We start from the raw sequence: 67,322 nt of genomic DNA on the forward strand, positions 1-67,322 counted from the left end.
TAGGGTCTGATTCTGCATATTTGGTATTAGATCATGTCATACACACCCCTCTTTCCATGTTTAATTATTAGTTCAGTCATTCTAATGTGGTCCCTTGGTTTTGTTACTAATCTAACTAAGTGCCTTAGTCTGCTTCATATATTGTCATAGGTCAGCCACCCCACAAAAGGAAAAAAAATCAGGGAAAAATAAAAATAAATATAAAAAGAAAATATGGAGACATATTTTTAATTGTCAACTTACAGAGGCCCAGTCTAGTTTTCTCCACTTACCCCAAAAAATGACATTGAAACTGAACTCTGATCCTTCACTTCTCACAGGTGCTCCGTCTTCTTGTCAAAGTATATCAGCAATTGCCATCACCTGATTTTTTGAGCATTTGCCAGCGCCTAATGTTTTTGGATGAGCCTGAGGGTGTTGCAAGCATATTGGAGAAACTGTTACGATCAGAGAATGTGGATGATGCGCTGTTGGCATTTCAAATAGCATTTGATCTGGTGGAGAATGAACACCAAGCTTTCCTTTTGAAGGTGAGAGATCGGCTTCCCAGTGCTAAGTCACAGCCTTTAGAGCCTGTGCATTCAGGGTCCCCTCAGCCGGATTCTGTGCAAAGTGGAAATGTTGTCATATCAGAAGATGTTCAGATGACCGATGGAACTCAAGCAGATGGTAATGCAACAATTCCTGATCCAAGTGAAGCAATTTATGCTGAGAGGTTGACAAAAATAAGAGGGATTTTGTCTGGCGAGACTTCTATACAGTTGACTCTGCAATTCTTATACAGTCATAACAGGTGAGGCTGTATTCCTTCCTGATGTTTCTTATCAATGGATCTAACCAGTTTCACTTAAATCTTACATAAAGTGGCTAAAAGTCTGATGAGCTTTCTTATTTTCTTTCAGATCAGATCTTCTCATTCTTAAGACAATAAAGCAGTCTGTTGAGATGAGAAATAGTGTCTGCCACAGCGCAACTATATATGCCAATGCTATTATGCACGCAGGAACAACTGTGGACACATTTCTGCGTGAGAATCTGGTACTGGCCGAGTTATATTGCTTTCCATTATTACCTGTTCCCTATTCTGCATTATCTCAACTAATTTTGTATATCTGGATTATCAGGACTGGCTGAGTAGGGCGACAAATTGGGCTAAGTTTAGTGCAACTGCAGGACTTGGGGTTATTCACAGAGGTCATCTGCAGCAAGGGAGATCACTCATGGCACCTTACTTACCGCAAGGTGGGGCTGGTGGTGGTGGTAGTCCATACTCTGAAGGTGGAGCATTATATGCTCTTGGTTTAATCCATGCAAACCATGGGGAGGGCATCAAACAATTTCTTCGCGAGAGCCTGCGTAGTACTAATGTCGAGGTCTGTCCTTTGGTTTCAAGTGATACTGTTCTACTGATCCCCTTTGTTTCTCCATTTACCACTGCTTAATGCTGGAGGGTATCAAATGGTGTGCAGGTGATTCAGCATGGTGCTTGCTTGGGTCTTGGTTTGGCAGCTCTGGGCACTGCTGATGACGACATCTTTGACGACATAAAAAACGTGCTTTACACAGACAGTGCGGTTGCTGGTGAAGCTGCTGGTATTAGTATGGGTTTACTGATGGTTGGAACCGCAAGTGAGAAAGCTAGTGAAATGCTTGCTTATGCACATGAGACACAGCATGAGAAGATTATTAGGTAACACTGGATTTTGCATTTGAGGCCAGGGATAAATGACTTCACCTATCTTCTGTTCCTCAGTATTTTTTCCTGGCCATAACATCTTAACAGGGGTTTAGCATTGGGGATTGCACTTACAGTCTATGGAAGAGAGGAAGAAGCAGACACACTGATTGAGCAAATGACTCGGGACCAAGATCCTATATTGCGTTATGGAGGAATGTATGCTCTGGCATTGGCATACAGGGGAACAGCAAACAATAAAGCCATACGGCAACTGCTGCACTTTGCTGTGTCAGATGTGAGTGATGATGTCAGACGGACTGCAGTTCTTGCCCTTGGGTTTGTTCTGTATTCTGATCCAGAACAGGTTGGTGCCTTTTCTTTTGTGTTTCTTGGAAAGCTAATCTACTGGTTATTTTTCTGATACAACTATCTTTTACTCTCTCTACTTCATCAATGCAGACCCCTCGAATTGTGTCTCTATTATCCGAGTCCTATAATCCACATGTTCGGTATGGTGCCGCACTGGCAGTTGGAATTTCATGTGCAGGTACTGGTCTTAGTGAGGCCATATCATTGCTCGAGCCGTTGACATCAGATGTTGTTGACTTTGTTCGTCAAGGTGCTCTAATTTCAATGGCAATGGTGATGGTACAGATCAGTGAAGCCAGTGATTCTCGTGTCGGTGCATTCAGGTATTAATCTGATTGAATTTTGCCCGTGGCTTATCTTTGATATCTTTTCAGCTTACCTTCCTTTATGCTTAGGCGGCAACTGGAAAAAATAATCCTGGATAAACATGAAGACACCATGAGCAAGATGGGTGCAATTTTAGCTTCTGGTATCCTTGATGCTGGTGGGAGGAATGTAACAATCAAGTTACTTTCAAAAACAAAGCACGATAAAATTACAGCAGTTGTTGGTCTGGCTGTGTTCAGTCAGTTTTGGTACTGGTACCCACTTATATATTTCATTAGTCTGGCATTTTCACCCACTGCTTTTATTGGTTTGAATTATGACCTGAAAGTGCCCAAGTTTGAGTTCCTATCACACGCAAAGCCATCATTGTTCGAGTACCCAAAGCCTACTACTGTACCGAGCACTACATCAGCTGTTAAGCTACCTACTGCAGTTTTATCAACATCAGCAAGAGCCAAGGCCAGGGCTAGTAAGAAAGAAGCTGAGAAAACAAATGTCGAGAAGGCAGAACCAAGTTCTGGAAAGGGGAAAATGAGTGACAAGGATGGGGATTCCGTGCAGGTCAGACTTCTCTGCGAGTTATATATGATGTCATGATTTCTATTCTTTACTCTTTTCCTTCTACTTGCCCCTTTGGGATATTGATGCTGTATTACTTGGTGGCCATGCCTCTGCATGTTTATTCTTTGTATGTGGGGCATGGGGCATTGACATTATGAAACATGTACCTGCAATGCAATAGCAATGATGCAAAGTTACAATTTTTGTCACAATTGAAAGAAGAAAAGTTTGACGCTTGAGGAAGTTCATTTTTTTGCCCTACAGCTCAATAGTGATCTGACACAATTGCTGATTTTGAGCTTTACTGTGTTCTTTTTGTCAGCCTGAAAATATTGTAGAGAAGAAGACTGAACCTGAACCTTCATTCGAAATATTAACCAACCCTGCTAGGGTGGTTCCTGCCCAAGAAAAATTCATCAAATTTCTTGAAGATACTAGATACGTGCCAGTGAAGTCGGCACCCTCAGGATTTGTTCTGTTGAAAGATCTTCGTCCAAGTGAACCTGAAGTATTAGCTCTTACTGATGCACCCTCGTCCACAGCATCAAATGCTGGTGCATCAGCCACTGGCCAGCAGAGTGCAGCCTCAGCAATGGCAGTTGATGAAGAACCTGCACCCCCACAACCATTTGAATATACACCATAGTTTGTTTGCATCGGAAGTGCTCTCTTTCCTTGTGCAAATTTCTACAGGGAAGCTTGATATATTTCAAGCTTGCTGGGAAGCATGTAATCAAACGACCAGTCTTCTGCAAAACCTTGAAACTGAAGCCAATATCAATTCGAGCTGGTGGGATTTTGCTCTTTCTGTGCCATGCTTCTCATTTTCTTGTTTTCCGCTGTATACTTTGTAAGAATGGATGGAGACCGCAATACTGGAGCTCTCCATCCAAAAGAAGTGGAGGATATGAACATACATTTTCACTGTCAAGTTGCACAATGCCTGGCTTTGGTAGTTTAACTCTTCAGTCTTATAATTAACTTTCTTTTAGTTTTAGTGTCACTTCTAAACATACTGGAATCTGGAATTCATGTACTAGTTTTTACATGGTCGGGTTCTTTCATTACGCTTCCTGCAGGTCTCAAACTGTGGCGTTTTTTCTGTTCATTTGGCTTTTATGGTTGAAACTTTGTTGGATGGTAGACACATACTGGCGAATGCAAAATGCTTTACAAAAGTTTATCTATTTTACCTATGCCTCTATGATGTGCATTGCCCATATGAGAAGAGCTTTCAACTGCTCGTTTGAACATTCTTTTATCTCTATTGCTCTTTATTTCCAAGATAGATGTCTCTATGTAATTCTTTGTTTCTTATGTTGGATATTGTATGATTGTGTTTATTACTCTTCGATTTCAATTTAGCAATCTTAATATAGTCTGCAAAACTACATTCTTTGTCCTATGAGATAGGGGTTCAACATTTTTAATTCTCTGTTTTTTGAGATTTTTGAAACGGTCCCATAATTAAAAAAATGTGACATATTTAGTCTTCTACTTTATAGAATTTTCAAAATGGTCTAAAAGTTGAGAAATCTTGATGTATTTATTCTTCTATTTTACAAAATTTATGGGAGTAAATATGGTGAGTTTTGTATATTTTGGAAGTATTTTGAAAATTCTGTAAAGCATAGGACTAAATGTCTCAAGGTTTCTCAATTTTGAAACTAATTAGAAATGTATACAGTAAATGACTAAAAATTTTGAACTCCCTTTCCTATTGGACTAAAGTGTAATTTACGTAATATAGGTGGGAATATATTTTTCCAGATAAAGTAGTAATAAATGATAGCCATTTTTTGGACTCGGGGTGCAAGTTGAGCCGAGCCGATTTGTATTAGAGCTTGATCTTGCACCTATGTTTTTAATTTTTTAGTTATAAAAATTATTTGAGTACATAATATATCAAGTTTATATTCAAAATTTCAAACATATATCAATTATTTTAATTTTATATAATATAAAATATTGTATTTTTATTTATATTGTTGAACAACACGCCTAAGCAACAATTTAGTAAGTTTTGATACTTTTTTGGAAATAAATACTTAAAATTTATCATAAATTAGAATTCTCAAATATCTTATATTTTAGTTTTAGATGATATTAAATATGTCATTTTAGTTTATATTATCTAAAAATCAAGCTTAATTAACAATTTTGTATATTTTTATAATTTGTTTATAAATAAATATCTAATATAATGCATATATTTTTATCGTTATAGTTTTAATTCCCACTAGAACAAAATGCATTTATTTCAAAATTCACCATATATTAGAATTATTAGTCAATATATCATATTTTAGTTTAGATTATATCAAAATATGGTATTTTGGTATATATTATCTAATAATCAAGGTTAATCAATAATTTAGTACATTTTTGAAATTTTTTTTGTAAATGAATATTTAACATAATGTATATGAATTTTATCGCTATAATTTCAATACCACTAGAACAAAATGCATTTCTTTTAAAATTCATCATATATTAGAATTGTTAGTCAATATATCATATTTTATCGTTATATCAATTATACCCCTAAGTTGATTTTCTTTTTTTCTTTGTTGGTTTCTTTCTTTCTTTTAAGAAATATAACATATTGGTTTATATATATATATTTTTTATTCATGATATAGTTTAAAACGTAAAATATTATTTATTATATGCACGCAGGGATGGCGTGCGTGTATGCACGCAGAGATGGCGTGCTACAACGGCTAGTATAAAAAAGAAAGATCCTCTACACTAATAAATGACGGTTATTGACACAATCACATTAATTTTTAAATATAACAATTATATACCTAATTAGAAAATTATAAATTAAGTATAATTATTATTTTTTTTCCAAAAGTGACTCCGCCTCATTTTAACACCATTACACCAAGTTTTTTATTGTCTAACGAAAATACTTTAAGTTGGTTTTGTTTGTTTCTTTCTTTTTTTCGTAAAGTGTGATTTGTTGGTTATATTTTTTTTCTTATTTATAATATATTTTAAAATATATAAAATTATTTATTATATGTATGTAGGAAAGCGTGCCATGAAGGATAGTAATTTGAAAATAAAGTGGATAAATTTTATATTATTTAAAAATTTAATTATGGAATTGCCTAATTCAATTAACGATTAAATACAATTTTCTGTATTAATGAAAAAATGCAAAAAGATCCTGTGAAAAAATAAAATGCACTTTATTCCATTGTGATTTAAAAAATAATATAATTTACCTTTCTTTGGAGGGAGTAAATTGCATAATTTTTAATATCACAGGAGAGTAAATTGTACTTTATTTTCTCGTAGAATTTTTTTTACATTTTTTATTAACACATGGAGGTAAATTGTATTTAATTCTTCAATTAAATTGAATTGAAGAATTCTTCAGTGAATAGGCTTCAGCCCAAAAGCCCAAATCTGCCTGAGAGGCCCAAACTCAAACTCCTACCCGAAAACTCACTCAAATATAAATACCCAACCCCTGAAAAACCCTAATCTCTTATCGTCGCTACCCCGATTCTTTGCGCCTCTTTGTGTTTGTGTGTGTGTGTGTAGGGGAGAGAGAAGAGAGGGAGAGAAATGGTATCCGGTTCAGGGATCTGCGCGAAGAGAGTGGTGGTGGATGCCAGGCACCACATGCTGGGCCGGCTGGCCTCCATTTTGGCCAAGGAGCTCTTGAACGGTCAGAGAGTGGTGGTTGTTCGATGTGAGGAAATCTGCCTTTCAGGTGGGTTGGTGCGCCAGAAGATGAAGTACTTGAGGTTTCTCCGTAAGCGGATGAACACGAAGCCTTCTCATGGGCCCATTCACTTCCGGGCTCCTTCCAAGATTCTCTGGAGAACTATTCGTGGGTATGTCTTGATTTTTTTTTAAATTTCTTTTGTGCTCTCTTTTTTGTACTTGTGTCTTGATATTGGTGTTTTGTGTAGGTTTGATGTGAAAATGTGGATTTTGTTTGTTAGAATGATTTTTACCCCGTAAATAACCTGCTTGATGATTTACTTCTTTTGATGTTTGATTTCGTGAGTATTTATGTATTGTCTTTATGTATTACGTATGGTGCTGAAATTTTTTGTTGTAATTGTATGAATGTCGCTAAGACTATTATTTCGTTTGGATTATTTTCAACTCGGATGTTCTTTAGATGTTAAGGTTGCTAGATTGTGACTGAATCAGTACAGGATCAAACTTGGATAGCTTGGTGGTGGGGGTACTTGGTGATGGCAAAAAAATTGATTTTTTTTGTTGAATAAATAAATAACGTACTTTTTTTTTTGTGCACAAAGTAAAGCTCAGAAATAAAACAACTTTTCGTCAATATTAGTATTTACTTAGAAGTATGTAATTTTGCAATTAAGATGATGCACGGTGGTGTCCTGAATGATAAGTTCATGTATAGATAAATCCTTCTCACATTTGTTTACTAGCTTCTGTCAGTTTATGCTGTCAAATGACATGAAGTGATTCTTTAGTTGGTGCAACAGTTGATGATTCCAATTACGGTTTAGGATTAACAATTGTTTCTTTTGAGAAGACAATAGTTTTTTCAAGATTGATTCTTTTGCTAGTCATTTAAATTTTACTCTTGTTTATAATAATGTAAATAAAACTGCAGTTATTATACAAAAAGAGTAAAAATTCTTTGTAATTTAGTTATCTCCGAACCATTATTTTAATTGGACTAACATTTGGTAATACTCGCCCTTCTATGAGTCATACTGTACTTAAGTTCTTTCTTAAAATGCCAAATTAGTTTTTTGTGGTCAAGTATAGGCCCAGTTTCGTTGGCTTCCACTTGTGTCTACGCAACATGTATAATGAGCCAATAGTTTCTTGGACTGTGCAACTTGGTATTTATGTGAAAAGTTTAATCTTTTGATTGGAGTAGTGTTGAAGTGAAGTATGCCAATATTGATATTAGACATCCCTGTATCTGCATGGAGTTTTTTGAGTATCTATATGTTTGCATATTATATAATATAATATTGATATCAACTCTTTATTTTGTTGAAGAACGGTTTGAGATGTTTGGCTCCTAATATTGATAATGGGAAATGAACCTTGTAAGTAACATGTGTTTATGGATTTATGTTATGTTTGTTTATTCATGTATGGGTTAATATGGTGGCACCTGCCAGGTACGGGTATCCATGATTTTCACATATCTTTTGATTAGGAGATTGTGACATGGAAATCTTATCAAAAACTAGTAGAGATAGATGTAGTTAGTGTTGAGATCATTGATCAACTATGATATTACTGATGTTTATGTTTTAACTCTGCTTGAAATGGTTAAATGCTTATGTTGCTTCTTGACCTATATTCCTAGGATGATCCCGCACAAGACTAAGCGAGGAGCAGCCGCACTTGCACGTTTGAAGGTGTACGAGGGAGTACCACCACCATATGACAAGATGAAGAGGATGGTTATTCCTGATGCGCTCAAGTGAGTTTGTGGCTGATTTCTATGATTTCAAATAATTGTGGTGTAACCATTTTTATCTTTCCAACTAAATCCTCTTTTCATAATCAGGGTTTTGAGGCTTCAAGCTGGCCATAAGTACTGTTTGCTGGGTAGACTGTCATCAGAAGTTGGATGGAACCACTATGATACTATTAGGGTAAGTGTACAATACAATCCTACTTTCTCTTGGTATGATGACCTCTGCTTTGTTCCCCTTGAATTTGGGGATTTGGAGAGTGTAGAGTGTTTTAGTAGCGCCTACACATTTGTTTCTGTTGGTTTTATGTTTTCCACCTAATTTAAACTACCCGTCACATGTGAAGTTTTCTGGAAGTTCCGAATATTTGGCAGTGAGCTAATTACGTACACTACACCATTCTTGATTGCCATTATTTTATGCTCTCCCATTGAAGATGTAAAATTTATTTTATTCTTACATGGCTTTGTTAATGCTCTGAGCTACACTGGTGAATGCCATGACGGTCCATTTCACAGTTGCATCTACTATCATTTTGATTCCATGATATAAGTACTATAATCTGGTTCTGAAGGCAAATCTTTCAGTTCGGTTCTCTTGTTGATCACTGCATGACTTAAAATGGGATAAAATTTATGTAGTACTCATTCTGCTACTGTTACTGATTGTTTTTCCATGCTTGTTTATTTTAGGAGCTGGAGAAGAAGAGAAAGGAGAGAGCTCAGGCAACGTATGAGAGGAAGAAGCAACTGACGAAACTGAGAGTAAAAGCTGAGAAGGTTGCTGAGGAGAAGCTCGGTGCACAACTCGACATTATTGCTCCTATCAAGTACTAGATAGTGTCTAAAACATAAGTGACAATTTTGTCGGAGAATGACATTTCTGTTGGATTCCATTCCTGTTACTGTTAGTTTGTTATATTTGAGTGATCATTTTTCTTGTGTCAAAGACTCAGAAATTTTTAGCGATGACCCTGAAATGTTATCCTATGCTCTCTATTTATTGCATACGATAATCTCTCACTCAGTTGATTATTTTTCTGCTTTCCTATACATTTTTTACATTTTTTTAATTTTCTTTTAAAAAGAGAAAAATTGCAAGTGGATTTTTCCAACCCTTCTTCAAAGAATTATAAAATTTCATTAAACATCAAAGGATTGATGGTCAAAATGTGTCTTTCATCATCTTTTTGAGGCGTTAAATGGATTCTGCACTTTGAATTATGTATATAGTTGTATTTAATCTTATAGGTATGACAGGTAATAAAATTTCCCTTATTAAGTAATTTGGTTTGAACATAACATAATTAGTCTTTCACATATCTCGTGTACCTTTTATTTTACTCTCTAGAGTCTGTTCTGTTAAGAATCTCCCCACAACTACTTCTAGTAATTTAAAATTCTACTAAAATTTTATTTAAATATAATATTTAACATTTATAGCTTTTCTTTTTTCTTTTTTTATAAATTATGTAATACAAAAAATATTTAAGGTAAATATTATATTTGGTCCCTTAAATTTTCGTTTAGAATCACTTTAGTTCCCCAAGTTTATTTTTCTATTTTAGTATCCTTAAATTTTAGCTTTTGTCTCAATTTGGTCCCTCTGACTATTTTTTGTCAAAAATGTGGCTTGATTTTGAATTTTTAGAGGGTGAAATGGTCAACGAGTTTGAGTTGTCACTTTAGTCCCTTAAATTTATAAAATTATCAAATTAATCATTTTTTACACAAAAAGCTAACCTTTTTTTATATTTTTTTATGCTGATTGTAATTATCTTATGTAAATAATAAAAATTTTGAACTCTAGTAAACATAATAATAATATATTGCTTAACTTAAATAAACAGTATCTTTTTTCTAGTGGTTAAAAATTAAAATTATGTATAAATTTTTATAAAACTTATCTAATATAAAAAAAGTAAAAGAAAACCTACGTCAGTAATCTTTTATTTAAAAAATTAAAGATAAATCTAAAAAGTCAAACTTTAACAATATTTATTAAATGTTTGGATTTTCGAACAAAAAGTTGGTGATTATGCTTTTTAACTAGATTTTTCTATGAATTTCATATATATAAAATTTATTTAAAAAGGTTTATATATATGTCGAAAAAGATCTACAAAAATCTCTTAAAATGAATTTTATATATATTTCAAACCACCAAATAATCTAATTAAAAGTACATTCAATCAACTATTTTTTAAAATTGTAGCTGTTAATATATAGTAACATTGTACATGTTAAGAGATTTAATTTTATTAGACATATCTTTAACTCCTAAGATTATAGAACCAACTTAAATTTTGATATTTTCTGTCACTTTAATTTTAAAATTAAAAAAAAAGGTGACTATTTTATTTTATGTTAGCAATATGTATTATGTTAACAAGAGTTCAAAGTTTTTATTTTTTTATACAAAATAATTACATCATACCATGTAAAAATATAAAAAAAAATAATTTCTTTCTAAAAAGGACTAATTTGATAATTTTAAAATTTAAGGAATTAAAAGTGATAAAACCAAACTTAAATTGACTATTTTACCTTCTAAAAAGTCAAACTCCAATCATATTTTCACCGAAAAATGGTCAGAGAGACCAAAATGGATGCTAAAGTCAAGAAATGAACTTGAGGGGCTAAAGTGATTTTAAACGAAATTTAACAGACCAAATATAGTATTTACGCAAATATTTATAAGCTCAATATATGGAACGTTTAATCAATCAATTTTATAAAAATTAATAAAATTAAACTCTTTGACATTCATGGGATGGAACTTTGTCTCCTTGCTTGACTCTTTTAACTGTGGGAGTTGAATAAGGATGTATTCTGTGAATAACTAAGCTCTTTCTTGCAAGCTGTAGTGTGTACAGTTGTTTTTATACTTTTGAAGAAAGAGAAGAGTAGTATTTTTGAGAAATTTTTTAATTTAAATTGTTCTTTTATGTTGATTTGAATAATATTATATTATAAATTCTTTGATAGATTTATACACCTGTTAATAGATATAGCATTTCGTACACAAACTAAATGTAAAAATGTAATCCTAAACATAAATGCTGTTTCTAACCGTTCTTGGACTGCTAGAAATTGCGGAGGTCAAACCCGCTCAGACCAATCAAAACCAGTCAAAATTTGAATTGATCATACCAGTTCAGTTCCCTGTTTGCCGTTCTTAGATACCTGTCATTTACTCTCCGACTGCAGAGGTTGTATGTTTCGACAGTAACTGTGGAGCACATGACATAGCATGACACCCATCAGACGGAGGAGAGATCGTTGTGACATCCGTCCAATATAGAGGCTTGGAGGCATTTCAACCAAACTTATCTGAATTTTGCATTGGAGACCTGTAATGTTAGATTGGGATTGTGAATAGATGGGTTTGCGCTGCACAAGCAGTATGACTGTATGTACTCATGCGCCGTAAAATCTCCCACCTAGAATGTGTATGAAGTTTGAGTACATGTTCCTGACGATGGGTGATCCTTGGCTCGTTTGATCCGAAGCAGTTGGTCAATGTGTGAGGAGCTACTGCAACTGTGGCATGTGAGTGTACAAACTCAAGATAATGCCACGAACCAAGCATTCAAGATGCGTGCAGCGTTGATGTGAACCGTGAACGACTTACCCACTTATGAAATAATTTTTGGATGAGTACCGCGGGTGTTACGAGTTTTCCTAGAAAACAAAAAAATAGGTTGCAATACTTTCCTCATCATATTTAGGTTATTGTTGGTTCAATCGAATGTAATGTTTTGGGAAAAACAATAATTATATATTCAATTGTAATAATTTATATTTATATTTAATTGTATTAATTACGCTCCCAAATCTCAAAAGAATAGCAAATAATATTAGGTGGTAGTAAAAAAATCAACTAAAAAAAGGTACAGTAAAACCTCTATAAATTAATAACCTTGGGACCATGAAATTTTATTAATTTAGAGAGATATTAAATTATCGATAAATTAATATTTTATTAATTAAAAGAGAGACTTTTTAAATTCAGCAAATTTAGTACATATGTATTGAAAATAAATAAATTCATATATGTTTCATTGATTATATTCATGCAACAATGAACTATTATATTCATAGACACATGTATCAATTCATTGGAATTACTTAAATATACATGTTTATATTAATTCATTGCACTTAAATAACTATTATAACCAATTAAATATATTCATGCATGATGAATGAAACATATACTACATAAATCTCAATATGATAATAAAATAGTTCATAACACCCAACCATGTCTTCTCATCTAAAAGGCATCGCAAAATCATCCATGAATGATCAAATGCGTAAAGCATTACAGATTTCATATTTTAGTAAATTATCATAATATTTATAATTGTAATATTTATGAATTATTAATTTAGAGTTTTAATGGGACCTAATATTTATAAAGGAATTTTCTGAAAAATTATTATTTTATTATCTTATCGAATTTGATGATTTTTTACAAAGGCCCAAGTCGGGACCGGAGGATTTTATTATTTTAGAGAGTTTATTAATTTATAGAGTATTAATTTATAGAGGTTTTACTGTATTAGTTTTTTAATCAAATCATACCCGAATAGACCTATTTTTAACCCGTAAATGTGAGCCATTTTGGACTCAACCCAAAAAAATGTGTTCTTTGTATTACTTGTTAGTGAAAGCCTTCTATATTATCTTTTTCTTTTAATTAAATTCTTTTATTAAAAGTTTCTTGATTTTTCTAGATATATTTTCAGTGTAGCTCTCTCCATTATTCTACTTTTCCATTGTTTTTCATCCGTTACAACTCAGTCCCCAGTTTTCAATACGAAAATTAGAATACGCAACAACATAAATACTAGTGTTTATTTTCAAAAAGGGTATGGGCAAATTAAATATTTAATAATTTTTTCCTCCTTAAATTACAATAATATCACAGAATTAAGACATCTTTTTCTTTTTATTATTTTCTCACAGTCAGGTTCTATTTGTTTTCATTAAATACCATGTACTTGCTTCAAGAAAGTATATAATATAGGGTAAATTATATTGTCTTTGGCATCTATTTTTTTTTGTGTCAACTTATCATATCAACTTTGCGAAATTTGCACTTTAGTAATATATGACCTTTTTTTGTTGATTTTTTTGTCGGAGAAAACATCATATGATGTGTATATGCGAAAAATAATATCACATGTGCACTGCATGTGATGTTTTTTCGACAAACAATTTGGTAAAAACAGTTTTATAAAAGGCAAACTGCAAAATTCCATAAAGGTGAGATGATAAATTAATACACAAAAGAGTTTAGATGCCAAAATGTAAAAACGATCATAGTTCGGATGGCAAAATATAATTAACCCTATAATATATGTAATTGTTGTGGGCACAAGAAGAAAGTATGATACAAAGTATTAATAATGAAACAGGGGTTAAATGCAATTTACCCTCTTATGATATGAGAAATGAGCTGAAGACCCCCCTATGAAAAAAAAGTAGCAGATTACCCTTTATGTTCTGGAAATAAAGCAAATTCCGCTCCTATCTAAACCGTTATTAGGGGGATTATTTTCTTCATTTTAAAAAACACACAGAGGTAAATTGTTAACTTTTTTTTTCACAGAGAATTTTTTACTCATTTATCTTATTACCCATTGTAACATATTCACTAAATCAGGTGCCTGATTTATGAAATCATAATTTCATTAATTAGCTTTTGACTTTCCCTTTCCCCTAAAGTTATAGTTAATGATAAAGTGTACATAAGTGTGCTAAATGTTAAGATCTAACAAAAAAAACACAAAGTTTCTTGCAAAATCATTCAATGTTGCAGGTTAAGAAACACAAATTTCCAGCCATTAGAAGAGACATCATTTCTTCTCCAAGAATCATTATAATCTCCAAAAATGTTATGTTATCAAGTGCATGCCTGTATTTTTCTTTCTCTCTTCTTAGGGTTTCCATCCACCAATGCCACATTGCAGCACATAATGTTTCCAACAATCTATGTTAGTCCCTCAGGGGAAGGCAATTTCACAACCATCCAAGCTGCTATTGATTTTGTGCCTGCATACAACCAAAGATGGACTTGTATACACATCAAAAGAGGCCTATATAGGTGAGGAGAAGCTAAACTTTTACTTTATTATATTCGACTTTGCTAGCAATGTGGGTCAGGAATCAGTACTGTTGGTCATCATTAGCCCTCTGGATGAGGGGCCTGGGAGGAGCACATGGTCTCGTTCTTGTATATGGTGCCTGATGATCTGATTGAACAAGAAGCCGTGTAAAGAAATTGATGCAGGCTAGCGTCCCACGCTGGCTGCAGACGACGAGATTGAGTGACTTATAAGCCCCAAGACCTCCTCTTCCTTGCGAGGCGCCTTTTCAGGATAAATCCGTGAGGCTCATACAAAGCCAGAGTGGACAATACCTCACACAATGGGGTACCAATTCAGTCGCAAATCGTATAAAAAATGAAGATCTTGAGGCTTAATTATAAACTGCTCAAATTCCTGATTTGCTGGCTCCTGTCCCACACTGCAAGCAATGTTATGGATTTTGTGGTGTTGAGTTTTAATTTCTTGATTCTTGTAGAGAACAAGTCAGAATCCCTTATGATAAGCCGTTCATCTACCTAAAAGGAGAAGGGCAGCGGAAAACTTACGTTGTTTGGGATGCTCATGATTCTACTGCAACCAGTGCTACCTTCACTTCTCAGGCTGACAACACAATTGCCAAATACATATCCTTCATAGTAAGAATCTCTAAAATTTTATCAACTGTTTTCATGGATGAATTTGTATTGAGGCATCTATGTCATGGTCCTGTCCAATTCTGGACATACACGGCCTTTATGCCGAGGCCATAATTGAAACGTGTCATTCGAACTGTTGAGCAATATAAATTAGGTGTGGCAAATGAGTCGGACCAGCTCGCAATCGAGTTTGGTGATCTGGCTCGACTAATCCTCAGGTCGAGTCTGCTCAAGCTCGAGCCGACATATTTTTGTTCGACCAGTTAGCCAACTTTTTTCTATTTTCTAATATTTTTATATATTTAACTACGCATATAGTAGTATATCAAGTTAGTTAACAAAATATTTATAATTATATTAGAATTATATTCAAGCAATGTCTCATAATTTAATTTTATATTGTCCTAAAAGTATGGTAATTTTATTTCATAATATGAGACATTGTTAGTTTTATTATTATATATATTTGTTTTATACTAATTATTGATTGTAAATTATCAAATGATTGAAGAAAATTAGAAATATATTTTTATTAGATGTAAAATAATTTGCACAGTCAATCTAATATAATTAATAAATGTTCTAAAATAATAATTATTTTAATTTTAATTATTAATAAAAAAATTGAACAACCTTGAGGTCAAGTTAGAAATTATGTGCTCGAACCTAAAAATTTTGAGTTCGTCGAGCTCAAAACCATAAGCTAGAGCTTGAGCTCGAGTCTGAATGTTTTGCCGAGCTCAACTCAACCTCAACTCTTTTACACTCCTAATTTTAAAGTTTAAATTGCATTCATTGCTATGTTTCACATAATTACAAGCGCTCAATCTGACAGTTGGTGTCATCGATCAGAGTCAAAACCATTATAGAGTCTCAAATAAAGAAATGAAATATTAGGGAGGGTTTGTTAGTTTTGTCACACTTGCTCTGTAATTAATTTGGTTCGACCAGACTTAATCCGAACTAGAATTCCTAACTTTTGGTAAACCACCACGCATTGTCCTACAACATCAGCTGACTCTTTTGCTGATATTTCTCAACTGTTTACATAACTCGAACCAGAATTCTTACAACTCTCCTCATAAGAGTAACAATCCAATGAGGCCAGCAGTAGCAGCCATGATACAAGGAGACAAATCAGCCTTTCACAAATGTGGCTTCTTCGGACTGCAAGATACATTATGGGATGAACAAGGTCGACACTATTTCAGTCGTTGCTCCATTCAGGGAGCAGTCGATTTCATCTTTGGCGCTGGCCAGTCCATTTATGAGGTAAACACTACGAAAACATTGATCAATTTTCTTGAGGAAAAAATGCAAACGAACTCCATGTGATATTGCAAATGAGTAAATTATTCTCTATGAAGAAAAAAATTAGCAGTTTACTTCCTTGTATTTTTTAAAATGCAGCAATTTATCCCTTGTATTTTTTGAAATGCAGTAATGTACTTCCTTAGACAGAGAGGTGAATTGCTATTTTTTTTTTTTTTTTATCATGGGAAAGTAATTTACTCATTTGTAATATCATAGGGATAAATTGCATTAAGCCCATTTTCTTGATCATTATGTTCAAGTTGATGAATTTTGGTCCTAGAAATGCACCATATCAGTTGTTGCTAGAGCTCTAAATGGGGTCCCAGGCTACATAACAGCTCAAGGAAGATCACATGCCCAAGATACAAACGGGTTCGTATTCAAGAACTGCAACATAGTTGGAAATGGAAAGACGTTTCTGGGAAGACCTTGGAGAGAGTATGCAAGAGTCGTATTTTACAACACATCAATGTCGAGCATCGTTGTGCCTCAGGGATGGGATGCTTGGTTCAGCGCCGGCCGCGAGTAAGATTTAGAATTATATATATATATATAAGAAAAATGACATTTTTCATCCCGTACCTTCCTTTCCACTTTTAATTCTTTGGTTAATTGATTATCATTTTTGGTCCCGTAACTTCTGAAAAATAATATTTTTGGTCCCATGATATATTTTTATTATATATTTTAATGAAAAATAGTTGTTAGAGACTTTACACTTTTGGTCGCATTTGTTATAAAATTCTCACTTTTTATCTTATAACTTTAAAAAAGTAGCACTTTTGATCCCATGGCCTTTTCTGTTAAACATCTATCATGAGACCAAAAGTGAGAATCTCGTATCCAATGAGACCAAAAACGACAAGACTCTAAGTTATATGAAAAAAATACTAGCTATTTCCCCTATAAATTTTCCTGGGTAGCTTCTTCAGTATATACCTAGCGGTTAAGGATACTGGATGCGTGTGTACAAGAATAAAGATATAAAAACTTTTGAGAACTAATAAACTGAATTTACTTTATATATGCATGAAGAGAAAATTATTGATAGAGATAATTTATTAAAAAGATAGTCATTTATAGAGAAGATTAGGTAATTTTAATAAAATCAATATCATGATAATGAAAGCTTTAAATTATTTATTCCTATAGGAGATTAATAACCGGAAGGGCTCCACGCTGGGTCTAAACTTAATTGTTTGAAAGTGTAATACACTTACTATATGATTAGTACACAATTTAGAAAGAGTAATCCATTCCACGATAGCTGCAATTACAATTTTTATGTAATTGATTGAGCCCGGCCAAATAGCATGTTGTTTGTGTTTTTATTCCTAGTTTTCAATTTTTGAAACAGTAACTAAAGTGAATATATTTATTTATACGTATTCTTAAAGTTATATTGATTTAACACCATAGTTCAATATAAAACACGATCTCGTTAACTAATCCAAACCTATTTTCGTTGCAAATGAAAATCTAACCAAAATTAAAAATACATATTTTCCACTAAAAACTGAAAGTGATTGATCCTACAGAGGTGGATATGTTAGGACAAATCAACCCGACTAAAAGACTGCATGTTGATCTTAACTATTTGGAAACTATTTTAAGTAGCTAGGGTTTTGTATTTTGCAATAGCAGAAATAATATTTTTCGTCCCATGACTTAAGGCTTTTTTATTTTTGATCTCATTGGTTATAGAATTCTCACTTTTAGTCCCATAACTTATAAAACTAACACTTTTGGTCCTATGACACATTTTCGTTAAATATTTAATGGGAAATGACACATGCCGAGTATGCAGCCGTTAGGACTTTTACACTTTTGGTCCCAATATTGATTACGGGATTCTCACTTATGCTCACATAACTTTAAAAAAGTAACACTTTTAGTCCATAACTTTACAACCACGTGGCCTTTTCCAAAGGTATCATGGGAACAAAAGTGCTACTTTTTTAAAATTATAGAATTTAAAATGAGAATCTCATAACTAATGGACTAGAAAATATAAAAACTCTAAGTTACGAGAAAAAAATATATATTATATATTTCCCCAACGCAGTACATCAACACACTACATATCTTTATCTGCCAAAGTCAAAATCTCCGGTTGGAGTCTTCTAAGCCATCTAAGTTTTTCAGGGATTGGTTGACCTTTGCTGAGCACAATTGTCGGGGTGTAGGTTCAAACACCTCAAGGAGAGTGAAGTGGGAGAAGAAGCTAAGCCAAAGGTATTTGAAGCAGTTAACAAGCATTTCATTCATTGATAATGAAGGGTGGATGAACAGGTTGGCTTTCGGCTTGTAGGATGCTTGTTTAAATGCCTGCAAGAAGCACAATATGAAAAACATAATTAAAGTGTTTACATCCCTAACCATGTATAACTGGGATTAAGGCCTTAAAATTCTGCATAATAAAGTATGAATCAACTGTTCAGTATTAGTTAATTAAGAGCTAGATCACTAAGTATAGTTTCTTTAATTAAAGTATGTACCAATGATGTTTTCGGGCGTTCGGTATACTAAAACGGCAAAGAGAACGTGCGTAAAGGCTATGGAAGAAAAAACAAGAAGAATGTAAAATAATATAAAAGTTACCTGGTGATTTTTCTCGAGATGGGCTAGTAGCGTTTCCATTCAGATTCCGGTCGCGGAGAGTTCAAGTATAAAACTCCTTTAAAGTGGTGTACACAACGCTAGAAGAGATTTAAGTTCTCTTGCTAGAAAGAACTAGACTTAGGAAGATGAATCAAAAATAAATTACTATGAATTAGGATGTTCTTAATTCTCCTTTGTTCTTGTCTTGATTCTAAACTAAGAATAACCCAAGAGGATGAAGGGATGTTGAGGAAGAAATGAGGCCGAGAGCAACCATGAACTATGTGAGAGACCTTAATACCTTGACACTTCCCACAAAGGAGACTCATGGTTGTCGGCAGGACTGCCCCACAGTCTCTATAGTTTGCTTTGTTTCATCAGACAAAGCCAACTGATGCAAGATCCTCCTTCTGAATTTCATAACAATGTCATAGGACTAGCGTGGTCTTGCTTGTGGTTTGCATTTTTCCTCAATTTTTACAACAGGCTTTCTAAATTAGTTAAAAAGCCCCCTGTAATTTGAAAATAGGCAAACAACCTCCTCATATTTCGTTAAGTCCTGTAAAAAACCCTATTGCTGTTAGGAATTGGCAGATGTTGCACTACACACGCGAGTGGTGCAGTTTGGAGACTATTTTGGCGTCATTGCATGATTTTTTGTTTTTTTTAATGACTAAATTCCGCTATTATGGCTATATAATAGTATTTGGGGCCATTTTACTCCCTATATTTTTTTAAAATAGCTAAAAAACATCATCACAAGTCTGGTGGAATTTGCTGAGTTTATAGGGTCCAACTTATCCATCGCCGTTATGTCAAAAATTCCATAAAAAATTAGCATGAAGAGTTGAAGGGAGTGGATAGACCCAAGAACACGCTAAAAGCGAAAAAAACAAAAATATAAAAAAAATTATATCCGGATCAAGATGTGTACTATTAATATTTTCGAGCATTCAGTATATATAAAAAGCAAAGAGAACATGCATAAAGGCCATGGAAGAAAAAACGAGAAGAACATAAACTAAATTCCATTCCAATATTGCTAACGATGTCAACCAAATATATATATATATATATGTAAAATAAATAGGATTAAATACAATAACCACTCCTAAAGTATTGAAAATCAATTTTACCCTTAACAAAATTATTTTGTGAAAAAATTAAAGAAAAACTTTAGGGGGGTAAAATAGACTTCTTAAAACTTAGAAATTAAACAACTTTTACTGGAAAAACTAAGAGAGGTTTGAATTACCATGACTTCTAATCTAATAAAGTAGAAAGAGCATATGTAGTTATGAAGGAATCTTCTAGACGATAAAGCCGTGGAAGCGGTAGAGTGTCGTTCCCGCTGCGCAGCCGCAAGGACAGGCGATAAATATGGTTACGGTTATCCATGGCAGCTTCATTCTTCCCGTGTAGCAATCTAAGGGCTTCGACATAGTCCCTTTCTAGTCTGCTATTTGACTCATAGTCATACGCAATGGCATCAAAGATATCTCTGCAGTCCCACAACTTCCGATCTTCCTCCTGTGATGAAAAGGGACCCTTAGGGAAAGGCATTATGTTTTTCTGCCTCAAACACCACATCAAAGTGTTCACATAGGGGTCATCAGTTTCATCGCCGGCTTCTGATGGGAAGACGGGCAGTGGGGTCAACTGGATAAATCCGATGGCGGTGGCGACGGTGATTGTGGCCATCAACCAGAAGATTGCAGCCCGGGTGGTGGTTGCCATGCCTGAATATGGAGGTTGTTTGAGTTAGAAGTGAGCGTTCATGCATATATATTGCTACCTGTGGAGGAGTTTGTTAGGCCACAGGAGTGTAGGAATCATAATTTGACAAGGACTCTTATAATGTCGTGTATTGGGCAGACTCTAAGAATTTTACCAACTTAAGTAGATATTTTTCATTTTTAATTATTTTAGATAAGTATATGATTATTTATCATTATCCTCAAGATTCACCAATTGGTTAGATAATTTAGTTAGTAATATAATTTTTAAGATTGGTTTGATGTCAGATAATATTTTTACATTTTTATATTTATTGAATATTTTAATTTTAGGTTTTGAGTTATTTATCAATTCTCGCATAGCTGCATCTGAGTCCGTCTGCCACAAGTATTTCTCGGGCTGCCAAGCTCGATTCAATATATGATGCCTGAGAGGATAAGCAGCAAATAAAATCAGCAGCAGTCAAAGTTGTATACTACTTCATAGGGAAAAGAGCTGGCAGTACGACTAAAAGTAAAAGCAGACATAAAATCAGACCAAGATACCAAAAGACAATTCAAGTCACATGCAAAATACTCCACTCATGATCTGGCAACTAAATTCAGAGTCCAGAGGAACTCAACCCAGAAACTGATATTCCACGATTTCCCATAGAAAGACAAAATCTTGTTGTCAAGAGTAAAGGAAGAGACACCATGACTTTTTAAATGAATGTCCAAACTCAGAGCAAAGACAGATACTCAACCAACATATCTTGAGGCAGTGCCTCGTTGAATCCAAGAACTCCTATTACCTGAACTCACAAATATGTCAAAAACTGCGTCATTCAATTTTGCTCGACTTCTATGGTCAGGGACCGTCTCCAGATTTCTTCTTCAAAATGCCCAGATGCTTAAAATTCCCACAATTACATATGTTTCATCATCTTTACATGTGTCAGAAATACCAAATACCAGATAAAATCAAGCACTGAAATCATTAAAGTACAGGAGGTACCAGCAGAATAGGCTCCATAATGATTATGCAGAATATGATTCGAGGGCAAAGAGATTTCTAGAAAATATGTGAAGTATATGCTCAACGTCATCATAAACTCAAGACTAGAAAAGGTTGCTTTTTGATAGAGACTCAAATTCAAGAAACAATTTGAAGAATAAAGAACAAAAAGAACTTAGAGCTTTACTGTTGAGGTATATTTGAGCTTTTTACTTCTACTCCTGCACTCATTCGGCTGGAAACTACTGCGACTAAAATCTTGCAACCGATGATATTTCACTGAGGCCAGTTGTTCCTTAGCTCCATCAAGCCTTCTTTTTTCTACTCACTGCAATGAACACAAAGCACAATTTAGATATTCTCAAAACAGTAAACTTTTGTATTTGGAGAACATATTATAAGTAAATTCATATATGGTATTGCAAGTGCTTTATCAAACCCTGCAATCTGTTGCTTGCAAAGGCTAAGTTCCATCTCAAGAGCGTAGAACCGAAAGTCAACAGGCACATTGCTTTGCTGAATCATCTGTCTTTGTGAGCCCCATATAATCTCTGGCTGCCAAACGTTCAATGCAACAGAAGCTTGCCTGACAGCATCACAAGTATAAAATCACTGGCAGGTGAACATCAATTTAAAAGATAATTACATTTTATAATAGTCGTTGTGGCAAGATTTTACATTTTACATTTTACAAAAGATAAAAATCACTGGCAAGATTCACGAAGAAGTGGCAAGATTCACGAAGAAGTGGCAGGAAGATGAATAGTCGTTGTGTTACTTGTGTAATATCATGCATCCAGATTATTTATTTCTGCTAGACTTCCCTTAATTATTAGGGTTTTTTTTATTTGATGGGCCCACCCAACTAACTGCCCAGGCCCTTTTTCACAAAGGCGCGCACTGGGCAACAGCCTGAATGGCGCCATGGCACTCGCCATTGTGAAGGTGAGCACCATAGGCCGCGAAAGGCGCGAGAGGCGCAGCGCCATTTATTGCACTGCCTTGGATGACACCTTAAAATTGTGTATGCATTGTGTTTGTTGATTAAGATCCTATTATTGATTGTCACTAAAACTTAAGGTTTAATTACGTATACATATTCAGCGTCCTTGTCAAATACTTAAAGTCGTCACGTCATTTATGCAATGATGATCAACTTTAACTAATACAACACAACAAATAGCAGTAACTTATACCGACTTCTATTTTATCCTCTTCACTTTTCTTTATTTTCAGGTGCACTGCAGGGAAATTTAAGAAACAATTTTTAGAGTGTTTATTCAAAATTTTATATAATTACGAGATTTTGATTTCACGATTTAAATTAGATTTCTGTAACTGCATCAATAATACTTAACTGAGTGTATATGTTATAACAATTGAATCAAACTTGTCTTGTAATTAACGCACAATTTAGTGAATGATTTATCATATAATAAATTTATTACACTTAGTATGTAATCGATTCGATTTAATCAAATTTGATTTGATCTCTCAAAGGGTCCACATTGCAAAATGAAGAGTATATAGGCACATCATCAACTAATGGAGGATTATACCCTGGTCTACGCTTAGGTCAATCAACACAAGGGACATGTACTGCAGGAAGACTCTCGACACCGCATTCGCAATAGCTAGCAAAATATAGGGCTTGGAACATAATAATAGTTCCATCCTCAATATCATTCCCACCATAGTAATCCATATTATAAAGGAAACTGTATAACTCAAATGGAATCAAAACTCTGAATATAAAGAAACAAAGAGTTCCGAGGGTCGAAAGCCTCACAATTAAAACCCAAGAGCACAACAAAGAGTAGTCATAAATTTGTGTCTAAATCAAAAAATGGATCAGCTGAGTATGTGATCAACGCAGGAAGCATTATGATAGCACAACTGAGTTGAAGCATGGTAGAGGGGGCATGAAAATTGTAGGACTCAAGTCTAAATTGCGATTCAATGTTAGAATGCAATCCACGCCTTTTCTTCCAGCCCATATCACCAAAATGGCGATTTTGTTATGGAAGAGGTTGCGAGCGTCTGTATATAAAACTCGAACACAGACAGGGGCCCTCTTCCCCATTTTCTGCTAAGTTTCATACCTCTGTCCTCCCATGGCTACCACATTGCCCATCCTGCTCAGACCTTTTACTTGATGCCATCATTTCCATTTTCATTTTACTAAGTCAGAAAATATATTTTGAAAAGAGGAAATAGTTCAAGAAAAATACCATTAAATTGTTTTATGGCTACGCAAGAAATTTGGTACAAATTCAAGTAGGGATTGACCATTTCTTGGCATCAGCAGAAGCAGCCGCCTAATGTTTCCATTGTCTTGAAATAGTCATGGTATGGTGAAGAACAACGGGAAAATAATTTAAATAATATTAAAAAATAAAAAAATTACAAAAATAGTACTCGCGGTAATTTAAAATACAAGTGCAGGAGTACCGCTGACATTATTTGCAGTACTCACTGCACGAGGGGCATACCTTGTTTGCCCCTTTTCACATGCATGATTTTTTTTTAAATTGTTACATTATAAATTTAATAAAAGATTTATTAATTAAAAAGAATATATTTTAATTAAAATAAAGTAAAACATAATCAATATTTATTATTGTTTACAAACTCAAGATTAGATAATGAATTAGTATAATAAATGCAAAAAGTTTAAAAGATTTTTATTAATTTAATAATAAAATTAATCTGTTAACAATTCAAATTTGAAATAAAAATGAGTAATTCTATATAAGTTTTTTAAATATATATTTCTAAAAAATATGACGATATATATCATTCATTTTTCGAAATAAATTAATAAAAATCTTTTAAACTACAAATATGTGTATATATATATATATATTATAATGGGTAATATTGTTAAATACTGAGTTATGTGGGGTAAGGTTCACATTTGTTAATTTTTTTTTTCAGTAAATGTAAATTTCATTAAATAAATGGTAGTAATTCAGTACAATACAACATGAAAGGCTAGGTAATCACGTCGACAGGCCAAGGGATCCGCCATAAATGAAAAAGTGCACAAGTACTAATAGAAGGAGATAAATCAACACTAAGTACCCGTTGTCAATAATAAGTTTTCCTATGGAAGGTGCCCTGCGTATTCCTCCATCAAATCGTCAAAGATTGCGCTCGAACCATATGTGGTATACAAGAAAGCCCAATAGTCCACGATAAAAAACCGAGATACAATGCTTTCCTCGCCACCTTTTTGCTGCCCACAGATTGTCGGTAGTCCAATCACAATGGGGCCATCACATTTGTTAATTTAGGTCGTGTTTACTTGATGGGACAGGATATACCTACCTGGATTGATTTGGGACAACAAAGTAGATTGTCCCAAAAGGGATAGATTACACATACGTTTACTAGGGCATACACATTCCATAATATATCCGCCGAAGCGTGTTTACATCCCGGATTAAGTGGGATCATTTAACTGTAAAATAACTTTCTTGTACCCTTGAATTTGAAATTTCACCTTGCCTACCCTCAGCCCTAGTTCGTCTTTCCCCTCTTTTTCCCAATTTTGTTTTCTCCCGTTTGACATTTTCCCAGTGCATTTATGATAAGCAAAGACAAAAAGCCAAGAAATATATTTTTTTTTTGTGGCAAAAATAGAAAGCTAATTCAATGGCAATGTAAAAATAAGATGTTCATCAAGTTTTAACATTAGTTGAATTCGTTGAAAAGCTGGAGGGTGGCGACATAATGATTCATGGCTAGTGTTTATTATTCTTTTTTTCCCCTTCCTTTTACCTCTTTTACTTTGCATCTTTGCTCGTGATTTCTTCTTTGGAGCCTTCTTGAGTTGTTTCTTCCTAGCCACAGGGGCTCTCTGCTTTCTCTTATCAAACACTTCAACAAATTTTGGTTCTCCTACCTCTAGCCTGTGGATCGAATACTCTTCCTCCGGTGCTATTTCACTTGTCATCACAGTGACTTGCACATTGCTATTGTCGTATGTAGTCATCCCTTCCAATGAGAAACACAGAACTTGAAAGAGATGGTCATAAACCATGAAACACGTTAAAATCTAACTACAATTTACACTTGTTTGAATCAAACTGCAATTTCTCATAAGGTAACAACTGCTCTAGACTTGATTTGCATTCACGAATCGCTGCAAATTATCATCTACATTATACAGGGGACTGTGTAAAAGAAAATTTTGTATAATCCAAACCTAAATTCCATAAATAATCACGACACTTCTGAGCTGATGCAAAGTATGCCATCTCCTGGTAACCTCTATCTAGTACCTTATATATGAATGCATTTGGCAGTATCCCCATCTTCACCATATCTGCTTTTAGCATCATCACAGGGAGCACATGCTTAGCTCCAAAGTGCGCTTGGATAATGGCAGCATAATCAAACACTTCTGGCTGTAACCCACTGCTTCGCATGTCCGAGAAAAACTTACTGGCCTTAAAAGTCTGACCATTTTTGCACAGACCATTGATTAAGATTGAATATGTAATGTTATTGGGGGAACAGTAGCTCATATGATTACTATCCACCTGACCTGTTTCAGCAGAAAATTCAGTTGTAGTTTGTTCCAAGAAAAAATTGATTGCATTATTTATCCGTCCATCTTTGCACAGCCCATCAATCACAGAAGTAATCGTGAAAATATTTGGAGCTATACCAGCATCCATCATTTCTTTGTGCAACTGAAGAGCTGCATCAGTATAACCATTTTTGAAGTGGCCATCGATCAAAGCGCTATAAGCGACTACATCAAGCTTGTAACCTTTAATTGTCATTTCATTATAAAATCCCATAGCAGTCGCCAATTGCCCTGCTTTGCAATAGCCATTTATCAGTGTACAAAATGTAACGATATCAAGTTGCAAGCCCTTCTCTATCATTTGAGAAGAAATTTCCACAGCCTTTTCCATGTTTCCTTTCTTACAATACCCATCAATCAGCGTATTGAATAGGACAGAGTTCAGCATCAATCCTTCCTTGTTCATCTTGCAAAATAAATTCTCTGCGTCCTCAACTCTACCAATTCTACAATAGCCCTTCATAAGTATTCCATACGTGACAGCATCTGGCAAAATACCAAATATCTCCATCTCCAGATGCATGTCCATAGCAGCAGATAGATCACCGGCCTCACAGAAGCCATCCATTAAGCAATTATATATATAAACGTTAGGAATGACATTCAACTTCACCATATGCACAAAATAGCTCCTAAAAGCTACAAGCTCACCTTTCTTGCAAAGCAAATATATTAGGATGCTATAGGTAATAACATTTGGCAGCACTCCTTGATCCAACATTTCATAATAAACCCTGCGAGCTTTTTCAACACTCGCCATCTTAGCATAACCATCTATTAGAGCATTGTAAGTGTAGAGGTTAGGCACCACTCCATACTCTCGCATCCTTGTGAAAATTTTTTCTGCTTCCAGCATATTATTCTCTATGCATAGTCCATGTATAAGGGTCGTGTAAATAACAACTGTCGGTTTTAATCCCCTCTCAATCATCTCTTCAAGCAACAATCTAGCCTTCACAATATCCCCTCGATCACAAGAAGCATCTATTAGTATTCCATAAGTCACCGCGCTAGGCAATAAACCATTTAAAACCATGTCATTGTAAACCTCCCACATCAGTTCAACACGACCCGTTTTCAGAATCCCATTCAAAAGCGCATTGCATGCCTGGACTGCAGGCAATTTCCCCATTTTGCGATACACCCAATACCCATCATCAACGAGGCCCCTTTCGCACAAAGCACCAATCAGCACTCCAAACACATTTGGACGACACCCCGATGTTTGAACATGCTTAAGCGCATTGAAAATCGAGGAACACACTTTGTGGGGCTTCCGGGTTCTCCTCAAAATCTCGATCAGGCCTTCTATCAAACACCTGGCCTTCACATACAACTTCGCCTCAGTTAAAAGATGAACAATGGCTGAATGGAGTTTTAAAGTTTTCGCAGGGTTCACATTTCTCGAAGCTGAGTTGAAAATCCTCAACGCCTGTTGTGGGGTTGGGGAGTTGAGTATTGCAGCAGCCATATTTGAAAGTTGTGGAGATGAAGGTGCTGAAGGAAATGATGGGGTTGCAGAAGAACATAAGAAAGCTAATGACTTCTTCTGGTTGCAAAAGGGTTTCACTCTTGGAGGAGAAAGCTTCATCATTGCTCCAACGATCCCCAGATTTCTTGCTTCCCATTAACTACAAGCTGCTTCGACTCTTCCTCCTTCCAAGAAGAGAACAACTCAGTGATTTGGCACAAAATTGGGAGTGAAGTAGCAGAAAATGGGGCTAAACACGATTGGGAATATTATTTGACGCAACCAAAGGGGTATATTAAGGAAAGAAGAATGAAGGAGTCTTCCAAGCTGAGCGGGATAATTAAATCCCACTCTTGGAGGCCGGATTTTAATCCAGCAAATATTGCAGCATAGTACCGGGCCTTGGTATAAGTACCGATCCATGCAAAAATTCTGTAAACAAACCACTAGTATAGATAAGGCTAGATATCCATGCTAATACTACCTAGTAAACACGGCCTTCAGGTAAATGTTATCTCAAGTATAGTTAAGAGGGATGAAGTGTATTTAAACACTTTTAGGGTGTCCATTTTGTTCTCTTTATACTAGTATAGAAAAGAAAAACTTTCTATAATTGCAAACTACGGTACGTAATACCACTTTACTAATTTTTACATATAACAATTATATTCCTAATTAGATAATTTTGAAATTAATTCTAATTACATTATTATTATTATTATTATTATTATTATTATTATTATTATTATTATTATTAAAGCGACTGTATATCATTTAACACCACTATACCATCCATAGTTAATATATAGGGTTAAATGCAATTTCCCCGTGCCATATGTGAAGTGAGCAAATAAACCCTATATTTCAAAAAATTAACAAATTTAATTTTCCAAAATAAAAAAATAATTTGCTATTTTATTTTTTACATTGATTTTTTTCTTTTATCTTTGTTTCATTTTTCATAGGATAATATTGCATTTTTCCTATTCTATATCCATAGGGCAAAAACTGCAACTACAAATAGCAATATCTTCACAACAATGGCTTCATGAACTTGGTCTAACCTCCATGATTTCATAAAAAAATCATCAAAATAAAACAAACAGAACATACACAAACATAACCCTCATCCATCCAAGTTCAGTAAATTAAACAACATAAGGCCGAAAAAATAAATAATTACCAGCGTTAGTGGTACGACGCCGAAGACTTTGAACTTGGAGGCTGATTTTAGGGATTTCAGATTTTGATTAGGGAATGGTTTTGATGTTGTAATTTGTAAGCAACAAAGAAAAGGATAATGATTTTAAGGGGTGGACGACGAGTTGTTCATGGCGACGATGCGCAGGAGCGGCGTGGAAGGAAAGTGTGAAGAAGAAGAACAGAAGAGAGAGCGGCGGATTAGGTATGAAAGTGTGAACATGAGTTCTTTTTTATTATTTCTTGTCGGGTTTTTCATCTTTATAGTCGACCCGTGGGTTTTGGAGTTGGGATAATTTGGAGTTGCCTGCGGAGGCAACCAATTGCAAGCTAAATTTATTATAATTTTCAGCTTTTTGTTTGTAGTGAATTTCCATGTAAAAGGAGGCAATTGGGGTTTTTTTATCAAATTTATTTTCTCTCATCTCATCTTTTGTCTCTCTTCTTCTTTCCACCCCACTACTCTGCAAATTTCTCTCCTTTTAAATGTCGCCTGTGACTTTTGGTATAAAAATAAATAGTCAATATGTAATCAGTCTTTTCCTTTCTCCAACAAAATACAAATCTTATTCTGACGTGCTTAATTTTTTAAATAAAATTAATATCTTACAAATCTAACAGCATTTACAAGTACTACAAGCTTATAAGGTCATCTAAACAAACACCCTCTTAAACCTTAATCAGATGAAGTGAAGTTGAAATTAGTGCAAAGGCAAAAAGGCCTTAACAATGCACCACTTGATCATGCATAGGCTTATTGGTTCACTTATACACAGAAGGAAAATGGGTTTTTGTATGACTCGTAAGAAATGCAAATGTATGATATCCATCCTTCGGCTGCTGCCCATAAGAAATAAGCAAATAATTAATACAACTGCTATTCTACATTCCTCAACCAAAATCATAGTACCTCTTCAGTTCACAATTTCTTGGTTCCTATATGTCCACCATTGAGAATCAGTTTACCAACATATCAGCTGCAGTGCAACTCTTCAAATGTGAAAGAATTCTCGTGTCGATCAAAATTATGCCTTCGGAATGCTTGTCCCATGTTGTCCGTCCTCTGTGCTGAATAACAGTAGACACTGACGAAACTGCTTAACCCTAGTGCTTTTGTCCATAGTACTGCCATCGTTGATAAACCACAAATCTTCAAACATCATGATCTCGACGATCTGCAGTAATCCCCCCCAACTTGGTGAGATTTTGGTGTCCTTTTTTTTTTTTTTTCCTCTTTAAATTTAGGCAAGATGCCAGAAATGTCTTCTCTGAACACACCTGAGGATTCTTGTAAATTGATGTTGATTTACTACTCCAAGCTATCTATTTGATATTATGCGTAGGAACACTCAGATAGAACTTAGTATTCTTGAAATCATCCAGCATCGGATTGTATCCGTCCTTGGTTCTTGTCTTGGAGGGAAGACCAAATTCTTCCATGAAAGATGAGGTATCGAGCTAACATGAAGAAGCATAATACAGGGAGGGGAAGAGAGCAGTGAGCACCAGGTATTCAGCCACAGAAAGATACCATTTAATATAACAAGTGAAGTAATCACATCTGCAGATGTGATTTTGCATAAATTTGTACCATTTCATTGGCAATCAGTTACTATCTCTCAAGCATTGCTTTTAAGAACAACAATTTAAAAACACACAAAACTTACAATATTCAACTGCGTCTAAAAGTCCTTGAAAGTCAGACTAAGCACACAATTACGGGATGGAGGGAGTAATAATATATTGTTCAATATGAAAATTTCATCCACCCTTGACCTTTTCCACTTGATAACTCAGCAAACATGGGACACAATTACATTTTTGCTAAATCAAAATGAATATGCAAGGCAATTTTGTACTTGATATAGACAAATGTACATGTAACTCAAGATTAAGGCAGTTGGTCTGTTTTGACTTTTATGAACTTCTAAGAACTTAGTTAGATGCATTTGTACCTTTACCAATCTCAATGTAAATGTCTTACATAGAGGAAGCAAAATTGTCACCAATTTGACTAAGTATAGACAACTATGTAGTTACCAAGTACAAGTATTTTCATACTAAAAGGTGAAGAAATTACCGTAAGAGTGCGCCTCTTCTTTCCCTTCTTGGAAGAATTATCTTCATGTGGCTTCAACCATCCAGAGCAATAATGATCTATACGTTCCAGAAGCCAAAAGTCTGTTGGGAAAAATATATCAGCATCACCCTGTGGAGGAAAATATTCGGGCACTAATCAGTGATCATATGTCACAAGAGGTACTACTCAAGTCTTCAGACACATAACTATAACATTCAAACATAAAGAAAATAGATAAAATAGGTACTTAAATAAATGGATATGAATTAGTTCCGCATCGCTGCAATGTTTCCCCTCTTTACAAGCATCGTCACAGGAAAAATAAATTTTTACTATTAACCTTCAGCACTATTAAGGGCAAATGAACAAATAGTACACAATATTCTAAAGAAGATAACATGTTTACATTGGTTGTGAAGATAAGTATAACTAATGATGAGAGTTCATTCACAATCCTCCGTGGCCTAATCAACAAAAGTGAATTTCATGGCCACTTGATTTAGCATGAGATCCATTAGTTGATCGTAAGAGTCCCGTCACCATTAATTTTTCGTTGTTAACTTCAGTATCAAAATAATCCTATCAAATACACATGAATGATTCCACGTGCAAGAATATCATGTATGACAGTGTAATTAGTTTGAGGTCCACATTCAACTGAAATTGTAACTGTAAACCCTGAATCTTCAACAGAAAAGATAGAAAAGAAAAGGAAAAAGACAAAAATCCCTGAATCTTCAACAGTTATCCTGTTAATGATAACTACTAGCTCCCATGTAAAAAACCTATAATCTTTGTAGACATCCATCTTATCCCTTGAGCTTGATGCTTCGTCCATTATAACTTTTGTGTCATATTGTTAATTTAAACGTATTACATAATGTACCGTATCTTGCACTTGCAAAAGGAATGTGCACCAGTTAGAGAAGAAGTTCTAACAAATAATTGGATGGAGGCAACGACGGAGAGAGAGAGAGAGAGAGAGAGAGAGAGAGAGAGAGAGGTAGTAAACCTTTGCATCCAGATAACTGCTGTGATCTGAGCTATTGCCATCTTTCTGCAAAAAACAAGGAGACTAGACATAAGCTTTTATGCACCAATTCCACGTTCAGTTTGTTCTTGATCAGATTAGGACACGATCAAAATATGGAAAGGGAACATTTGTAAAGGCCCCAACATATATGGGAACATTTGTAAAGGCCCCAACATATATAGCAATTAAGCTTTTAGCTAAACCAATGGTGAGTAGAGCAGCCTTAATAAGATATGAAGTTGTGAAAAGGCATTCTTACCTTTTTGGTACTCATGGAATTCTGTGAATAAACTGAATATCTATGCTTCTAATCGGGGCCTTCCCTAACAATTCAAGAGTTCAGAAAGGCTTTAATTCTTCTTCCTTAAATCTGGGAAGAGATCTGAGTTTGCAGAAAGGCATGAGTAAAAATGCTTTTCTCATGTTGTATTTCCAGATATGCCACGTCGGCATTTTTCGGTGCTAGAGAAATAAGTCGTACTTAAACAAATAAACAAAAGGAAATAAATTATCAGGTTCTGTTATAGTTTTCTGTTTCTTGATATTAACATTAAAAAAGCAGAAATTTGGCAGAAGTGTAGCATAAAGCCCCTCCTGAGTCCTGACACTCTGCTATATGCTAAATCAACTAGTAACTGAAACGATAATTCATTACCAAAAAGAGGGGAGATAAACATAAAAACACACTGGCCTCCATGCATGAAGAAAAATTGAAAGACATAGAGGAATAACACCTCTTGTACCTTGCTTGCAACAAGTGGAGCTCGTTCACCAGGTATTCTTACATCAGGAAGGTAACTGAAATCGGATGCGATCAAAGACATCTTTGGTAAAGCACCATGTAGAACTTGTAAAAGTTTCTGTGCAATTTATTATTGGGTTACTATATAAATAAATAAATCTAGATAAAGAATTTTGTACACTTTATTGAATATTGTCTTACTAAACAACCGGTTGGTAGCCAGCATCTTCGAGGCCGAGGAAAAACTTTAGCCCAAATATTTTTGGCAACTGAACCTGCCATGCTTCCAACAGTAGTACCATCTTTTGCCAAATTCAGGATTTCCATGCAACTTGCAATTAACGGGTCTTCTAAAGGCTTATACAGCTCAGACAGTGCTGACCTATTGAAGAGCATAGGAATGCAAAATAGAAAATCAAGGAGACCAGATACAACATAAACATGCAGGAGAACCAAAATAAGTTCAATGAATAAAGACATAGGACTAAGTAATGCCAACGCCCCCAAGTTACATACTAAAATGGTAATTAAATTGGGTCGTGTGCAAGTCACATGCAAATTTCCAGCCAAATTAGTAGAAAAAGGATGAAAATTGTCAAATTTCTAAAGTTACATACTTACATTGCAAAAATCAATTCATGCAGGACCAAAAATGCCACATCCATAACTAGTTATAGGACTAAAATTGAATTTTCTCCAATAAAAAATAGGGAATAACAAACAAAACGAACAGACAAGTTAGAAAGGCTTGTTTGTCTCTCCCTTTCAATCTCAACTTAAAATGTTATTTGTTTGAAAAAGGGAATTCATGTATTACTAGGTTAAAAAGACGGAAAACATTTTTATGTATTAGATCAACTAGTAAAATACACGCGCTTTGCGTGTGAAGCATAGTTTTTATTTTTTTAATATTAATTTTTTTTTCTTTCTGTATCTTTTGATAATGTGTTAAGATAATACGTATATACATACATATATATTTATTTGAAATTTAAATATTTACATACGACAATAAGTAGATATGAAGAAAGAAAATGAACAAATAAGTAAAAACTTTAAAGATAAAATTTTGATTGAAAATATTAATATCGAAATTTGATTATTAAAAGGAACTCCTACCCAATATTTATACATTTGGCCTCTTCAAGTGGATGGTGAAAATTAATCTTAATGATATGATTAGAATCTCTCAAAAACCCTTCCAAAAAAAATTTTAAATAATATAAAAGCTTCTAAACTTATATGACTTATCTCAATTTTATATTTGTGTGAAAACCATGCATGCAACCACAGACTTCAATATTTATAAAATATTCCAAAATCTTTTACATTATTAAATTCATGCATGCAACCACAGACTTCAATATTTATAAAATATTCCAAAATCTTTTACATTATTAAATTCATGTTACATTTGGTATTTTGTGTATTGTGCTTTAATATGAACATCTACATATGTACATCTCATTTTGGAAGTTGTTTATATATGTACATCCCTCTTGATTTTTTCTAGAGAAATGAAAAGGAGATTTTATATATCCTATCACTTCAAGATTTTTTAAATCTAAAAACATTGAGTATTGTACATAGAGAAAGACAATGTTAATGTTTAATTCACTCAAGTATAAAATTAATTATTCTACATAGAGACAAGTCATAACATCCACTTCGTAGCAATTAAATCTTAACCATTATTTCAACATTTTGTTTTATCATGTGTATCATTCTCTTCATTATTAGTATTTGTGTCATCCTATTCATCATCACGGCTTGTACCGTCCTCTTTTTGAGCAATCTTGAATGAAATGATTCATTTCCGATAGGGGTGGATTGAACATTACAAGTTCTTGGCATGTTAAGCAATACAAAGGCGGAACATGTTGAAGCCAGTCATCATTAACACATAGAGCCCGAGTCAAGAAGCAGCATGAATGCATACAGTGAGTTGTTTAAGAATCGCCAAGCATCAACGAACATAGTCACCATATTTGTATCCAAATTCACAGCAATCAAATCTATGTTCCATAAGGTCAAGTGGAACTAAGGCACATCATCTGCTAATGGAGGGTACACCCTGGTCTACGATTAGCCAGCACTCTAGTTTGACTTTCAAATAATTCCCATCATTTTCAACACAACACAAGAGACATGCGCTCCAAGAAGACTCTTGAGACCGCATTCCTAGCAGCTAGCTAAATATAGGACTTGGAACATAACAATAGTTCCATCCTCTATCATTCCAACCATAGTAATCCAATTATAAAGGAAACTATATAACTCACCAAGTTGTAAGCCTGCACAAAGTCCGTATTCACACCTCTACAACTAATCACAAGTGATCAAGACTCTGAACAAAAAGAGTTCCGAGGGCTGAGAGCCCCACAATTGAAAGCCGAGAACACTGCAAAGAGTACTCATAAATTTGTGTCTAAATTAAGAAATGGATCAGCTGAGGATGTGATCAATGCTGGAAGCATTGTGATAGCTCAACTGAGTTGAGGCATGGTAGAGGGGGCATGAAGCTCAAGTCTAAATCGCACTTCAATGTTAGAATGCAATCCACACCTTTTCTTACAGCCAATATCACCAAAATGGCGATTGTGTTATGGAAGAGGTTGCGAGCGTCTGTATGTATAACTCGAACACGGACAAGGGCCCTCTTCCTCATTTTCTGGTAGTTTTCAGACCTCTATCCTCCCATGGCTACATCCTGCTGAGACCTTTTAGTTGATGCCATCATTTCCATTTTCTTTTTAACAACTCAAAAAATACATTTTGAAAAGAAGAAATAGTTCAAGAAAAATACCATTCAATTGTTTCATGGCTACGCAAGAAATTTGGTAAAAGTTCAAGTAGGGACTGACTTTTCTTGGCATCAGCTGAAGCAGCCGCCTAGGGCTTCCATTGTCTAGAAATGGTCATGGTGTGGTGAAGAATAACGTGGGTGGGGTGGAAGTATTAAGGTAGCTTTCTAGGTTAACCTAGACCGTTGGATCTGACATGCTGATCCATCCTTTTAAATGGGTATTGGGCTTGATCATGGGCCTGGGCCTGAGTTTCCAATCAACAACTATTTGGTCTTTGTAGTGATTTTATAGTCCCAGATTGGATCATTTTCGTCAAACATTTTTGTCCAATTGGTTAATGCAGAAACACATACATGTATACATATTCCAATTATTAATTTAATAAATAAACAATATATACTTTCAAAATACAATAACATGACAGTTAAAATGATAACAAGTACAACCTACCTACCAATTATCATTAAATTAAGCGATAATTACAACGCCCCTCCGTCAGGTTTGATCTAATTACACGTAGAACTCCTCCACTTTCGGAAATTATATGTAGTAACCTTACGCAACCAACTGTTAAAGATATTAACAGTGTTTGCTAATGTCAGTATAAAAATTCAATGAAAATTAAATTTTACCACTGACTTGACTAATTCAAGTGTTTGCAGATTACATAAACCTCCCTCAAAGTTTGATTCAAATACATATACACCCCCAAAATGTTTCCAAGACTACATATACCTTCACTAATATTATCATAAAAGGATGGACGTTTGGGGAAGTGCGTGTAATTTGAATAAACCTCAAGGCTTGTATGTATAATTTATAATGAAGTGTAGAAGAGTCATTTTATTAAGAAAATTAGGCCTTTTTATCAGACATTACCGTCAAGGGAGGTAGACGTAATTTTTAAGACCGGAGGGAGTCTATGTATAACTAAACCAGACCTCAAAGGATGGCGTTATAGTTACCTCCAAAATTAAACCTTATCTAATCTCTATAATGTAAACCTTACCGCTATATCATATCATAAACCACATCAAGTAGTCCCAATACATTTTTGTTTTCACACAATAACCAATACAATAATAAGAACATCCAAAGAAGATAAAAATTAAAAATTGAGATGAAAATGAGACCAAACAAGCTGTTACCTGTCATGTTTGTTCTCAACCCATACTTCCATCCAAGATGAGACTTGATCCTTAGAGTAGATAAGATCATGTGGAAGATTATCAAGCACCTACAAAGAATAGAACAGGTGATGATTATTACAAACAACGATTCACTGGTCAAGGTCTATCTTAAACAAGGATTTTCATGTCAACAACATGAATACAAACAACCTACACTGACTAACTGGTGAACTTCTGATTTTGTTCACAAATTCATAGTACACACAAAAGAATACGTAAAATCAAGGAAACCAGTAACCACATACCTCTAACATGATAACCCAACAAGGTTGTTGCTCGAGACCTGTTCCAACAGATGTAAGTTCAGATTAAACTTCAGTCCTCAAATAATTTTCACATTATGATTTATGTATATGGTCTAAACCACAAACTGACAAAAGTTTGATGAGAAAGACTGCTGCTTCCGAGAAAAGTACATTAACTGAAGTATGCAAAGTAACAGGTAAAAGAGAACACTGCAGAAATAAGGCCATCATACCCCATCCATTTGCATCGGCAGCATCACGACACTCTACCCTAAACTTTGCCAAGTGACTGTCTACTGCTCCAACAGTTTCTAGTTGTTTCTTGGCAAGTGAAGAACTGATTTCTACTGAACTGCAATAAATTCGATTACCATTGTTATTTCGACAAGAAACTACGACAATAGAATACACATTATCCAATTAAAGCTCCAGCAGTAATGCAAATCTATCCCACTCGAGATTTTTTAAATCCAGCTAAGATGCCTCATTTGTAAAAGAAAAGAAAAAAGAACCGAACTTCAACTTCAAAATGATTAAAGGCACTATTCCAGCTAGATCTAGGTTCAATTTGTTCTGACTAATTCAATAAACTAAACATGCATGTGTATGCACAAAAAATGGGCATGTCTAGAACCTTCTTCCAAGAGATTATACATCAAAAGCATTTTTGACAGAGATAGAAGAAAAACGAGGATGCCTCATCACGATACATACATGTAAGACATATTCTCATAAACTCTTGTAGGTGCATTTAATTTTATGTAATCCATTACACCCTTTGCACAAGTTCCTGATCCACCTCCAATCTCATATATCTGGAAAAGAAGTAACAAAAGAAATATGTTTAAGTTCTCAATTTCAGGGAAGGAAGGACATGGTAAACTAACAATCAATCTAACACAAGATACCATTCTACTATTCTAAAGTTTGTAAAAAGGAAAGGTAACCGTTTAGATTAAAAAGACCTCAAACACTTTGTCAGAAGACCCATTAGCAAACATATAGATAAATTTCTATTCTCAACACTAGCAAACATGCGTGTCAAAATTCATTCAACAACAATCTATTGAAGCAAATGAATTACTGTCATCCTAACTCCTAAGGTATAAAAATCCATTCTCAGTTTATTCGTCTCCAGCTAAGTGTATCAGGGGATGGAAAGCATTACTAAAGAGACCTAACATGTGTAAACCAGACAACGAACGCAGGCCTACTCAACTAATTTCATAAGTCATATTCATATTCACATTGCAAATTAATAGGAAAACTACTGCTAGACTAGACTAGTAGTTGAGTGCTCCTTGTTGTCCAGATCTTGATCAGATCCGAGCTTCCCAAGCTCTATGCTGTTTGGGACTGCAAGGGTCTTACGGCCTTCTTGATTGACTCTATTTCAGTCTTTCGAGTACTATGGAATTACAATCCGCGCGGAGGATTTGTGCTTCTCGTGGGTAAGCTTATAAAGAGGGGGGCAGTGATGAATACAAACATGGAAAATGATTTTCTGGATATAAAAATCAACATTAAAAAGTGATCAATTGCAATTGTTTTATTATTGGATAGACAGCCAGTGATAAAAGAGAGTTGGTCTTCCAAAATCAGGACAGCTCTTCAGTGTTCAAGCCACTGCTTTTACTTCTGAGCACCTGAGAATTTTGCGAACATGGTTTTGATAGATGATCTTCTGCAGAACCTGCCAGGCTCAACACTCGAAGTAACCATAAATTTTTACCAACTACTGCTAAATTTCAATCACAAACCATCACAAATCTCAAATAGATACTCCTGCAATTCCATCTTCTTTTATCCAGTTCAATCAGCATAGAGTTTCAGATAAGACTTGGAAAATTTACATTATTACCCTCAAAAGTAGAGGTTAAAAGTTGGTGGTGCCTCATCATTGCTTAAAGTGAGAGTGTTTCTTTAAGAGAAAAGTCGAATTTAGGAACAGGAGCCTTATTTTTGGAAGTCTAAAAACAAAACAAGAGTGATGAATTGGGACAGAGGAAATATCGATGCTCATTTTGCCAGAACCAATTGCTGCAATATGACAGTCAATAAGCATGCAAATAGCCATCAGCTTAAGATTTCCACAAGGAAGCAAGTTGAAGATTCTAATGATTAAAGCTAGGAACCTAGTGATTATCTGAGGCCATAGGGTGCAATTACAAACACCAATATGATTCAACAATGAATGCCATTCACAATTTATTAATTAAAAAGATAAGAAAATAATGGATAAACAAATGGAATTCATCTCTGGGTTCCCCATGTAAATATGGAGCACCACCATATCCTCACAAGAGTTATTCGCCAAAGTTACCAGGACTTGTAAACTGCCACTTCTACTATTTCTCATAGCAATTAGATGGCTTCATATATAAACAGGATTGATCAATAACAATATAAAAATCATTGTATTGAGATAAAATAACAAGTTCTAAAGCTATCAGCATATCAAAGACAAAAACATAACACTCATGGTGTGGCATGGAAACCAAAAAACTAAAGAACTTACTTTCAGTGGAACAGATAGGTTAGCAGTCCGCATAATTGCTTCAGCTATTCCATGGGCATACCAAGGCTGCAAGAGATAAAAAAAATATATAATATTAAAAACAAAGATAATATGGAGAAAGCAATGCAAAAGGTAAAGAAGCTGGTTTTTCTTTTCGATTTACTTTTGGAACAGGATGCAGGTATTGGGATAGTATTAAGGATATGCTCCCCTCAACTTAGTGTGCACGAAGGGCAGGAGGGTAAGCAAAGAAGTTATGCAATCACAAAAGTTTCACCTTGGAGGGGGTAAATCCATAACCTTAGTAAAATGTTAATTCCCCATTGTTTGCTTACCGCATAAGTGTTTTCCGCATGAATGGATCGGAGATGAAAACATATATAATTTAATTGAGCTCCAAACTCATGCTTTAGCAATACTTTTCAGAAATTTTTAATAATCGTATATTTCCTCAAAGAAACTCAGCAGATTACATATCCCATGTTTGGTTGGTCCTAAGATTTTAGTCAGTCATGACTTATAAGATTTGGTCTTGAAGTAACTGAACAACACTAAAGTTAGTTATACTATGCATGCTTATTTATAATGTCATCACGTAGAGATACTTAGCTGCAAAATGCAAGCTAGATATGGCAGCAGCAAAGGGTATTGATTTTATCTGATTTAATCAGAAGCCATCATGAGCAACCCAGAACAGAATATCATGGTGAGGAAGAAGGCAGAGAGAACTTTAAACAAGTCGAGAAGATGATTAAACACATCTGTACAAGACATTATTTTTAGCAGCAAAATAGAGAGGTAATTCAGGCAATATGAACTTCTTTTTTTATTGCATTAAAGAAGATCAAGGTTACAATCAAAATAATTCAATATTAACTAAAAAGCAATAACATATTTCAATTTTCCTCCCTGATTAAGCTACTACAGTTCCAGTTGGAAAAAGAAATTTTAATTCATGAGATACAGCTCAAGATATAATTAAAATTGTAGAAAGTAACATAAAATGTGAAAGTCATTTTAATACTTGCAGTCAATCTTGCTAATGAGAGGTTTTCCAACTGAATAATTTGCACATATAAATAAAGGGGCACTTTCATAGAGGTGCTTCTAAGCATTTCCAGCCAACTTCACAATTCAACTAGCAAATAGAAATAATTGAAACTTCAGCATCACAAGCTTCTCTGGTATTATACCTTAAAAAGCTCAACTGGAGTAAACCATGATGTATCACTCTGCTTGTAGATTGCGTCCAGGTGCTTCATATAAGCTTTTCGCCCTAAAAGTTTGTTTCATAATTTGAACAGTGAAAACTCATGCATAATCAATGGCTTCCAGAAAGAGCAATTATGAGACTTTTTATTTTTCAAGGGTCCTTACATAGAGAAAATAAACAGTATGACAATATATATAACTCTAAAAATAACCAAAATCAGCTTTTGTAAACAGCCGCCCTCCCACATAATTTGTGCATTATGTTACTAGTTACTACTTTTTTCACTTTCTATATTTCCATAATCAAATACTCTATTTCGAGCCAAACTATCTTCCAGCTCTGCACAAGAAAGGCATTCAATGCTCATCAAAGCAATTGGAGAAAGACGAGCAGAAGTTAGATGATAATAAAGCAGCTGAGATTACAAAGAGAGGACTGTCCTCATCTGGAAACAAAAGTAACCACTAACAAAGAGTTCAGAGCAAGCGTTTGGCTTTGTTTCATTTTAATTTTATGGTATTTTTCTTTATTTCTGAAAGATAGAGGTAAGTCTTTGTGGTTCTTTTAAAGTCTTTAATTTGTTAGTTTTGTATTTTGTATTAGTGCAAGATAAACAAAAATCATGTAAAGCAAATTGAACTATGTGTTTTATAAAAACATAGACAAACATTCTGGATATCTTTTACAATCTTTCAGAGAGTAAAAAATGAAAACAAAACAAAGCCATACTTTTGAAGTTGATCTAGCCCTCAACTGAAAAGAAGCATGGCCGAAGATCAAAACAAGCAATACTTTTTAGTTGATCTCAGAACTGGCAATCCCAAGAAAATGTTTAACAGCTAAAACATTGAAACTTCCTTGGTCTCCCACCACCATGAAGAATGCAAAAATTTCAGTGACATGTTGCATCCACAAATCACCCCAAGTCATTTTCCCTTTGCCTTTTAATAATTTCTCCATAAAGCACATTTTGCTATTGAGGTCATTGGATTACCAATGCAATAAAGGTAACAGATTACCCTCCTGCTTCAATATGAATTAACAGAGTGCTTCCCATTTACAATAGGAAATGTTCATTAATGGGTCATTCTTGGTCAGTCCTGAGACTCTAAGTTTCCAACTCCAAAGAAGTCAATCATTTGGTTTAGTGGTAGTCATATACATGGAGGATTATGCTTACCCCGAGTCCCAAGACTCACAAAAAAAAAAATTATTAATTATACAGGAAACTAGAAAGAGATAGCTTAACAACCAATTAGAACCGACATGGAATCTTCTGATGAATATACATCAAGAACTATTTTTTACATCATTTCAAAAGCTACAAGAGTACATACAGCTCACCATCATGATAGCTGAAGCTTCTAAGTTTTCTTTTTCAATATCTAAACAAACTAGTCCCTCTTTAACATCAATTCTACTCTTACCTAACAAAATTATCTTAATTGAAGCTACATTAAGCTGCCACAGAAAATTAAAACCACTGTCCAATTCACTACACAATTCAATTCTGGGCTTAGAATCAAATCTTCAATCCCACAACAGACTGGACAAACTTACATTTCAAATCAAATAAAGCCAACTGCAATTAATTATGGAGAAACATAAAAGGCCATGTAATCAACAATTAATAAAGAATTGAACAACCTTCGAGCTGATTGAACTTAATGCTTCTATCGAGCACTCCAACTGAGCCTGATCTTTGAGAAAAATACCCATGTTCCGGATCATACAAAGCCGCATGAATAAAATCCCTGACCTTCACCCATCAAAAAATAGATAAAGGAAAGAGATAAAAGCTTTCAAAAATCGCGTCAAACAAAATCGATTCCTAAGTGCAATTGTGTCTGTTAATATTACACAAGTTATGTAACAAATGTACTCAAATAAACACACACACAGAGACAGGGAGATTACAAGAACTGGGGATTCACCAACAATGTGTGTGGAAAAGCAAGCCGCAGAAAATGGGTTCACTGTAAGATGAAATCTTGCGTTAGTTGGTACACAAAAAACATGAATTCACACAGTAGACAATAACTTCATATGTGTGTGCGTACGTATATACATATAGATACACAAAGAGAGAGAGAGATAGAGAGAGACCTTTAGAAGAGAAGAGAGAAGAATAGAGTTTCGAGGAGGCAAAGCGATTGGTCATGTCTGCACTGTCTGAGCTTTTCTTTTCTTCGGCTACTTCGTCAGTGGTTTTATGGTGGTTCTACCATAGTCTTCGGAGCGCTTCTCTGATTCTCGGGAGGGGTTCTATTGGGATGAAAAGAATTCACGGAAACGCGACTCTATGAGGAGCGCGCGATTTTGGTAGGAGAAATTAATACAAAGTAATATTCGGCAGTTCTCCATTTATAGTGCTCCAAATATATATTGAGATACGAATTCCTCTTAAAAATATAAGTTGATTACGAACACTCATGCAAATATACTCTTTTCAAATATTCGCTCTCAATATATTTCTCTCTATGCTTTTTCTTGGAGCATCGATGGATTTGAGGTGTATAAACCAATGGGTTACTGTGATAGTAATCCACCAAAGTGAGCAAGGGGTATTCGTGATTTCTTCAACATTTGGAGCACGATCCAACGTGGGGAGATTTTGAAGGTCTTCATAGGGTGAACTTCAAGACAACGTGTTTATGATTCAATCAATGCATGGGCTTGTAGACAATGAAATCCGGCTACGTGGATCAACATACTTCCGCTGCTAAAGGTTAACTTAATCCACAATTATGTGTCCATGATTAATTAATCTTTCTGCATATAATTATGAAAGGAGTGGATCGGCCTAGGAAGCGGAAGCCCAAAAGCGGTAACCACGTACATAGTAAAATCAAAAGCCGATCAAGGGGTATTCCGTTGATCGTTCCCGGGCATTCGATGTAAAATATGCATATTAAATAATTTTATTAGAATTAAAAAAGATAAATTCTTAATTAAACTAAAAAACTAAAGAAAATTAAACTATTGTCCTAAATATATTCCTCCAGCAAAATTAGCTTCCAATCATCAAAAGGTATCCCAATCAGCTTCAAATATTTCCGAAAATTGAGTCTTGAACTTTCCTTTTGTAGTCATATTCCTGCAAATTTAGGCATGGGCACACCTAATTTTTCCTTCTAATATGTCCATATGTTTATTTTGACTTCTCTTTACCTTTTTCCATTTCATCAATCCATTATAAGCTATGTTATAATATAATACTTGATTTGGAGCATTTTGACTACAAAAGAAAGTAAAATATCACTTCAAATTTAACAAAAAATACTCTCCTATTAATTAGAGCGAGACTTGGAAATCAATATATCATTGCAACTTCCATCAAATAGTTTTACTATTTTTACCATGACCTTTTTGTCACGTATTGGTCCGAAACAGGGTTTTTTCATTTTTTGGAAATGACATATTTAGCGACGGATCACAATTTTTTTCCGGGTTACATCTTTTGTGTTGCAAATAATTTGCGACACGGGTCACGGTGAGAACTTCTCGTCCTCTTATTTATTCATCATAAAAATTATTTTTACCATGATTATGAGCCTTGATAAATATTTTATCATGACTTTTCGTTATTGTCACACTCACAAATACTGCGATAAAAAAATTATTGCGTGGTCTTGATTAATAATTTTTTACAATGATTATTAATTTTTAATTATGATAATTAATTATAATTAAATAAATTATGGTCGGAATCAAATTCCTTGCTTCATACCTCAATTCTCAAGCCCAAAAAGGTCCCTTGCTTCACAAGGGAGTTTCGTAGCACTGAGAAATTATCTCTGTCCAATCCACATACAACCAAACATTAAATTTAAACATCTCATGTAACTACAAGAAATAATTTTGAGCAAAATCAAATATCTCCCAAAGTCACGAAACGCAAGACTTTATTTTCTATATGTGTATGTATTTAAGTATTGGGAGCCCACATGTTATATAACTTAATTTTTTGCATATATAATCATACGAAGAGAAGAAAAATAAAATAAATAACTGATTATAATTTATGATAGTTTCTTAAATACTTTTTTATTAATTTTAAATGTGTATAAAAGATTGTCGTTTTGAGTCAAATTAAGGTTATTTTGCACGAAATATATTTTGCCAATCAAAAATAGTTATTCGCAGTCCTCAACTTATCTAATAAATAATATAAATGCATCAAAATTATTGATAATGTAGACAAGAGTTCCATATTAGTTACAAAAAAGGAATTTGAGTGACTTATAAGCCCCATGACCTCATCTCCCTAGCGAGATGTTTTTTCAAGACAAACTCATGATGCCATTCGGAACAGGAGCAAATAGTACATCGCGCGACGGGGCGCCGATCGAGTCGCAAACCACATCATTTGATGCCATCTGTGGGAACATCGAGGCCGTGTGTCCCTCCCAAGCCCCTTGTCGAGGAGGTCGATGAGTAGCTTGAGTGGCTTATAAGGCCCAAGACTTCATCTTTTTAGTGAGGCACCTTTCAGATCAAATCGATAAAGCTCATTTAAAACCAAAACGAATAATACATCATACAATGAAACATCAATAGATTCGTAAGTCACATCAATTATGTTGAACGAATTTTCAAGAAAATAACAAAGATTCATATTGGCCTCCACTTTTAGAAACCACATTTACTAAATTTCATGCTTAATTAATTCTTCTCTTGTTAAGAAAACAAAGAATCGGAATATGTCTCTTGTCCTCAGACTCAAGTAAAATCGTGACCTTTTAACATTGTGTATATAGTAATCACGTGCTTATCTTTTTACATTGCATGTGGGTTCAACACTCAAATAAGTACAAAAAAAAAAAAAAAACGACTTCTTGAGAACAAACCTTCTTTTTAAAAAGTACAACATATCTCATTGTCATTTTCTTACATTTAGGGGTTTTTATTATTTATTAACTGGGGTGGCACGTTATTTTTGAATGTAATATTTCACATTTTAAATACATTATAAATAAGAGTAAAATATATAAATTAATATATTGCATTAAAATAATGAAAAAAAGAAAAGCAATTTACCAGTGTAAAGTTTAGAGGGTTGAATAGTTCGTTATTTATTAGTTGAAAAGCATTTTTTACTTCATACAAAAATAGTACAGTGATATCATTAATTGTCATATGTGAATGTGAACGATTAATTTAATTAGTAATTTGATAAAGGGGACGATGCAATGGAATTATACCTTCATAAGTGTTGTAAACAAGTTTAAAAACAGAACCATTCGGTGTATATATTCTTACAATAAAATCAAATCAGTATAAGAGTCGACCAACGATGAAGGGATCTGCGGAAACCACTACAGAAGAGAAAGAAATCACATTGGACTATCTGTTTCAACTTACCATGAAAAAGAAATGGGATGAAGTTGTCGAAGTCTACAGACAACAGTCATGGGCTCAAAGCGCTAAGCTGACACACTCTGAGGAAACAGCTCTTCACGTAGCCGTCTCCAGTTACCAGACCGAAAGCATCAGCCCGTACGAGAGCTTCATCAAGGAAATGATCGACTGCATACCTAAAGGGGACGTGTTCGACATTTTGTCGATCCAAAACGACAAAGGAAACACCCCTCTTCATCTTGCAGCAGCAGTTGGATGGGTAGCTATCTGCGAATGCATAGCAGCCAAGGATCGTAGGCTCGTCGGCAGTCGAAATCTGAGAAACGAGACGCCATTGTTCATGGCAGCCCATCATGGGAAGCTCGAGGCTTTTCTCTGCCTGCATGAGATGTACACTAAGGAGCAAGAAGAAGTGGACGATTCATTGTGTAGGAGGAGTGATGGGAATACTATTTTACACTCAGCTATTGCAGGAGAATACTTTAGTAAGAACCATGTTAAGTTTCTTTTCTTTTTTGGTTCATATATATATGAATTTATGCATTTGCATTCTCTTCGATTGCGAAAAACTTCGCCCGGATTAGATTTGATCGAATCAAATCAATCACATAGCAAATGTATCATATTTGCTATATGATTGGTCACTTTTCCTAAACTGTACAAAAATCACACGGCAAGTGTATTCCACTTATCGTATGATTAGTTTAGAATCGGTCAAGTTGGGTCAGAATTAGAATTTCCTTTTTGTTTTGAGGAAACAATGCATTTTTTATCCTATCAAAGGATAATAATTTTGAAAATGTAGTATATTTGATCCAATTTTTGCAAAAAAAGTGTCAATTTCATGGAAAAACCACGTGTTTAATATGTCCGTTCTTCATACAAAAATCGGCATTTCATGACAAAAATCGGACCAAAATGTGCTTTTTTTTTTTATAAAAAAAGAATTAAACATGAAATTTCAGTTACGTAACTATTCACGATTGACAATTTTTATCCTGTAATTCAAAGCACAATTTAGTCCTGTATTTTTTTTTCTTCAATTTTAGCACAACTCTGGCCAATTTCACTAGAAAATCGTATGTGACTTGCATATGCCCCAATTACATTAAGATTTTCCAGCAGAACTAGACGAAGTTGCCTGAAATTGCAAATATTTTTAATTACAGTACCAAAAATTGTGAAATTTGATTTCAACAAGATCAAAATTTTTACCCCTAGAGTAAAAGGACTAACATTGCATTCAATCGTAAAACTAAAATTACAGTGGATCAAAAGTGTCGTCCCGCCACATCTATAGGACGAAAAATGTATTTGTTTTCCTCTTTTTTTTTATTATATGTAGGATCAAGAAATATATAAGTATATACTTTATATGAATTAATGTTAATATAGATAAGTATATTCTATGGAACAGGATTAGCTTACCAGATAATAAGCTATTATCCGAAGCTGATGAATTCGGTTAACGTGAAGGGAGAATCCCCTCTCCATGTTCTTGCCAAGAAGCCTAATGTGTTCAAAAGCAGTATCCAGCTGGGCCTCTATGACTCTCTTATTTATCACTGTAAGAATCCTTCCCCTCAGTAATTTACACATTTTTGCTTTCTCATTCCGTTTCTTCCAAATGAGACTGTTTTTTCCCTTTTCCAAGAATGTCAATTTCTTACAGAAGTTGTTGTGCTTCAAGACACTTGCTTGTTTGAAGAATTTAACATAATATTATTTTGCAGGATTATTGCAACAAAATATTGAGTGATATTTTAAAATTTATCATTAAAAATATTTATTAAGTGACGATAAATATTTATTAAGTCACAATATAATTATTAACGACAGAAATCGTATATAAAATTGTGGTGTAATATAGAATTCCGAATACAGGGGCAGCAAATAGTAACTTAGAATTAATTGATTTCCGACAATTGCAGGTCCGGCCGCCGAATTATTATAAAACAGCCGGAATTTGCTCGGATGGACAAACTTAGAGCTTTTCTATTTGGAGTTTTTATTTAGCTCAGCCTAAATTTCCAACAAAATCGAAAACAAAAAAAAAAATCGATGTTAAAATCAAGGATGAGTTAATTACCGAATAAATATTTTTCTTCTTGAATTTGTTGCTAAACTTTAAATTAGCGACGAATTCTATTATTTTGCAAGGGACGTGCGTTGTTGCTAACGACATTATTTCTTGGAGTGAAAGAGGATTTCTGATTTTTAATTTGTGGTTACAAGGTATGTTCGTGGATGAACTGAAGAGACAGAAATACAAACCTGGAGCAGTCCACAACGGTTGTTCTCCCAGAAACATCAACTACCCAGAGAACTACCTTACCTGTGCGAACATCCTACACCTTGTCTGGATTCCGATTCACAAGACCATCACAGGTGATTCTCCGACAATTGCTCTACATTCTACAGCTTAAAGTCATACAGGATTGATAGTCGCTCGTTAATTTGTTCCAGCTCGTCTCAAAGACGATACTACTGGCCGCCGGAAACAAGCTGGAATAGACGTGGAAAACCAACAGAAAAGCGAAGCAGAATTTGAGAGTATGATTAATTTCTAAACAAAGATTTTCCTTTACTGTTGCTACAAAAAAAATTTAAATTATTTCTGTATTATAAATTACTATAGCTTCAAAATCATGACAGATCAATATATTATCTACTATTGTCAAACAAAACTAATGTTAAAATTTAAGTTTGGCTGTGGGTGGTCAACATTTGCAATAGTTTTACTTATGGCCAAAATATTTGCTATAGAGTTTAACTAGATGCAACTAATATTTTAGCCTCGCTTGCAAAAAAAAAGCAAATAGTCGTTACGGAAGCATGGTGAATTAGTATTTGATATGATTTTTTTTATACCATAACAGGGTTAAAATGCAATTTACTTCCTTGTGATATGAAAAATAAGCAAAAATAAACCTTCTGTAAAAAAAATAGCAAACTACCCCCTATTATTTTTTAAAATAAAACAAAAACACCCTTGACGCTTTTGATGAGCTACATGAGGGTTTCTCAATATTTTTATTTTTTAAATTTTTTAAAAATGATATTTAATCCCTTATTTTGATATTTTTGGATATTGATTTCAATTTAAAGGCGAATTTAAGAAGAAAAGGCTAGGGGACTGGTGCGGAAGGGGAAGTAGAAGGAGAAGGAGAAGGAGGAGAAGGCGACAGAAAGGAGAAGGAGGGGGGCCAACACTGTTGAAGGGGATTGGGGTAGCAGTGATGCCAAGGGAGGCAGAGGGGGAGGGAAGGCGAGGTGGAAGGGGGAGGTGACGGTATGAGGTGAGGGGGAGGGGGAGTGGCGCGGGACAACACTAGTCCTACAAGGGGAGGGAGGGGAAGAAGAGAAAAAAAGAAAAACATTGTTATAAATAATATATTAATATATATATATATATATATGTAAAAACATTATTTGTATCATTAAAAATCATGCACAGATGCAAGAAGGGAACGTGTGCTACACCATTGACAATAGGGAGGTATTTTACTTCATTTTAAAAAACGTAAGAGGGTCATTTGATGATTTTTTTTCTCAAGATTTTTTTTTTTGTGCATATTTTTTATGTCATGTGGGGAGGGGGTAAATTGCAATTTTTTTTTCAATAGAAAACTCATATTTCTTCTAGTGGTTGTGCTTGTTCATGAATAGGATGCTCATGTGATTTTTAAACTTTAGCAAGAATATAAATTTTGTGGAATTCCTGTAGCAGCCCAACATGTGGAGGAAGAGAGCAAGGATATCAATTCTTTTCCAGCCAATTATGCCACATGCATTATGCTTTTCAAGTTCGCAATGAAGGTCATCCTCACTGTTGTTGGAGTCGGTGAGTATAATTTTTTCAATATCTTGTGATAATTATGTTGGTTTTAATTGTTTCTAACTGGCGCTATTGCTCGTTAATCTTGAAAATGAAGGGTTTTATTGTGATTCTATTAGTCTGTAATTACAGGTGTTTGGCATTTTGGTGGAAAAATTACAATTTACGTTCCACAACTAACGTCGTTTGCAATTTTGGTGCCATTGGTTTACTCTTCACCACATTTAGTGTCATAAGTGTAAAAAAAATTGCAATTTACGTCCCACGCACATTTTCTCGTTAGATTCTTGACAAAAGGCACATGCTCCATTTACTTAACAGATGTTTGACTGCAATAGTGTGGAAAATTACAATTTACGTCCCACAACTTACACAATCTGCGATTTTATCCCATTGTTTACCCCTCACCACATTTAGTCTAATAAATGTATTGTTGTTTTAGTATTGGTTTGTATTTGTTGTTTGTTGTTCTATGGGGAGAATTGCCTCTTATTTGTCGTGTATATATATTTTGTTACAAGTTTGAATTAAATTGGGATGGAATGTTATTAAACCTATATTTTCACACTAAAGTATACATTAAATTAAACATACAACATATATAGATTTTCACAATAACAAAAATAGTAATGTTAACATAAAACTTACCATTTAAAATATATCTAGATTTTCACACTAACATATCTTTGATCCACAAAGTTCGTAATTTCACCCTCTTGCCACAATAGCATAACACTTCTTCATCACCATTATTTGTTGCTTGAGAGCTTGACTTTGTTCTTCTCAGGGCTTTGTGGACAACTTGATGCCTTCCCCTTATGCTCCTTACTGCTACTTTTCCCTTATGAATTAGGTGAAAAAGACAATAATTTATCCTTTCGTAAAAAATGTGGTAGGGATAAAATGTGAGTGGGAAGTAATTTACAATTTTTATGACACTTATAGGTCTAAATGTGGTGAGGGGTAAAATATAGGACCAAAATCACAAACCATGTAAGTTGTGGGTTGCAATTTTTCACACTATTACAGTCAAACGTTGGTTAAGTTAACAGATCTGTCAAGAATCTAAAGGAAAATATGAGTGAGACGTAAATTGCATTTTTTTTACACTTATGGGACTTAATGTGATGATGGATAAAACAATGGGATCAAAATCGCAAACGGTGTAAGTTGTGGGATGTAAATTATAATTTTCCCGCATTTTGATCCTTTAAGAAACGAAACTTGCGAGTTGGTTTGTTATTTTTCTAAACCTCTCTATTTTATGACATATTTTGTCAAGAAATTCCGAAAATTGGCATATACAAATCATATGTCGACTTAAATTTGGGAGCACAATGACTAACGCATGTGGTTACCCAACTAATTTTCAAATTTCCAACTAAACGTACTCTTGAATGGTAAAATTTAACATAAAGAACAAAATCACAAGTTTTATTTTTTAATTTATTAATTATCTCATTAATGATTCATGTAGGCTTTGATAGAGTGAAGAAGATCAAAGAAAAGAAAGAACGACACGCCCATGCATTTCGGATTATGAATCTATTGATCGAGTCAGAATCAAGCTACAAGTACGACAGTGATGGGCGACAACCTGTGCAAAAATTGCAACCTCAGTATTCAGGACGTATCGCACTTCCCGACACCCCACCTTCAGATGATAATCATGATTTAGAGTCTAGTACAGGAGCAATTTCATCAAATGAAGGTCGATTCAAGAATGAGAAAGGAAAAGATCAAAATAAATCAGGTAAGCAACTATATTTTTTTCCTGGTATGATCAAAGGCAACTCCATCTTGTACAACACTATTCAATTGCTAATATAACGCCGAAAAATCTTTCGGGGTGTGGAGATTGCTCTAATATTTTATCCAGGCTAATAATTCTGGAATTAACTTGTAATTTTTTTTAGGAGAAAATTTGTAGTATAGATAGTAGATAGATGACCTTTTATTAGGAATTTTTTTATCCAAACTAGGTTTGATCGAACCAAACTAATCCACTTTTCATGTGATTGGTCATTTTCTTGAACTTTACACCAATTGCACGGCAAGTATATTGCACTTGTTATATAATTAGTTCAGATCTGACCAAACGCGATTTGTGTTTAGAATTTCCCCCTTTTATTATGATTCACACCAAAGTTTCCTAGTAGAACTTAATCTTGAGCAACTTTAACGTAGGAAAATTTTACGAACCACATTAATTTTGTCTTTTGCAATTACCCTTACTTTCTGATTAACTGCAATTTACTCCCCTGTGATATGTAACGTGAGCAAATAACCCCATGTGAAAAAGAATTAATAAATTTTCTCTTATATTTCAAAAAATGAAGCAAATTACCCCCTATCAATGGTTTAGATAGGGGGTAATTTGCTTTATTTTTCAAAATATAGGGAGTAATTTGCTATTATATTTTTTATAGGAATTTTTTTACTCTTTTCTCGTGTCAGAAGAGGTAAATTGCATTAAGCCCTTTTTTAAACTCGTTTTCGATATCATAAAAACATATTCCTAAAAAAATTAACCAAAAATCCCTTAGATTAGAATTCCCTTGTCTTGTAGTTGAAAAGGAGAGTCCATTGTTACTAGCAGCGAAGATGGGAATTCCAGAAATGGTGGAGAAAATACTGAACACATTTCCTGTAGCGATTCAGGACATTGATTCCTGCGGGAAGAATGTTTTGCTACTGACAGCTGAAAATCGACACGCCAACGTTTTTGATTATTTACTGAAGATAGAGCTTCCGGAGTACGTTTTTCATCAAGTGGATGATGAAGGAAACAGTATTCTCCATCTTGCTGCAAAGCTGGGAGACCACCAGCCTTGGCATATTCCTGGTGCTGCTCTACAGATGCAATGGGAAATTAAGTGGTACAAGGTACTCTTTCTCCAGTTACATAGTTGCATTTTACTTGGGCAAACCATACTTTTTATCCCATAACATAGAGTCTTTTCACTTTTTGTTCCGTTGATTACGGAATTCTCATTTTTTGTCCAATATTTTTAAAAAAATAGCAATTTTGGTCCTGTGACACATTTTTGTCGATATTTAATGAAAAAGGCCACATGACAGTTAAGTGCATGGACCAATAATGCTACTTTTTGAAAGTTATGGGATCAAAAGTGAGAATTCCGTAACATATAAGACCAAAAGTGTAAAAACTCTAACAGCCACGTGCTAAGCACGCGACACGTTCCGCTAAAATATATAACGAAAATGTGTCACTAGACCAAAAATGCCATTTCTTAGAAGTTACAGAACCAAAATTGAGAATCTCTAACGAATAGGATCAAAAGTAAAAAGGCCCTAAGTTACGGGATGAAAAATGACATTTTCCCCATTTTAGTCCTTTATAAATATATTAATAGACAGAAAATCTCCTTAAAACAATTACAATGAGGTAACAACACTCTTGACATATAAAAGAAAAAGGAGAAACTACAATGACCTCCCTTGAGGTTTGACATAATTACGAGCATCCCTCGTTGTTTGAAAAATTACAAATACTCTTCTGATATTTGATGAAATTTAAATAATCCTTGGATGGAGGTATGAAATTGTCAACTATGCCCTTATTGTATTTTTTTTAAAATAAAAAATAAAAATTTGTAAAAAGAATCATATGGAGTTCATAAAAAATATATTTAGTCAATAAAAATTTTAAAAAATAAAATAAAATTATAATTCTTAGTTCATAAGGGCGTGTTGGTAAGTTCACTTTACAAATTAATGGAAACCCAACAGAAACAAACGGAATGGGCTAATTGTTAGATGGTTGTTAAATCAGGAGGCAATGGTAATTTTTCAAACAACGAGGGGATTCATAATTATGCCAAACCTTAAGATATGTCGTTATTATTTACCAAAATTAAAAAAAAAAAGGTCATTAGCTTTCGCGGTAGGGGTTTGCATTCATCTTTTACCTTAGGGGGGATGTTTTGCCTGTTATTGAATTTAGGAAGGTCATTGCATTGAAATATTTCGTGGTTTATCATGTTATCAGATTCGGACAAGAATTTTTCATTATGGTTGAACTATTTTCACAACATTGTGTAAAGTGGAAAGGTTTAGGTAGAAGTTATACCAATAGGGAGGATGAGGAATGGTTAACATATCAATAAGTCTAAAACAATTCAGTGAAGGCAATGAAATAACCAAGATGATTCATAATGCAGTATGTGAAGAGCTCTATTCCACCACTATGCTTTGCTCACAACAACAAGAAAGGCGAGACGCCTAGGAAGATATTCTCCAACACACACAAAAAACTTGTGAAAGAAGGCACCAATTGGCTCATCAAAACCTCAGAATCTTGCTCAGTCGTTGCAGCACTCATAGCCGGCGTTGCATTTGCTACATCAGCAACCGTCCCGGGTGGGCTAAATCAAGACACCGGTTATCCAATTATGGAAGGTCGCAGAGCTTTCGATGTATTCTCCATAACTTCGCTCGTGGCTCTCTGCCTATCCGTGACGGCCCTTGTTTTCTTTCTTGCAATTATCACTTCGCGTTGTCAAGAACACGATTTCAAGACGAATCTGCCTAGGAAGCTCTTGCTGGGGCTGACTTCTCTGTTTGCTTCCATTGCTGCTATGTTGGTGTCTTTCTGTGCAGGGCACACTTTTACTCTGAGGGAGAAGCTGAGACTAGCTGCGGTGCCCATATATGCGATTGCTTGCTTACCTGTGACATTTTTTGCTGTTGCGCAGCTGCCATTATACTTTGATCTTATGTGGGCTGCCTGTAGAAAAGTGCCATTACGCAGTTACAAGGTGTTCTATCAGTAGCCAATTTTTCCATATTTCTCAAAACATGCAATGCTAACTTAGTTGTTTTTCAGATGATTGTAATCAAAGACAGACATGGTATGTCTAATGCTCTATATTTTTTGGTAAAGAGAATTGAAGAAAAAACTACAAAGTGAAGCTAAGCTCTATATTATATTCAAGACAGAAAGAGATACAATTTATATTCAGATAAAGAAAAAATCTAGAGCGAAATTATTCTTTTATGCTAATTTCGCTAATTCTATCCAAAGATGTAATATACTAAAATATACAGAAATCAAGCAATATACATAGTGGAGTAGGATCTGTCAGGGAACACTCGACGGAAGCATGTGAAGCGATAGACGTACCCTTGGTGATTCCTGGGAATTTGATGTAGCATATGTGAATTATAAACAATAAAGTAAAATCCACATGTGAGACTATGGATAAGGTGCAAATAACATAAAATGGATGTTACCTCTTTTTGTTCTTTTTGAACGGCAAATGCTCTGTCGATTGGTTCACTTTAGACTTCAAAATAGAAGTCTTCCCAAGATATCCACACCACACGGAGAAGAGAAAGTTTGTGATCTCCTTGCTAGAGGAAATCAAACTTCGTTTGTGGAATATAGTGATTCAAGAGAACAACACTATGAATTAATGTTTTCTCTTTTATCAAAAATCCTTTTACTTTTCACTTGATCCTATATCAAATAAAGCAAAAGAAATAGCTAAGGGAGTGAGAGGTCAAGTCAATGTGTAGTTAAAGGAGAGTTGAGAGTGTTTCTGTATATTTGAATGGAAGAATAAAAATATGTTTAAATACATTCCACTCAATTACATCAATCAAGCTCCCTTGCACATGGTTTGATCACGTCATACCATATAGGGGACCACCAATTGTGGCTGAGTTGCACCTTCCAAAGGTGCAACTGGGTCACCTCCTATTTCTAAATAGGACTCCTCCCTTTCTAACTTGGAATCAACTCCTAGCTCATGGCCGTTAATTTAGTGGGCCGAGCTTCTTTTTCAGTAAATAAAACAAGCCCAAAAGGTCCAATGAAATTTAATTAAATCTTGTTTAATAAAATTCAACTAAATTATACAAACCATCATTTTATCCAATTAAAGACATAAGCACAAATACTCTTAATTAATAAATTCAATCTATTAACTAAGATAACCCAACTAAATTAATAAAATTAATTTAATCTTGGATCATTCATCCAATGAATTATCCCATGTGTAAATAATTCAATTATTTACGTCTTTCAAAATCAATTCTAAACTAATTCATCTACATACTCGGTGATCTGTGTGTGATACTTTAGGTTCATACTAAGCTAGATTTGGACTTGTGTCCAATACTATTGATTAATTAAATCTAATTTAATTAATCAATTTTAATTAATCATTAATTAGAAAAGCCCGTTACCATAGATGGTTGTGTAGCAACAATCCATGTCACTAGAGTCTAGCAGTGAATGTCAGTGTGAACATTTAGGCTTCCAAACTCCAACGTCACAACAGATACCCATAAAATATTTTACCGTGATTAATATATTAAATTTACCATTTATGATTTTGTTTAACTCTCGTTTCAAAGCTCACTCCCGACTTATATAGCTTAATAAAACGTGATTAAAAAAAATAAAAAAAAAAGACATTCAAATTAATGTGATTGAGATTTGAACCAGCACACATACTGTCACCTAAGAGTATTTTAAAAAAAAAATTATTTATGTTTCTTTAAAAAAATTACAAATATGGGGATGCCCTATGTATTTTGAATTGACTCACCAACTTCGATTTCAAGGCAGACTTTGAAGTTGATAAAGACAATCACTATTTTCAAGAATGCTTCTGAATTTTGTTAATTTCAATAATATTTTTTTTTGGGAGAGAGAGAGAGAGAATTTCAACAATGTTAGGGCCTTGAAATTTGCATATATAGAGAGTGATTACCTTTTCATCAAAACCCCTTGTAAAGTTTGTCATATTGAAGGTCAAAATTTAAGGTTAATTAATTACATGAAATAACAAAAAGTTTCCAAGACTTTGTTTATTTATCTGTAGAACATCATGACATGCTTTAAGAAGATGGGATAACCACAAATTTGTCATAAAAAAAAATAAGGATAAACTACCATTAATTCTTCTGAAGTTTGACATAATTACAAATACTTTCTTATTGTTTGAAAAATTATCAATATCTTCCTGATTTTAATTCTCGTCCAACAATTAGCTCAACCTGTTAGTTTTCATTAAGTTTCAATCCAAAGTTTATGATGAACTAATAAAATTCCCATTGTGGACTATGAATTATGGTTTTACTTATTTTAATTATTTTTGTGGAATTGTGATAATTTTTTTATAATATTTTAAAATTATTCATCCAAATCATTCGATTTTCTTGTAATTCAAAAAAATACAGTAAGGGCAAAGTTAAGAATTCTAGTCTCTATTCAAGAATTACATAATTTGATCAAATACCATGAAGTGTTTATAATTTTTAAAATAATGAAAAAATACTCGTAATTATGTCAAATTTTAAGAAACGTGTTGTAATTTACCCCAAAAATAATAATAGTTTTCATCTGTCAATTTTTTATTTTTTTCTATTGTTACAGATGCTGATTAATCGTGATCAAAACTTAACTTTTTCACATTAAATTGTTATAAAATGGTAGACTATAACTTATTGATGTGGTAGAGTTTTTTACGAAGGGATAAAAACTATGAATTTTACCTACGGCACAATTATGCATTAGGTGAAACACGATTTTCGAGAAAGGTCTTTTTGCAAGAAAAATAACCACTATTCATTGATAGTGACTATTTTTTCTTGCAAAAAGACCTCCCTCGAAAATCGTGTTTCACCTGGTGCATAATTGTGTCGTAGGTAAAATTTCTAGTTTTATCCCTTCATAAAAACCTCTACCACATCAATTATATATACCAGGATGTTCAAGTTTATGTTGATTTATATCGTACGGAATATTTTTTATTTTTTATTAAATTTAAAATTAAAAATAATGATTAGTATATACAATTTTACGTTTTAGAGCACGAATATTTAGGAGTTTGATGTTTATGGAAATTTGGATGGTGGTGGAATTAATTTTCCCAATGAAACACAATGTGCATGTTCTCAGCCGCATTGCTCGCTCGTCGTCGCCTCCAAATATTCTTTAGAAACATCCATTCATTGACTTTGAAAAATCCAACTCTCCGGATTCCTTCACGACAAAGATCATCCCCATTATTGTCTCCTTCTTGTTATTTTATATTATTTGTTAGTCATTATGGGACATTATTTATGCGTACATATAATAAATTATCATCGTGATACGGTATTTTTAATTACATAAGATAAATAATCTTTGATTTTATAAAAAAAAAAGATATAAAACCGACAAATTAGATTTAAAAATAAATAAATAAGTGGCGGCGACAACATAAACACGCTATTATTTAATACAGACTAAATACATATATATCCATAGTACTTGAACTCACAATCTCTTGATTGTGAGACCTCAACATCGAGGTTATATAATAAGTACCGGAAACTGCCTTCTTCTAGTAGGAGAATACGGATTTTTCGTTCCATAACTTTGGGTTTTAATTTTGCAATGAGTATGATAATACAAAAATATAGTACATTTGATCTAATTTCTATTGAAAAATACCGATCATTTCACTCGAAAAATGAGGTTGTCGCCGAATAGTTAGTATAAAAGAAATTCAAAGGAAACTTTGTAACATGGCTATTGGCCAAATAATATAAGCTGCAAATACAAAAATATAAAGAATAAACATCAAAATGATAATATATGTGTTTCAAGAACATAGTCTGGGCAAGGGTTTGCAACTTGTTGGACATGTTACATGATGATCACTCCTCCTACCAACATTTGCTGACCTCTTCTGCATTTTGCCCTTTGAGAAATGTACTAAAAGCTGTTCATGATCTAGGCTTGAAGATAATGAAGAATTACATGCGAATTCGGGACCCTTTTCGTCTTTGGATCGAGTTTTGAGCTTCGCTTGCAGAAACAATAGAGCAGCAGATGATGCACAAGCTGGAAATCTTGCATTTTTAGCTATGTTTGCTAGTGATTCTGATGAGAGCTTCTTATAGTTCAAGGCTGAACATACTCTGATTCTCTCTTCTTCACTTATGTTGTTGTGAGCCTGTCAGAAACACGCGATTTCAAAATTCAAGAATTATGAGCCGTCAACTGGATCAAATGCAACAGCCCTTTGTGAAAAAAAAAATAGCAACGCAACATCCTGAACTTTTGAAAAACACGGCGACGTGACTCCTGATGTGATGTGAAACGTAATAGGCGCGGGGGGGGAATGCAGTTAACTTGTAATAAACTACACTCAGAAATTTCAATATTACCTCAAAATACATGTCCATTACTTGACAAATTCTGTCATGGGATTCTCGTGCTGTGTCTGGTAGACCAGAGGCTAAGGCCAGAAACTTGCAAGGTTTGAGGTGAGGATCTGGAGCCACTTCAGCAAGGAACATATCAATCAAACAACCGACGTCCTTCAAACGCTGCACCAACCGTGTTTTTCTGCTTTCACCGATGAATACTTTCAGTAGCCTCAGAATCAAATCCACATCATATGCACAAGTCTTTCTGTGAGGCGAAGGAAACAACAAATCATCCAACGTAGCCTCGTCCAGACGGGGACCGATCATTCTCTCTAAACTCATGGCACAGTGTTTCTCCATTTTCAAAGTAAAGCATGCTTGAAGCATGTAACATAGATTTCTGAAGGGAAACCTCATAAAGCTTCCATTGACTGAGCAAAGAGAGTTGATCATAACCTCTATGATCTTGCACTTGTGGTCGCCTGATAAAAGGCCGGCGAATTTCACTCTCTGATAATGAAGAAGGAAAGAACAGATCATCCCATGGTCTAGTTTCCGCGAAATCATCGTACCCACAACTTTCTCAAACAATCCAACGGTCAAGAACTCAAGATCCCGTGACCAGTTGATGGTGTGAAAACTACTAGACCTGCTGCTATTAGTACTTATATCACCAGAAAACTGTACATCCGAGCAAGAAAATGCAAAGGGGCTGGAAACATTAAGCATGGAAATCTTTTCAACAACAGCATCCAAGAGTTCTTGAACCATATACCAAGATTTGATAAAAGACAGCAATTCTTGGCACTGCTTCAAGCACTCAAGAAGCTCAGACCATGTCCAGAAGTGAACGCTCTCGACGTATTTCATAGCGTCTTTCACATCAATTTCCAGGAATTCAGCGGCAGCATGCAGTAGAAATACATTACAAGGGCTTACGTCGATTCTGCGTCCATTGTAGCAGAATCTAAGTATTAGTTCAAACCCCTCCGGACCACCTGGAAATTCGTCGAATATCAGCTTGACGCTTCCTCTTTCTGACTTACTCAGCAGCTTCCATAGCTTACCAGAGAAAGATGCAATCAAATTCTGCAAGAAAAGAAGAGCAATGATGTCATTACAAGAGGGTACGTAATAGAATCATTAGAAGTTACGATGAGAAAGAGTAGAAAAGGTAGACTTTGAAAGTTACCATGCTGACAAAGAAGGTCTGTTGGCCATTCACATCTACTTCAAGATTACTGAACATGTCCAAGCAACAGCGGCTGTCTGAATATATATATATATATATATATATATATCTCAAGATAGAAAGCAACTATCAGGAATCGAAACAAAGAGGCTGGATGGAGAAAATAAGAGGGAAGGGAAGATAAAGGTTTAGCCTAGCTCTCAGCGTTTTGTAATTGGAAAAAATGCAAGCAACCATATAATCGTGCAAATGAATAAATTATTCTCTGTAAAAAAATATAATTTATCTTTATGTATTTTTTCAAATACAATAATTTATCCCCTATATTTTTCAAAATGGAGCAATTTACCTCTCTTATACAAGAAAATAAATTACTATTCTATTTGCTTTATTTCCAATATCGCCTGGGTAAATTGCATTAAACTATTTGGAAATTCGGTTAGTCAATGAGGGTAGAGAAGGTGTCTGTTAGTATGGGGACAATGCATGGTATTAGTAGCATTATACATATGAAAAAGGGTCGATTATAACGACTTACCGTAAAGTTTGACATAATTACGAATATCCCTCGTTATTAAGAAAATTATCAATACCTTCCTAATTTTAACGGCCGCAACATGTAGTTCATTGTTCGTTAGTCTCTATTATTTTTTCATCCATTTGAACATATTGAAATGCCCTTGTGAACGAAAAGTTATAATTTTATTTATTTTTAAATTTTTTCGTTGATTAAGTGGATAATTTTTCAAACTTTTTCATCCACTCCGTCTAATTTTTCTTAAAAAAAAACTACAAGGGCTGACATAGTTGACAATTCCATACCACCATCCAAAAATTACATAATTTCATCAAATATCAAAAAGTATTCATAATTTTTCAAATTATAAAAAAATATTCATAATTATATCAAATTAAAAAAAAATCATTATAATTTACTCTATAAAAAACGAAACAAAAAATTGGAGGGACTTTGTTTTACTTAAATAAAGCTCCAAAATCGTTGATCAACAAGATTAAATATACAAGAGGTTTGCTTCCCCCAAGGTGCCAACTCTTTTTCAACCACAATTCTCCAATGCCAACTGATGATTTTGCATCAAGTTTTGGGAAAATTACATTTTTCATCCAATAATTTTCCGTGGCAATTTCCATTCGCTTCGATTTTAATTTCGTAGTCTATACTATTATATAAAAGAAACCTCATTTTTATTTACAAACAGTAGATACGGACACACCGCAACACCAAATTTTAAAATGACCATACATTTCGTTGACAATTTCTCTTTTTTATTCTAGCCGATGTTATTATTTTATTTCCTAAAAGTGTGTGACTCCACAGGTGGATGAATTCAATTTAATTATATTCATCTCCAATATGTTTTCTATTCTAATTAGTGAAGAATGTAATTTGATTTGAAAGTGGTGGCCATACTTTTTTGTCTTTTGGTAGGAGACATTTATAATAGATTGTTACTCTATATATTATCAGGTTGGTTTTGGTTTTTTCAATACTTTCAAAATTTCTTTTGGTACGTTTATTTGGTGCTTATATATTCCCAACCCCATGTGGTCTTTTTTTTCCTTTTCTTGCATAGATTTAGTATTTGATGAGTAGTAATAATTAAATCCACATATATATGTTTAATCACACTTGAATCAAATAACATTTAGCATAACAACACCAATATTTAGAGGGTTTTATAAAATTTATATTATGTTCTACATTATACTAGAAAATTGATTAAAAAAATATCCACATATTTTATTGTTTTTCAATCTAAAATGTTTTACTCCTACAGAAATCAAGATATTACCTAATAATATATTAATTTTAATATTTTAATGGCTTTCGTTATTATATATTTATATTTGAAAAGATTAAGGAATATAAAATACTTTATATGCTCATACTTTCGAAGTCACAGATAATGTTTTGATTATGAATCTAAGATCAATATATAGATTCTTAACAGAAATTAAAAAAAAAAAAAATAAGTACGTACCAAGAGATGTACTTGGGGAATTGATTATAAAAATTCTGTAATTTTGAAAATGAATTTAAACAATTCAATGAACTTTAACGAAATCTATTTACAAGAAATGTCCACATTCAGTTTTTTCAATTAATATATTTTATTAATTCAGTATGTTTCTAAAATTAAGTTTTATATAATTATAATATTGATTTACGAAAATACCAGTAAACTAATATAATTATAAAGAGAATTTAGTCAAATAAAAAAAAATGAAAGAAATCTTATTATGCAGGATGAAGTGCAATTTAGTCAGGTACTGGCATTCTGACCAATAGGGAAGGGCTCTGATTTTGAATTAGAACAGAGAACCGAAGCCCATGACGGACAAAAACAAAAGTACAACAGAAAGTGTCAGCAATCTGCATAAACACAAACTAGTATATCACACAAACACAACTCTTAATCAAGCAACCAAAACCTGACATTTTCTAGCCTTCTTTGTTGGTGACACTAGACAAAGGAAGAAAGTATTGACCAAACAACAAAGAATACTTCCATCAAATGCTATCAAATTACATTTACATCTGCAATTTTACAAGAAAGAAAATATCGGACAATAGAAGTACAAAAAATGGAATGAACAAACTTATATCATTGGAAAGGTTCCGCCTCCCAAGTGAACGTGCAACTTGTTCAGCCTGCCGAGGGAATACGCAACTTGTTGGCAACGTAGAGGAGATGGCTGATGTTGGTAGATGGATAGTGTTGGAGTAACTTAAGATTAGAAGTGAAGTCACCAGCAAGTAAACGCTTCCGGACAATAATCAGCATTGCACAACAAATTCGGAGCAGTGTTTCCTGCAGTTTTGTGAGGATAAGGTAAACTTGTAGACTAGTTCATTTTTTTGCACTTGTAGCTTCGGGCTGAAAGAAATAAAACTAAAAAGAATAACCAATGGCATCTAAAAAGTACCACCATTTGGGCATGCCAGAAAAAAAGAAAACAAGTAGACCAACATGCATCAACTTAGCAGTTATTGGGGGGGAGCTCGAATGGCGGATGGTTAATGATACTCAAACATTCCAAAAGCTATAAATGCTTATGATTAGGGATAATTGTACCTCCTCCCTTTTAGTTTGGCTAAGTTATATGAACGTCGTTCTCTGGGAAATTTCAATAACCTCCCTTGTTACTTATCTTTTGCTAACCAATTACTCCCTTCCCTTCTAATAGTCAACCTGATAATTTAGTGACATCATCACCAGAGCTTTTATAAATTTCCAAGATGCACTCATATATTTTGATGATGTCACATATTTTGTGAAGTCGTTCATAAATTTTACAATTACCCTCATATTAGACAATGAACCTGATTTCTACATCCCTGTAAAGATTATCCCATAACTAGGCATACCCACACTTCTAAACAACAACAATAAGAACTGATATCCAATTAGGTCTCGACCCTCCTAATAATTTACTAACACAAATTCCTAATTAACAAAGTTGGACACACTAATTTATGCCATAAAAATTAGTTATTTAAATTTCATTTTCCTGATCAAATTATAGACGATGTGGTAAATGGGATGCAATATCAGAAGGTTTCACTAAAGTCAACAGTGTGATTAGGTTTGCATAAATGTGTCTATCACATTTTTTATTTACTGCATAGTAATTGGAAGAAAATTATGTAGAATACAGATTAGTATGAAAAACGACTAGAAAATTGATCCCTATGATTGAATTTATAAATTCTAATATAGGACTTATCCATACAATACGGAGACGAAAGTTTTTTGCAATATTATTGTGAGTACTAGAACGAAATCAATTCTTACAATATGCCGTGAGCTCAATTTGTTTGGAAAGAAAGGATAACTAAGAAAAGAGAAAATAGAGAGAGATGTTTTAGGATTCCATCCTTTCCACAACTCTTACCACCTCTCAAATGGTGTCTAAATGAATCTGTCATTGTTTTGTTTAAGGAGAGTTGGACAAAGATTGTTTCATGAGTGCATGTGACAACGACATTGACCAAGATTAACATTGCATCGTAGCCTAACCTCAACTTTGGTAACTTCAAGCCAACTCAAGTAAATCTTCAGTACAGAGTAGGCTTATAGGTCTCTTCTTCTATACTGCTTTATGATGGTCATTTCCCAATTCAAAATCATTCCATGTATGTTAAATCAAACTCTTCCTCTAGGCTTGTCAGCAGCCAACCATTCTTCTTGGTAGGGGCATGGAATGTGCTCAGACTATCTCAATCAGTTCTCGCTCAATCTATTTCGACGAAAAATCAAGTTAGTTAGTTTGTGAATATAGCCATTTCTTTATCTGTTCTTCTTTCCACATAAATCTATTTTAACAATCTTTAGTTTCAGCTATTATCAAGTGTAACTATCATGCAGCCATCAAAATATTTCATGCAGATCCTAACTATGGAATTATCCCAGCTACTGAGAGAAGCTAAAATTTAGGCATTTTGACTTCTAACTACACCATGTGGGCAAATGCTTTTTAATCTACAAAAAGACGATCCAAGTGCACAATCTTCATTTAGTTCCAAATATTTTTGTTCAAGATTGTCTCATTACAAAATCCACTTCAGACATAATTGTGAAGTCTAATCAAGCAACCACTATCATCCACTTCAAAGGTACACCATAAAAGCTCCAGCTAATGTTAATATCATCTGAAACTGATAAATATTTGACTCAAACAGAACGCTTGATGCAGCCGCTATAGTCATCATAAGATGTGCTGAACTCTTCCTCTCTATTTTTCACTTTGATGAAAGCTTCGTTGTACAATACCAAGATACAATGCTCTAAGCTCTATATTTCTTAATGCAAAAGATATGTAACCAGAAAGGGTAAGTAAATGCTCTATAAACTAGAATACATGCACAGATATGTACCTCCAAATCAACACACCAGATAAGAAAATGACTTACTTGAGGACCATCAGGGTCACTCAGAAGTGTGTCCCAGATTAGGAGAATGTCTGTAAAATTGAATTCTTGGGTCAAAAGGAGTGTAATCCACCTGAATGCATAAAACTGGGGATTGACCTGCACATACAGACACAAGGCATAGGAAAAGAACTGTGTTACATTACACCGGCTAGAAATGAGGTAATAATCAAAGCTTCCATCAGCAGAAACTTTCACTAGATTATAAATTATATTCTTCAGTCATAGACACGACACTTGGATGGAACCGAAGTAGTGAAATGCCCAAAGTGCATCTAGCCCAGGGTCTTGCGGGGATTAGGCACAAGCTGTGGTGCATACCTCATCCAGTGAAGTAAGAAAATGTATGATTTTTCAGCGAATGATGATAATACCAATAACATAAGCAAATTTACAAAATGAACAAACAATATTTAAGACGGAGAATAACTTAGCTGGTAGAGTACATTCAGTAAATATTTATAAGATTTTCAGAAATAAATATGTATTGGAAAAAAACAAATTGAAATCAAAAGCAGCATAAACTGACAGCAAAAAAATAGGCAGTATCTCATCTAGGTCAACTCTTTGTTGCTGTCACGATCATCATTAGTTGATGCACAGTGCTCGTCATCTTTGTCAGTGTCACATTGGTCCATTCTACTTCCTCATCCATAAGATGACAAGTAGCAAATGTACATCAGTACATGAAGTGACAATTCTCTTAGTAATTGCTCTCGAGTTTTTAAGTAGATGCAGATTGTGGTAAAAATCCATAACCACAGCATCTTCAAGTCTAGAAGATTTGGCAATTCATGTCCAAATGCTATCACAAACAAACATAAGATCATAAGTGTCTGAAACAATCTTAGGGCAGGCATCTTTTTAGCATCCAACAATAGTGCTACCAAATAAAAAAGATCTACATGTTACAAGCAGTTGTTAATCAGGGAGGAAACCGAGCAGCTTAGCTTTCTCAAGCAAACTGAATTACTAAGGATGCCTTACACACAATGACCACCCTTCTACCTTTTCTTTCCAATCGTGAAGTATGGATACACTCCACTAGATGAAAGACTAATTAACTGAAGAAGCTAACAAGTAACAGGTCAAAAAGGCTGCAGTGTTGGTAATTAATTATCAACATAGAGATACAACGCAACTTTACTCGCTTCAGGGAAATTTTATAGATTCACCATTTAGCCACATAACCTTTGACTCTCAATGGGGATAATATCCATTCATAATACACAAAATTTGGCATGATCTAATGATACACTGAAGACTCACTGACAAAAGATTAAGCAGTTCAATTATTTGGTTGTTTTGTTTGTATCCTCTAGCACAACAGATGACCTTTGCATAAAAGTCTTAATGTCCTTTTCCCTTGAGATCAACAATACATGTATAAGTTAAGATGCGCCTGAAGGTGACACAACAATATTATACAACATACAGTTGAAAATTGAAGTTTGAGTATCTTCTCCTCTCACTTTCTTGTATGGATAAAGAGATCATGGTGTGCAAATCTGCCTTCCTATACTAGATTTTCTTGAACATTGTAATTGAATTTATATTCTTCAGCACTGCCACAACAGAGAAGATAAAACGCAGGGGATTAACAACATAGGACGCATAGATTCTTACTTTTGTTGACATCTCAAGATGACGCCAGAGTTCTTCATCATGCTCCTTTAGAAGCTGTGATAATCTTGTAAGGGTCGAACGGATTCCCACAACACTGTTATCAAGTTGTTGAACAAAATTATCCCGAAATCCACTTAATAACTCCACAAAACAGAAGAAAGTGTCTGCTTCAGCAGAAGCCTGCAGGGCTTGCAAAAGGAAATAGTAACTGAAATATAAACCAAAACAACAATACAAAGATACAGCACCCAATGCTGCATAAGGAAATGTCAAGCCTAAAATTACCCCCCCCCCCCCAAAAAAT

The 67,322-nt window shown here is 34.2% G+C and overlaps 8 protein-coding genes across 15 annotated transcripts in view; 4 read left to right on the plus strand and 4 right to left on the minus strand.

The window, feature by feature from the left end:
• The window catches only part of LOC105158660 (26S proteasome non-ATPase regulatory subunit 1 homolog A), an 8,789-nt gene extending 4,664 nt beyond the window's left edge, over positions 1 to 4,125 (plus strand). The window contains exons 6-13 of the mRNA XM_011075485.2: positions 321 to 793; positions 903 to 1,038; positions 1,125 to 1,373; positions 1,470 to 1,690; positions 1,784 to 2,042; positions 2,138 to 2,370; positions 2,443 to 2,935; positions 3,258 to 4,125. Of these exons, the coding sequence (XP_011073787.1) occupies positions 321 to 793; positions 903 to 1,038; positions 1,125 to 1,373; positions 1,470 to 1,690; positions 1,784 to 2,042; positions 2,138 to 2,370; positions 2,443 to 2,935; positions 3,258 to 3,581 (2,388 nt within the window). The 3' untranslated portion in view covers positions 3,582 to 4,125. The remainder of the gene's footprint in view (positions 1 to 320; positions 794 to 902; positions 1,039 to 1,124; positions 1,374 to 1,469; positions 1,691 to 1,783; positions 2,043 to 2,137; positions 2,371 to 2,442; positions 2,936 to 3,257) is intronic.
• On the plus strand, positions 6,426 to 9,394 carry LOC105158661 (60S ribosomal protein L13a-4). Its single transcript, XM_011075486.2, has 4 exons — positions 6,426 to 6,789; positions 8,268 to 8,384; positions 8,472 to 8,559; positions 9,072 to 9,394. The coding sequence occupies exons 1-4, from the start codon at positions 6,518 to 6,520 to the stop codon at positions 9,213 to 9,215; spliced, it is 621 nt and encodes a 206-aa protein (XP_011073788.1). The 5' UTR covers positions 6,426 to 6,517; the 3' UTR covers positions 9,216 to 9,394.
• LOC105158663 (probable pectinesterase 29) lies at positions 14,187 to 18,771 on the plus strand. The gene is made up of 5 exons (XM_011075487.2): positions 14,187 to 14,493; positions 14,973 to 15,132; positions 16,195 to 16,404; positions 16,727 to 16,971; positions 18,592 to 18,771. Exons 1-5 carry the CDS (start codon positions 14,282 to 14,284, stop codon positions 18,755 to 18,757), a joined length of 993 nt encoding a protein of 330 aa, XP_011073789.1. The 5' UTR covers positions 14,187 to 14,281; the 3' UTR covers positions 18,758 to 18,771.
• LOC105158664 (pentatricopeptide repeat-containing protein At5g61400-like) lies at positions 25,685 to 29,516 on the minus strand. 4 transcript variants are annotated; one of them, XM_011075489.2, is made up of 2 exons: positions 29,032 to 29,516; positions 25,685 to 28,026 (listed from the first exon to the last, which is right to left on the minus strand). In XM_011075489.2, the coding sequence occupies exon 2, from the start codon at positions 27,969 to 27,971 to the stop codon at positions 25,947 to 25,949; it is 2,025 nt and encodes a 674-aa protein (XP_011073791.1). In that variant the 5' UTR covers positions 27,972 to 28,026; positions 29,032 to 29,516; the 3' UTR covers positions 25,685 to 25,946. The 4 variants fall into 4 exon arrangements, with proteins under 4 accessions (XP_011073791.1, XP_011073792.1, XP_011073790.1 ...); XM_011075490.2 differs by having other exon boundaries at positions 25,685 to 28,030; XM_011075488.2 differs by having other exon boundaries at positions 25,685 to 28,033.
• LOC105158665 lies at positions 29,698 to 43,177 on the minus strand. Of its 3 annotated transcripts, XM_011075492.2 has the most exons (15): positions 42,983 to 43,175; positions 42,794 to 42,852; positions 42,524 to 42,635; positions 40,857 to 40,939; positions 39,664 to 39,729; positions 37,860 to 37,960; positions 37,379 to 37,497; positions 37,146 to 37,183; positions 36,859 to 36,947; positions 33,105 to 33,285; positions 32,905 to 33,021; positions 32,141 to 32,185; positions 31,129 to 31,257; positions 30,327 to 30,506; positions 29,698 to 30,223 (listed from the first exon to the last, which is right to left on the minus strand). In XM_011075492.2, exons 1-14 carry the CDS (start codon positions 43,035 to 43,037, stop codon positions 30,372 to 30,374), a joined length of 1,329 nt encoding a protein of 442 aa, XP_011073794.1. In that variant the 5' UTR covers positions 43,038 to 43,175; the 3' UTR covers positions 29,698 to 30,223; positions 30,327 to 30,371. The 3 variants fall into 3 exon arrangements, 2 of the variants coding, with proteins under 2 accessions (XP_011073794.1, XP_011073793.1); XM_011075491.2 differs by having other exon boundaries at positions 29,698 to 30,506; XR_847533.2 differs by lacking the exons at positions 29,698 to 30,223; positions 30,327 to 30,506 and adding an exon at positions 32,421 to 32,484 and having other exon boundaries at positions 31,167 to 31,257; positions 42,983 to 43,177.
• Positions 46,170 to 54,958, plus strand: LOC105158734. Of its 2 annotated transcripts, none has more exons than XM_011075572.2 (8): positions 46,170 to 46,722; positions 47,655 to 47,804; positions 48,473 to 48,625; positions 48,704 to 48,790; positions 49,965 to 50,081; positions 51,553 to 51,828; positions 52,645 to 52,961; positions 54,260 to 54,958. In XM_011075572.2, the coding sequence occupies exons 1-8, from the start codon at positions 46,173 to 46,175 to the stop codon at positions 54,869 to 54,871; spliced, it is 2,262 nt and encodes a 753-aa protein (XP_011073874.1). In that variant the 5' UTR covers positions 46,170 to 46,172; the 3' UTR covers positions 54,872 to 54,958. The 2 variants fall into 2 exon arrangements, with proteins under 2 accessions (XP_011073874.1, XP_020548099.1); XM_020692440.1 differs by having other exon boundaries at positions 49,968 to 50,081.
• Positions 58,697 to 60,495, minus strand: LOC105158735 (BTB/POZ domain-containing protein At3g22104-like). The gene is made up of 3 exons (XM_020692515.1): positions 60,439 to 60,495; positions 59,265 to 60,335; positions 58,697 to 59,050 (listed from the first exon to the last, which is right to left on the minus strand). Exons 1-3 carry the CDS (start codon positions 60,493 to 60,495, stop codon positions 58,697 to 58,699), a joined length of 1,482 nt encoding a protein of 493 aa, XP_020548174.1.
• Positions 62,812 to 67,322, minus strand: part of LOC105158666 (TBC1 domain family member 13) — a 13,992-nt gene continuing 9,481 nt past the window's right edge. Inside the window, exons 7-10 of one of the 2 annotated variants that reach the window (XR_847534.2) lie at positions 67,019 to 67,198; positions 65,375 to 65,491; positions 64,482 to 64,701; positions 63,137 to 63,272 (exon numbers count right to left, since the gene is read on the minus strand). Coding sequence is in view for 1 of the 2 variants with exons in the window: in XM_011075493.2 (XP_011073795.1) it covers positions 63,108 to 63,272; positions 65,375 to 65,491; positions 67,019 to 67,198 (462 nt within the window). In the remaining variant the exon portion in view is untranslated. Of the gene's footprint in view, positions 63,273 to 64,481; positions 64,702 to 65,374; positions 65,492 to 67,018; positions 67,199 to 67,322 lie in introns of both variants that reach the window. The other variant, XM_011075493.2, reaches the window with a different exon arrangement.

This window comes from Sesamum indicum, linkage group LG3 (genome assembly GCF_000512975.1).
Source record: "Sesamum indicum cultivar Zhongzhi No. 13 linkage group LG3, S_indicum_v1.0, whole genome shotgun sequence".
Classification (NCBI taxonomy): domain Eukaryota; kingdom Viridiplantae; phylum Streptophyta; class Magnoliopsida; order Lamiales; family Pedaliaceae; genus Sesamum; species Sesamum indicum.

Coding starts and splice junctions, on each gene's coding strand:
- LOC105158661 (XM_011075486.2), top strand. CDS start 6,518: ATGGTATCCGGTTCAGGGATCTGCGCGAAGAGAGTGGTGGTGGATGCC. Junction 6,790..8,267: donor CTCTGGAGAACTATTCGTGG/GTATGTCTTGAT, acceptor CTATATTCCTAG/GATGATCCCGCACAAGACTA. Junction 8,560..9,071: donor ACCACTATGATACTATTAGG/GTAAGTGTACAA, acceptor TGTTTATTTTAG/GAGCTGGAGAAGAAGAGAAA.
- LOC105158663 (XM_011075487.2), top strand. CDS start 14,282: ATGTTATGTTATCAAGTGCATGCCTGTATTTTTCTTTCTCTCTTCTTA. Junction 14,494..14,972: donor ATCAAAAGAGGCCTATATAG/GTGAGGAGAAGC, acceptor TGATTCTTGTAG/AGAACAAGTCAGAATCCCTT. Junction 16,405..16,726: donor CTGGCCAGTCCATTTATGAG/GTAAACACTACG, acceptor TTTTGGTCCTAG/AAATGCACCATATCAGTTGT.
- LOC105158664 (XM_011075489.2), bottom strand. CDS start 27,971: ATGATGAAGCTTTCTCCTCCAAGAGTGAAACCCTTTTGCAACCAGAAG.
- LOC105158665 (XM_011075492.2), bottom strand. CDS start 43,037: ATGACCAATCGCTTTGCCTCCTCGAAACTCTATTCTTCTCTCTTCTCT. Junction 40,940..42,523: donor TAAGTTCAATCAGCTCGAAG/GTTGTTCAATTC, acceptor ACAAACTTTTAG/GGCGAAAAGCTTATATGAAG. Junction 36,948..37,145: donor GTTGGGTTATCATGTTAGAG/GTATGTGGTTAC, acceptor TATTCTTTGTAG/GTGCTTGATAATCTTCCACA.
- LOC105158734 (XM_011075572.2), top strand. CDS start 46,173: ATGAAGGGATCTGCGGAAACCACTACAGAAGAGAAAGAAATCACATTG. Junction 47,805..48,472: donor TGACTCTCTTATTTATCACT/GTAAGAATCCTT, acceptor TGTGGTTACAAG/GTATGTTCGTGGATGAACTG. Junction 50,082..51,552: donor CCTCACTGTTGTTGGAGTCG/GTGAGTATAATT, acceptor TGATTCATGTAG/GCTTTGATAGAGTGAAGAAG.
- LOC105158735 (XM_020692515.1), bottom strand. CDS start 60,495: ATGTTCAGTAATCTTGAAGTAGATGTGAATGGCCAACAGACCTTCTTT. Junction 60,336..60,438: donor AGACCTTCTTTGTCAGCATG/GTAACTTTCAAA, acceptor CTTTTCTTGCAG/AATTTGATTGCATCTTTCTC. Junction 59,051..59,264: donor TAATGGACATGTATTTTGAG/GTAATATTGAAA, acceptor TGTTTCTGACAG/GCTCACAACAACATAAGTGA.